This window comes from Nelumbo nucifera, chromosome 5 (genome assembly GCF_055504915.1).
Source record: "Nelumbo nucifera cultivar China Antique chromosome 5, China Antique-T2T, whole genome shotgun sequence".
Lineage (NCBI taxonomy): Eukaryota > Viridiplantae > Streptophyta > Magnoliopsida > Proteales > Nelumbonaceae > Nelumbo > Nelumbo nucifera.
In genome coordinates, this window is record NC_142653.1 from 64,383,061 (window position 1) to 64,455,149 (window position 72,089).

At 36.1% G+C, this 72,089-nt stretch overlaps 1 protein-coding gene across 1 annotated transcript; it reads right to left on the reverse strand.

Moving 5' to 3' along the window:
• Positions 1 to 30,683: 30,683 nt before the first annotated feature.
• Positions 30,684 to 57,976, reverse strand: LOC148791699 (ubiquitin C-terminal hydrolase 12-like). Its single transcript, XM_088888295.1, has 10 exons — positions 57,771 to 57,976; positions 53,708 to 53,837; positions 51,993 to 52,049; positions 51,214 to 51,323; positions 49,536 to 49,614; positions 49,247 to 49,393; positions 49,072 to 49,152; positions 48,870 to 48,989; positions 35,956 to 36,078; positions 30,684 to 34,648 (listed from the first exon to the last, which is right to left on the reverse strand). Exons 1-10 carry the CDS (start codon positions 57,974 to 57,976, stop codon positions 34,415 to 34,417), a joined length of 1,287 nt encoding a protein of 428 aa, XP_088744421.1. The 3' UTR covers positions 30,684 to 34,414.
• Between the last annotated feature and the right edge of the window lie 14,113 nt (positions 57,977 to 72,089).

Below are 72,089 nucleotides of genomic sequence, written 5' to 3' on the forward strand. Positions count from 1 at the left end.
GATGGGTTTCAGGGGGTGCACTGTCTTTAACAGTGTATTCGGCCAGGCCTTGTAACAAAGGCTGGGCCGAACCCATGTGGCTGATGTGTAGATCAATGCTTGGGTCCCACGCCATACAAGGAAGCCCAACTGGGCAGCAGTTAAGAGGGTTAAGTGAGCACATAAGCTTAATGGGCCTAAAGCCCATTTCGAACTGGGCTGTTTATTTAGTTAATAAAGGGGCAAAATCTGAAGTGGATAAGCTAATAGGATTGGGCTTAGACCCTATCCACTTAGAGAGTCCAAGATCTAAATAAGATTTAGATCTGGAAACCTCCTAATCAAATTAGGAGATGGCTGATCTGATCTCCAGATAAGATAAGGATTATCCCTTATCACTTAAAGGGACTCCTAACCCAAATGTGATTTGGATTAGCAACTCCTAATCTGATTAGGAGCTGATCCCTTTAAGATTATAAAAGAAGAAGGGGGCGGCAGCCTTTAGACACACAACACACACAGATCATCAAGTTTTCTTTAGTGCTGAAATCAAGAAGAGAGAATTCTGCTCCCTGCAAATACTCTCTTGCCGCCTCCCTGTTCTTGCTGCCCTGTTTGCCAGTTCGATCTCCAGTTGTGGGAGAAGTCAAGATTGGATCTTGACATCAATCCTTTGAGAAAGGATTGAAAGGAAGCTGTGCTCACGTACCATCTTGCTGATTCTTGCGAAGGACAGAGTTCTTGGAGAAGAACACTGCTGATTCTGCTCCACCTACACTGCGCCATCTTCAGTGGGAGCAGTCTTTGGATCCTTCCTTGGGCGTGAACACCTTCGTTGGGAGATATTACTTCTCCGTATCAGGTATAATCCTCTCCCACTCCTTTTGGTTCAGATCTGGTTCAGTTTATGGTTCAAGATTGATCCTTGAAAATATGATTTTCTAAATAGGGAATACGATTCCCAGTTGAAGGGAGAGAAAAATTTTTGAAATTCGCCCCTTATTCTGCAATTTTTGGGCGTCCATAGGATGGATCTCTCATCCCTTCAGAACCTATAACCACTAGCCATGTGAAAATTGGAGTTTGTGGAGATGTATTAGTAGTGCTTCCCCAACATTCTAAGGCTTTGATGGTTTAACCTGTAAACTTGGGGTAAAGGCTAGGGCAAACGTGGATGATAAGATGATCCCATTGTTATAAAATGAACCCCTATTTATAGGGAGAGATCCCAAGGTCTTGAGAGCAAGGAGCCAAAAGCATTTGATTCCTACTAGGAAAGAGAATATTTGATTTGCTGTCAATTGTTAGGGTTTCACCACGTGTACTACGCGTTATCCTTGGAATGAACTTTCCTTTTGTCCGAGGATTCTCATAATCCACGTGTGTTACTTCCTTTCGTGATCCATTTAACCAATGTGGCACGAGTGACATCATCATTTAGTGGGTGCGCCTTTACTAGATCCACGGGGCATCCTGTTATGCGCGTAATTTAAAGACACATGTGTAACTAATATTTATTCCCTGTCTATAGTGATTCTACATTTGTCACGACTCTGTAATGGCTTTGAATTCATCGCATCCCTGCATGTGTCTAAAGCTCATCGCAAATTTGTGTGTGTCTAAGGCTCTTCAAAGATTTATACATGTCTAAAGTTCATCGCAAATTTATGCGTGTTTAAAGTTCTTTGTAGGTTTATGCTAGCCAAAGTTCATCACAACCCGTTTTGGGTATGAGTTTGTCGCAGTCATGCGATGAGTCATATATTCATCGCAGATGTCCGATGAGTTGTGAACTCATCACAAACATCCAAGGAAAATTCATTTGAATCTGTTGTCAACTCCTTGTTTATTGACAAGCTGTGAACCAGTCAACAAGCAATCATACATTCGGCTTAGTAGTATCTTCAGATGAGAATTGAGGTGTTCTTTTTGGGCTAGCTTTTCGTTCATTCTGTGATTTAGCCCCCCTTGTCTATTGACAATGTGCTTTTTGTTAGTAGGCAACTTTATGCTTAGTTTGTTAGTGAAATTCTCAACACCCTGCCTATTGATAGGAAGTAAATTGTCAAAAGACAAATATGAAACGTTAGAGTATAGGCATCCAACCCCCTATCTTTGGCGAAGTATTGCCCGTTGAGAATATACAATTTGAGTTGGTTATGTTCCATTTAGGTGGCTTTTCATATTCAATCACAATTGAAGTGATAGGAAAGGTGTTATGCGCCTGTGATGTGGCGGTCATCATTAGGGCTTTTCGTAACTGTTGTCTCCACATAAATGCACTGTGTTCGCGCGTGTGGCTCAAAGGGAGGATGTGACTTTTAAAGTGGTGGTTGCCAATGCGACGCTACTTTTAAATTAATGTGCCAGTTTGGCCCGCCCGACTAAGGGTATGACTGCAATTTTATATAGTTTACTTTTCTATTAAGCATCAGTGGAGAGATTTATAACCATATCGTTTCGTCTTTCACGATGCCATTTAGCATTTTGGACACGTGCGAGGTTTCTATAAAAGAGCGCTACGCCTTCAATTCTTCTTTTCTGCGTTCTCTATTATTCTCAGTCAGTTTGCCTTCTTTGTTTCTGTCTTTACCGCTATAACAACCGTTCTCAATCCATTTCCTCCATTACTCCCTATCTTTTTACCATGGCCCCTCACAAAATGAAAATCGAATGCCCATTTCTTGAGTTCGTCAGAGTCGTGGACACAATAAAAATACAGTCCACAGTGCCGATCCCCTAGCCAAAGTTGTTTCTATCTGTGTCTCAGGCGGACGTGTGAAGAAAATGGCTCCTCGTCCGCATAGGAGGGAGTTCAGTAAAGTTGATTTAGTAATAATTTATATCTTTGATGCATTATTTTACTACTATTGCAATTACCATGGATTATATTGATCTATTTATAGTCGTTTGTGTTGAAGTGAGTGGAGCCGATGGCGCTTAGCCTGATGCAAAGACCCCACAAGTCTCATCTGAAGGTGTTGTGGGTGAAAAGGTATGGATAATATGGGAATTTGTATGGTTTTCTTATTACGATTATCTCATTATACTAATCGTTTGTGGTTTTATCTCATCGTAGATGATTTTCGATGTGAATCCTTCTACGGTGCTAATTTTGTCCATTATCAGGTGGCTGGTGTGTGAGTTGCAATCCTCGATGCCGCTGTTAACAACGTTGCGCCTGTCTTCGACGCGCGAGAAGGTAGAGACCCTTGTAGGTCTACAAAATCAGCCCCCTAGTGAGCTCGTGGGCCAAACGAAGTTTATTGAAAAGGGTCTTCTAGCAATTGAGACACATGAAGAGTCGATTTTTGGGTTAGGGTAGTCTACCAAGGAGGGGTAGGAATGAACTGTAATGGAAATGCTGCCTAAGCCTGCGCACAAAGCAACGACAACAGTCACTAGTTATGATGAAGAAGCTGCGCCTACCGCTCCTGCCGAGGCTGATATCATTGGGGTGACACCTATAGAGGACATGGGGACTCAGCCCGAAGTTGAATCTGTGAGCTCAAACATAGCATCGCCACCTAAGGTTCTGTCGCATGACGAGGAACTCACATTAGTGCGACAAGAGCTCAGGGAGTATTGTGAGAAGCATGAGGTTGCTCATCTCGGTTATTCCGTCGTAGACCCAGTCGCTATCCAGGGCCTCCGTAGAAAGGACAAGTATGTTGTATTGAGCTCCGTTTCAAAGGCCACTTCTGTTATTATTCAAAAGGGCAGACTGCCATTTGTCGACATTCCTCCAGTGGTTATAGGAACGTCGTCGAATACAATCACGGCCATGATGAACTGCATCATGGACCAATCCATAGAAGAGCTGTTGTGCTCTACATTTGCCCAATGGTTAAGGACCTGTGAGTCTTTCGCCGCACTAGGTTTTCGAATGGATCAGGTCGAGGAGTGAGTTGTGCTAATATCTCACGTGTTCTAGAAGGCTGGTCTCAGGGGGTCATAGTCCCTTTCCACTCGAACTCTAAAGGATGTCTGTTTGCGTCTCAAGGGGGCTGAAGCGAACCTCTCGAAGGCGATTGAGAAGTTAAATGCTCTACTTAATGAATGTGGTCGTCATAGTGTCGCAATACGAGGTAGAACAGAAGGAGCTGTTAAATTTTGAAGAGTGAAAGCAAAATCTAGCAGAGATAAGCGAAATGAAGAAAGAGTTGTATGAGACATGAAGTGTATAATGAATTGATGTAAATTTCCCAAATTATGTAATGAAAGTGAAGGGATGAGAGATCCATCGTATGGACGCCCAGAACTTGCGGAATAAGGGGGCGAATTTCAAAATTTTTTTTTCTCCCTTCAACTGGGAATCGCATTCCCTATTTAGAAAAAACATATTTTTCAATTATCAATCTTGAACCATGAACCAAACCAGATCTGAACCAAAAGGAGTAGGAGGAAGGATATACCTGATACGAAGAAACAGTATCTCCCAATGGAGGTGTTCACGCCCAAGGAAGGATCCAAAATCTGCTCCCACTGAAGATGGCGCAGTGTAGGATTGAGCGGAATCAACAATGTTCTTCCAAAAGAACTTGACCCTTCGCAAGAATCATCTGGGTGGCTTGTGAGTACAACTCCAATCAATCTTTTCCCAAAAGATTGGTATCAAGATCAGATCTTGATTTCTCCCAAAAACTGGGGATCGAACTGGAGGCAATGGCGGCGGCAGTAAGGAGGACAGCAAGAGAGTATTCGCAGGGTGCATAATTCTCTATTCTTCTGTGATTTTCAGCACTGAAAAAAATCTGATTGTATGTCTTCTAAAGGCTGTCGCCCCCTTCTTTCTGGATTAGGAGCTACTTATCCAAATCATATTTGGATCAGCCTTTCTTCAGGTGATAAGGATAAACCCTTATCTTATCTGTAGATTAGATTAGCTTTCTCCTAATCTCATTACGAGGTTTCTAGATCTGAATATATTCAGATATGGACTCTTTGAGTGGATAGGATCAAGACCCTATCCTATCTGCTAATCTATCTCAGAATTCCCCCCATAATTAAATAATTAAATAGCCCAGTTTGAAATGGGCTTTAGGCCCATTAAGCTTATGTACTCACTTAACCTTCCTAAGTGCTGCCCAGTTGAGCTTCCTTGTATGGCGTGGGACCCAAACATTGATCTACACATCAGCCACATGGGTTCGGCCCAGCCTTTGTTACAAGGCCAGGCCGAATACACTGTTATGGACAGTGCACCCCTTGAAACCCATCTTATGGGCTCTATGGGCCCAACACTTACCCTAAGTGGTCCCTAGGCCAAGACGCCTTGTAACACCTAGGGACTGTGGGCAAATGCAAGATTAGCCCATCAGGCATTATCCTCAATGGTCTTACACTTAACCTCTTAGTCCATAATGATCATACACTGCCCGACGAGAGAGGACCTCTCCATCGGCTGCAAGGAACAGTGTTGCACTCTCTACTTATATGGATCCCGGGAATTAAAACCTTCTTGCAAACATTTTAGAAACCATAATATATACTTTTATATCTCATATAAAATATACTTTACAAAACAAATCTCAACGGTTGAAATCGGCTGCCGGCAGTCTTGGTTTCCATCAGTGAGAGTGCATCCCCGATCATTACCTTCGCCCGACAAAGGGGCTGATCCTATCACTATGATCACCCACTCAGATGAATTCTCGGACTGTCCCAACATACCCAGGTTTTGACCCCCGTTAAGGATCTCACTGATTGGTACATCAAAGACAGCCCAATCCGACACCTAGTGCAGTATCATAATCGAGTTTAGGGGTCGGGTGTAACTTTCCAGTTTTGCCCATCAATCTCCAAGGTCCAGGGCAATACTGGAAATCTGGTCCAGTTCAAAGATTCAATTAATCCTATACTGTATGTGCCTAGGGTCTTACCCTGGCAGCTGAGACAGGCCACCCCAACCGACTTGGTGGCACCATAGTGTCAGCATTGTTAGGATAGGTCTCCCCAGACCGATCCATTGGCTGTGAACATTCTAAACTAACACGAGTCTCATTAAGTGTCTAGTTTAAGGGTATTACATAAAAACATACCAAGGGAACATGAATCAAATATGCATTTTTATTCATTTACAATAAACTCATAAAGTATATCATTCTGATTGAAGCTAAGGACATACAAAACAGTGTAACAGAAAGATCATTTTGTTATATTTTTATGTAGTATGTCTCGAGTATTTTGTTAATTATAATTTTTTCAACAGAGGGGTTTGGGTGGGTTTGCCTATCGAACCTTAGCTCTAGTAATCCTTGGTGGGCTACTAGCAGCGCTTGTAGACCTTGTATGCTTCATGAATACGAGTTCCTTAATTTTCACTTTGGCAACCTTGTGCAAGGTTCCTCGTTATGGCTGTTGTTTTAATGCAATTGCTGCGCGTAACTATTTATATACTTGAAAGGATAACTCGTTGTGAAGAAAAGATTAAAACTCGTTGCAGACAATAAACTCGAGTACTATCCTCTTTGTCGAGGAAATTTAACTATGACGTTTTGTAATAGTTGAGCGTTGCCTGTGAACAGCAGACTGCACCTCTATCAACACATACGAAAGTAAAATTAAGGGTTTCCGCATGTGATGAATCATAAGTATCATATAAGACAAGTTGCGTAAACAACATCTCATGTAGTTAAGTATAAAGTTCAGCGCAAACACTATTTTGTAAAGAAAGATGAATGTTATCGCAAATGCTTAGGTTAATCATTTGTGTAAGTCGAGGCAAATGTCATTGCAAAAGCCCAAATTATGTTCTTAGGCGAGCAAAGAACAATTTCAAAATGTAAAGCCTGTCATAACAAAAGGGTTAAGTAACATCATTCAAGCGTCTAAGTGTCATCGAGAGTGAGAGTCATCGCAGTAATTTAAAGAAAAGGAGTTAGCTGCGTACGCGTCGGTTAGACCTTGTCGCATGCTAAGATGTCATCGTACCGCTGCGAGAATCGATTATCGGCCAAACTTTGTCACCATGTTAAAGTTTGCTACCATGTGAAAAGAAAATAGAGCTTCCTCGCTTTATGGGGAAATAAAACCTATTATGCACGCGAGAACTGAATATCATCGCATTCAAAAAAAAATTCATTGCAGTTGGGCTTGTTAAGTTCCAATGTAGTTGAGAAAGTTAGATCCCTCCGCATTAGCAGAAATCGGGTTTTGTTGTGTTTGGGCCTACTAAAGTGTCATTGCATATGCATAATCAGTCGTATAAGTTTCATTGTTTATGTGAAAGTTAATCGCTATATTTCATGCGCTCTCGGGGAAGGCACATTTGCATATACCAATAAATATAGATGAGGTTCAACAAGTATGCGGGGTATAGATCAAGTCGTTCCTGGATTTTCCAGGGTAGTCTGTCACGCATAAGAAAGTTCTATTGTTAAGATGCCTTATCGTGTGCAATGTGGTTAGATTTCTCCTATTTCCAAGGTAATCATATGTATTCACAAGGGTAATATACTCAGAATTTATCATCATACCTGTGTCTGACATGCTTTTTCCTAGGACTGCTAGGGTGACTCATCACAAGGTGTAATGTACCTATCTTTCTTTGCCATTTCTCCTGCATTTGCTAGGGTACATGAGTGTGCACCTGGGTTTGCTTGGGCCTTCGCATAGAGCATACGACATCGTGTAACCGACCACGAGATCCTAGAACCATCCAGGGTAAGTATATGTGTGACTGGGGTTGCCAGGGCCTTCGCATGGTGCATACGGCATCGTAGAACTGGCTACGACATCTTGGAATCAGATAGGGTAAGTATATGTGTGCCTGGGGTTGCTAAGGCCTTCGCATGGAGCATGCAACATCTTGGAATCGGCCACGATATCTTGAAATTGCCAGGGTAAGTATGTGTGCGCTTGGGGTTGCTAGGGCCTTTGCATGGAGCATGCAGCATCATGGAACTAGCCACAACATCCTGAAACTATCTAGCATAAGTGTAAGTAGGAGGTGGTCAAGCTAGGTGGGAGGTGGTCTCCTTGAAGGACAAAGGAAGACCGAGAGTAGAGGATCAACCGGGAAGGCTACGACAAGAGAGGGGAGTGGCGAGACAGCTGAACAGGGAGTCCAATGATTGAGTGAATCAATGGTCGAATGAATCATCTCCATTATGGGGAGAATCTCTATTTATAAGAAGGGATCCCGAGGTCTTAGAAGGGAGGAGCCAAAAGTGCTCGATTCCTAACATGAAAGAGAATATTAGATTCGTTGTCGGTCATTAAGGAGCACTACTAGGGTTTTGCCACATGTCTTATGAGATCTCTCAAATGTTGACTTTCCTTTCACCCGAGGATCCTCATAATCCACGCGTGCTACTTCTTTTCGCATCCTACTTAACCGACATGGTGCCAATGACGTCATTGCACAGTGGGTGGCCCCTTTACTAATCCTAAATGGCACTTCACCATGTGTGTAACTTGAGGTTGCACGTGCAGTCGATGTTTGAGTTCGGTTCTTAGCGATTCGCAACTCTGTAATGGTCTTGGGTTTATCGCAAGACCGCGCTCATTCAAAGTTCATCGCAGAACCGCCTGTATATGAGGTTTATCTTAAAGTCATGCATGACCAAGGTTCATCGCTGAAACGCGTGCATATAAAATTCATCGCGGGTTCAACTAAAACCTGTTTTTGGGTTCATATCAGACACAAGTCCATCGTGAATGTGTCTTTTACTATGTATTCATCGTGAGTTTGCGATGCATTATAAGTTCATCGCAAACGACTGATGAGCTATGAACTAATCACAAGCGTTCATATGGTATCAATTTAGTGTCTTCTGTGCTCTAAAGGATTGAGTGAGCACTATGTACCTACATTAGCCCCTTGCTATCAGTAAGTGGAATCTTATCGATAAGCATTTTTGTCCTTAGATTTGCCTTGAGGTTGATATGAACTGATGTGTGAATTGGTCTATTGGGTTAGGAGATTGACCCTAATTGATGGTTTGTCTTTTTGGGTCTTGGTTGGGTGGGAAGAGAAGTCTGTTTAGATCTTAGTCAGCCCCCTACTTGTTGACAAGCTGAGAGTTGGTCAGTTTGATAGCCATGTGTCTGGCCTATTAATGGATTTTGGGCAAGAGTTGGATGTTTCTTCTCTATTAGTTTTTACCCGTTGTATGATTTTGCCCCCTTGTATTTTGATAATTTGTTTTCCTCTAGTGGGTAAACCATCATCGAATTTGTGAATCTCAGCCTCCTGCTCACTGGCAGGAAGGGAATTATCAAAAGACAAACAAGGTGCTCTTTAGATGTGGGCGTTCAGCCCCCTTGTGTATAGGGGCACTGTTTCTATACCCGGTTTACTCCTATTTGAGTGCTTAGTGTCCTTTCATATGCTGTCACCATTGAGGGATGGGAAGGATAATCAGGCGCTGATGATGTGGCAGCTATCATTAGCGCCTCTTTTAACCATCGTATCTTATTAAATGCGATCCGTTCGCACATGTGGCCCTAACATGATATCTGATATTTAAAGTGGCGGTTGATGTCATAGCACTGTGTTTAAATTAATGCGTTGTTTTGTCCCACCTTTTGGAGGGCATATTTGTGAATTTCATTATATTGCTTTCTTGTTTAGCGTTGGCTGAAGACCTGTACTCATGCCTACTCATCTTTCCTTGCGCTATTTGTCATTCCCGACATGTGAGAGGCATGTATAAAAAGACAGCGAGCCCCCTTCAAATCTCTACTTCATCTTCTTGCTATCATCTTTCTGTTCACTCTCTGTGTCTGCTTTGTCTGTCCTACAACCCTCTTTGTGCTTTCATTCTTGTTTTCCAGACTAGCTATTGTCTATCAACTATGGCTCCTTGCCAAAGGAAGACTGAGTGTCCCTTCATCTACTTTGTCAGAGATGTCAATAAAATAGAGCTGTTGTCAGTGCACGATATGGCCATAGCGGCCGATGGAGGACAGGGTTTCTGGCCTTCGATGCTCGTGACTAGGGGTAAAGGTGGTGCATTCGATGTTGTCGACGACACCGAGTTGATGTGTCTTTGTGGCCGATCAGATCGGTCGGTTTCGTATAAATGCTTGGAACCTAGGACTGACAACTCGAAGTCCCCTAACAGTTATACCGCATGGACACAACACATCTTGGAAAATCCAATGTATTGTCAAATGCTACAAGACTCTGGTCTTCTTCGGTTCATGGGTTGCTACACGGGTCTTTGCAGCAGAGAAGGGGTAAAGTATATAAAACCCCTTTTGGAACACTGGTGTTGTCGTACCCACACATTCGTGGGTGTGTTTGGTGAGTTCACCGTCACCGTGGAGGATGTCGTTGCCTTGCTGGCACTGCCCATAGGTGGGTTTGTGTCTGCTCAGCATCTCCAACACCTAGAGTCTATTCTTGCCGAAAGTAGGCAGCTCTGCGATGAGCTCTTCGATGAGATTGCCGTGTTGAAAGCACAAGTGGACCAATCGTTTGCCTGGGGTAAAATGCCATCGGAAGCGTGATTGGAATATTGGTTCGAGTCCCACGGTAGGATGGATGTAATGGTGCGGGGACCTGATAGCCAGTGTCACCTCTCCACTTTCATTCTCTATGTAGTCTCCCATTTCCTCTTCTTGGGGTTACCAGATTTTGGATTGTGCACCATTTTGGTGCCCCTCACCGTCCTTGTTGCCAGTGGTCACCAACTGCCCTTAGCTTCTATGTTCCTGGGTTATTTGTACGAGCAAATGGACGACACCATCTAGCAGATAATGGACCCAAGTTGCATGAGGCATATTAGCTACATCGATGCCCCCTTCCTGTGGATGTTTTTGTGTGAGCGCTTTAACCTCAGCGTCACATCTTGCACTCTTTCCCCGATGCATGTTGCTGCTTCCACCATGGAGGGAGATGAGTCTGAAATATAGTGATCAAGGTCTACAGGGGGGAAACACTGGCTTCATGCTAATAGGCATAACCAATTCAAAATAAGTGAAATTGACTAGAAGATGGCTTCCCTCGATGGGTTTGTATGGAGGCCGTATGCTCAAGCTGTGCATCACGCAATGCCGTTATGTATTGGCATTTCGATTCCAAAAGGCGGTGATTAGCAATGCGCTGTGGGGGTCAAGAGTCCTACTGCAGGCATAACACGACTAATAACCTAGCCTAGTGTCATAGTGTACCTTGATCGCACCGACGAGGATCAACTGATTGTTTACCGCTTGGACCGGGTACTTTGACAGTTTGGTTATGATGACATGGGTGCCCAATTCTTGTGATCCTCAGGAGAAGATGTGTTCTGGGTTTGACACCATGACCTTGAATTTCTAGGGTGTTCAAATGATAATGACATCAAACCCTCGCCTGCTTGGCTCCATTCAAGGGTCATGCGGGCTAACTAGGGTTAGAGTCTAGCCACTCCTCCATTGCATTCTCCAAGGAAGGTGAGCACAAGGTGAGAGGGGAAACACATAGTTTTTGAGGGGGAGAGTAGCTGCCCTCCTATAACCAAGAAGCCTAGGTCGGCGAGGGCAATACTGGAATTTGGTCCAGTTCACGGTTTCAAGAAAACCCACATTATAGGTACCTCATGTCTCACGCTAGCAGTTGAAACAAGCCACCCCAACCCACTTAGCGGCACAGTGTCAACCTTGGTAGCATAAATCTCCCCAGATCTATCCAACGACTGTGAAGATTTTAAACAAATACGAGTCTCATAAGTGTCCAATATTATATAGAAGCACACCAAAATAACATGAATCAATTATGCAATTTATTCATTTACAATAAATGTCAATAAGTACATCAATTTGATTGGAGCTAAGGGCATAACTGTCTAACATTTGTTAGGAAAATAATTAATTAATTAAAAAAATAATTCAATAAATTAAGTAAATAGAAGTCTGGATAATAATTTAGTTAATTTTCTAAAATAGATAAATCAATAATTAACTTTAACAATAAATCTTGTGATTGGGGCAAGACTGGTTCAAGTACGATCCGGACTCAGACTTAGGCATAAATATGTTATATTGATATAAACGTAAATCCCAATCCAACCCTAGTCCGAGCAGTTAATAATTTTAATCCCAAATGAGACCAAACCTATTGAGAGCCCTAAATATTTGGCTCAGGGAGAGATTGAAATAACTTCATAGTTAAATAAACTATTAATTACATGAATAATTTGGTAAATTCAATAAATATAAATATATGGATAATACCTTACTTAATTTTGTAAAATAAACAAATGAATAATTGAATTTAATTAAATAACTAAATATTCATTTATTATTGGTACTAGGTTGAATCAAATAAATAAAAGTTTATACATAATAGTGTATTTAATGTATTAAAATATATAAATGAATAATTTGGCTTAGTAAAATAAATAAATAAATAAAATTTCATTAATTATTGGGACAGGACATACCACACTAGACCTAACTCGTTGATAACCCAAAAATAAGGATCAAGAGAGAAAAATAAATTATTAAAATAAATAATAAAATCTATATATAATGACTCAATTCATTTAGTAAAATAATAAATAAATAACTAATCTATCTAAAACCAAGCCCGAACATTGATAACCCAAAATATTAGACTCGGGGAGGGAGAGATATAGAGAAATAATTTGATGATAAAACTAAATCCTTTAGCAAATTAAATAAATAAAAATTTTAAATTACCAAATTAAATAATTAAATTAACTGGTGAGGAAATGAGAGCGTACTAAAGAATAACAATTTCCTCGCTGGGCAAGAAAAAGACCTAATGAGCTTCAATATATTCTATTGATATAAAGACAAAGCCCTTCCTGAACATGACGACACTACCTCGGAATAGATTTAATCCCAACTTAGACCCTAACCTGTTCATAAATTATTAATTAATGGAATAAATTAGTAAATTAAATAAATAAAAATATAAGGATAATAATTTACATAATTTTGTAAAATATATAAATGAATAATTTAATTTAATAAAATAAATAAAATATCAAAGCTACGTAGAACAAACCCCATCCATTGACAACGTTTAAATGTTGGACACAGAGCGGTAATAAAGAGAGGAAAATAATTAAATAATCTAGTAAATTAAGTCAACAAAATATTTTAACTTTTTAAAATAAGTATATAAATAATTAGGCAAGAAAATAAGAGAGAATAATTAACTCTTCATTAATGGCATCATTGTAAATAGTTACAAGTTAGCAACAAATATGGAAGAGAGATTTATAGGAAATGAGAGAAACAAAGAATAAAACTTTCCTTATCGCAATCCGAGCTTTATATGGTTGGCCTAGGCTTAGATTTGGGCTTTAATAAGTTATGTTGATATAAAGGCAGAGCCCAAACTAAACGTGGCCCGACCAACCGATACCTATCCTATTGATAACCCTAAATATTGGGCTCAGGTTAGGGGGGGGGGAAGAAAGAGAAACAAAGATTAGTTAAATGAATTATTAATTACTTGAATAGTTTAATAAATTAAATAAATAGGAATATAGGGATAACAATTTACTTAATTTTGTACAAAAATTAATGATTAATTTGTTTTAGTAAAATAAATAATAAAATTTAATTTATTATTGGGACAGGACAAATACAGCCTATCACACACTTGACCAAACATATTGATTGCCCTAAAAATAGGTTTCGGGATGAGAGAAAAATACTTTGTTACGAAAATAATTCATTAATTAAGAATTTAGTAAATTAAGTAAATAGAAATCTATGGATAATAATTTACTTAATTTTGTAAAATAGATAAATCAAAAATTAACTTTATCAAAAAATAAATAAATATTCACTTGTGATTGGTGCAAGACTGGTCCAAGCTATCCAAATCCAAACCCGCATCATTGACAACCGTAAATTTTGGTCACTGATAGAATTAAATAAAAAAATTATGGAGAATAATTTATTTAATCTTTTAAAACAAATAATGAATAATTTAATTTAGTAAAATAAGTAAATAAAATTTCAGCTATTAATGGGACAAGACAGGTGTAGCCTATCCGACACAAGAATTAATCCGTTGATAGTCTTAAAAAGGGAGAGATAAAGAGAAATACTTTGTTCATAAATTAAATCATTAATTAGTTTAATAATTTAGTCAAGTAAATAAATAAAATATATGGATAATAATTTACTAACTTTTGGTAAAATAAATAAATATCCAATCTATCTAAATCTAACCCCAATCCATTGACAACCCTAAATATGTAACTCGCAAAGAAAGAGAAGTTCTTTATAAAGTAAATAATTTATTAAATTCAATAAATAATTTTTTTTAACTTAATAGAATAACAATATAAATAATTAGGTGACAAAATGAGAGAGAAACAAATATGTTATAGGTTTAATCCCAACTCAAACCCTAACCTTTTCATAAATTATTAATTAATGGAATAAATTAGTAAATTAAATAAATAGAAACTATGGATAATAATTTACATAATTTTGTAAAATATATAAATGAATAATTTAATTTAATAAAATAAATAAAATATCCAAGCTACGTAGAACAAACCCCACCCATTGACAACCATTAAATGTTGGACACAGAGCGGTAATAAAGAGAGAGAAATAATTAAATAATCTAGTAAATTAACTCAACAAAATTTTTAAAATTTTTGAAATAAGTATAAAATAATTAGACAAGAAAATAAGAGAGAGTAGTTAGTTCTTCATTAATGGCATCATTGTAAATAGATACAAGTTAGCAACAAATATGGAAGAGAGGTTTCTAGGAAATGAGAGAAACAAAGAATAAAACTTTCTTTATCGCAATCCGATCTTTACATGATCAGGCACGCTATAAATCTCAGTTTGATGATTGGCCTAGGCTTAGACTTGGGCTTTAATAAGTTATGTTGATATAAAGGCAGAGCCCAAACTAAACGTGGCCCGACCAACCGATACCTATCCTATTGATAACCCTAAATATTGGGCTCAGGTTTGGGGGGGGAGAGAGAGAAATGGGAGAAATAACTTATTAGTTAAATGAATTATTAATTACTAGAATAGTTTAATAAATTAAATAAATAGGAATCTATGGATAACAATTTACCTAATTTTGTACAAAAATTAATGATTAATTTGTTTTAGTAAAATAAATTAATAGAATTTCATTTATTATTGGGACATGAAAGGTACAACCTATCACACACCTAACCAAACAAATTGATTGCCCTAAAAATAGGCTCCGGGATGAGAGAAAAATAATTTGTTAGGAAAATAATTCATTAATTAGGAATTTAGTAAATTAAGTAAATAGAAATGTATGGATAATAATTTACTTAGTTTTGTAAAATAGATAAATCAATAATTATCTTTAGCAAAAAATAAATAAATATTCACTTGTGATTGGTGCAAGACTGGTCCTAGCTATCCAAATCCAAACGCGCACCATTGACAACCGTAAATATTGGTCACAGATAGAATTAAATAAAAAAATTTGGAGAATAATTTATTTAATCTATTAAAACAAATAATGAATAATTTAATTTAGTAAAATAAGTAAATAAAATTTCAGTTATTACTAGGACAAGACATGTATAGCCTATCCGACACCAGAACTAATCCGTTGATAGTCATAAAAAGGGAGAGATAAAGATAAATACTTTGTTAATAAATTAAATCAATAATTAGTTTAATAATTTAGTTAAGTAAATAAATAAAATCTATGGATAATAATTTACTAACTTTTGGTAAAATAAATAAATATCCAAGCAATCAAGATCTAACCCTAATCCATTGACAACCCTAAACACAAAGGGACAGGGAGAGAGAGAAATAAAATTTTTTAACTTAATAGAATAACATTATAAATAATTAGGGGACAAAATGAGAGAGAAACAAAGAATTTCCTCACCGTGCTTTGGACTCTATATGAACGTCGGGTTCATGTTCAAGATCTAGGGCTGAAGTTCGATCCGAACTCAGACTTGGGCATAAATATGTTATATTGATATAAACGCAAATCCCAATCCAAACCTAGACTGATCAGTTAATAATTTTAATCCCAAATGAGACCAAACCTATTAAGGAACCCTAAATATTTGGCTCAGGGAGAAAGATTGAAATAACTTCATAGTTAAATAAATTATAAATTACATGAATAATTTGGTAAATTCAATAAATATAAATATATGAATATAACTTAATTTTGTAAAATATACAAATCAATAATTAAATTTAATAAAATAACTAAATATTCATTTATTATTGGTGTCGGGTTGAATCAAATAAATAAAAGTTTATACATAATAGTGTATCTAATGTATTAAAATATATAAATGAATAATTTGGTTTAGTAAAATAAATAAATAAATAAAATTTCATTAATTATTGGGACGGGACACGTGCATGCTATACCACATTAGACCTAATTCATTGATAACCCAAAAAATAAGGATCAAGAGAGAGAAAAATAAATTATTAATTAGTTTATTAAACTAAATAATAAAATCTATATATAATGACTTAATACATTTAGTAAAATAATAAATAAATATCCAATTTATCTAAAACCTACACCGGCCCATTGATAACCCAAAATATTAAATTCGGGGAGGAAGAGATATAGTGAAATAATTTGTTGATAAAATTAAATAAATTAATTTTTTAACCTACTAAATTGAATATATAAATTAACTAGTGAGGAAATGAAAGAGTACTAAAGAATAACAATTTCCTCGCTGGACTCGACTCAAGAGATAGACCTGATGAATAGGTTTAATCCCAATTCATACCCTAACCTGCTTATAAATTATAGGGCTCAGGTTAGGGGGGAGAGAGAGAGATAACTTATTAACTAAATGAATTATGAATTACTTGAATCGTTTAATAAATTAAATAAATAGGAATCTATGGATAACAATTTACTTAATTTTGTACAAAAATTAATGATTAATTTGTTTTAGTAAAATAAATTAATAAAATTTCATTTTTTATTGGGACAAGACAAGTACATCCTATCACACACCTGACCAAACATATTGATTGCCCCAAAAATAGGCTCCGGGATGAGAAAAAAAATTTGTTAGGAAAATAATTCATTAATTAAGAATTTAGTAAATTAAGTAAATAGAAATCTATGGATAATAATTTACTTAATTTTGTAAAATAGATAAATCAATTAGCAAAAAACAAATAAATATTCACTTTTGATTGGTACAAGACTAATCCAAGCTATCCAAATCCAAACACACACCATTGACAACCGTAAATATTGGTCACGGATTGAATTAAATAAAAAAATTGTGGAGAATAATTTATTTAATCTATTAAAACAAATAATAAATAATTTAATTTAGTAAAATTTCTAATAAATAAAATTTCAGTTATTATTGGCACAAGACATGTATAGCCTATTCGACACAAGAACTAATCCGTTGAGAGTCTTAAAGAGGGAGAGATAAACAGAAATACTTTGTTCATAAATTAAATCATTAATTAGTTTAATAATTTAGTTAAGTAAATAAATAAAATCAATGGATAATAATTTACTAACTTTTGGTAAAATAAATAAATATCCAAGCTATCTAGATCTAACCCCAATCCATTGACAACCCTAAATATGTAACTCGCAAAGAGAAAGAGCGAGAGAGAGAGAGAGAATTTATTTATAAAGTAAATAATATAGTAAATTCAATAAATATTTTTTTTAAGTTAATAGAATAACAATATAAATAATTTGATGACAAAATGAGAGAGAAACAATGAAATTCCTCACCGTGCTTTGGGCTCTATATGAACGTCAGGCTCAGGCTCAAGATTTAGGCCCAAAGTTCGATCCGGACTCAGACTTGGGCATAAATATGTTTTATTGATATAAACGCAAATCACAATCCAACCCTAGCCCGACCAGTTAATAATTTTAATCCTGAATGAGACCTAAAACCCAATCCATTGATAACCCTAAATACATAACTCGCAAAGGGAAGAGAGAGAGAGAGAGAGAGAATTTGTTTATAAAGTAAATAATTTAGTAAATTCAATAACTAAATTTTTTAACTTAATAGAATAACAATATAAATAATTAGGTGACAAAATGAGAGAGAAACAAAGAATTTCCTCACCGTGCTTTGGGCTCTATATGAACGTCGGGCTCATACTCAAGATCTAGGCCCAAAGTTCGATCCAGACTCAGACTTGGGCATAAATATATATAAACGCAAATCCCAATCCAACCCTAGCCTGACCAGTTAATAATTTTAATCCAAAATGAGACATAACCTATTGAGAGCCCTAAATATTTGGCTCAAGGAGAGATTGAAATAACTTCATAATTAAATAAATTATTAATTACATGAATAATTTGTAAAATTATTAATTACATGAATAATTCAATAAATATAAATATGTGGATAATACCTTACTTTATTTTGTAAAATAAACAAATCAATAATTGAATTTAATAAAATAACTAAATATTTATTTATTATTGTTGTCGGGTTGAATCAAATAAATAAAAGTTTAATGTATTAAAATATATAAATGAATAATTTGGTTTAGTAAAATAAAATAAATAAATAAATAAAATTTCATTAATTATTGGGACGGTAGGTACATGCTATACCACACTAGACCTAACTCGTTGATAACCCAAAAAATAAGGATCAAGAGAGAAAATTAAATTATTAAAATAAATAATAAAATCTATATATAATGACTCAATTCATTTAGTAAAATAATAAATAAATATTTAATCTATCTAAAAGCTATCCCGACCCATTGATAACCCAAAATATTAGACTCAGGGAGGGAGACATATAATGAAATAATTTGTTGTTAAAATTAAATCATTTAGAAAATTAAATAAATAAAATTTTTAAATTACCAAATTAAATATACAAATTAACTGGTGAGGAAATGGGAGAGTACTAAAGAATAACAATTTCCTCACTGGCACGACTCAAGAGATACACCTAATGGTTGGGTTGGGCTTCAATATATTCTATTGATATAAAGGCAAAGCCCTTCCCGAACATGCCACTACCTGTGAATAGGTTTAATCCCAACTCAGACACTAACATGTTCATTAATTATTAATTAATGGAATAAATTAGTAAATTAAATAAATAGAAATCTTTGGATAATACTTTACATAATTTTGTAAAATATATAAATGAAAATTTTAATTTAATAAAATAAATAAAAGATCCAAGCTATGTAGAACAAACCCCACCCATTGACATCCTTTAAATGTTGGACACAGAGCGGTAATAAAGAGAGGGAAATAATTAAATAATCTAGTAAATCAAATCAACAAAATCTTTTAACTTTATAAAATAAGTATATAAATAATTAGGCAAGAAAATAAGAGAGAATTGTTAGTTCATCATTAATGGCATCATTGTAAATAGTTACAAGTTATCAATAAATATGGAAGAGAGAAAATGAGAGAAACAAAGAATAAAACTTTACGTATCGCAGTCTGAGCTTTATATGATCAAGCATGCTCAAAATCTCAGCTTGTTGGTTGGCCTAGTGTTAGACTTGGGCTTTAATAAGTTATGTTCATACAAAGGCAGAGCCCAAACTAAATGAGGCCCGACCAACCGATACCTATCCTATTGATAACCCTAAATATTAGGCTTAGGTTGGGGGGGGGGAGAGAGAGAGAGAGAGAAATACCTTATGAGTTAAATGAATTATTAATTACTTGAATAATTTATTAAATTAAATAAATAGGTATCTATGGATAACAATTTACTTATTTTTGTACAAAAATTAATAATTAATTTGTTTTAGTAAAATAACTTAGTAAAATTCCATTTAATATTGGGACAGGACAAGTAAATATTTTAATCCCAAATGAGACCTAACCTATTGAGAGCCCTAAACATTTGGCTCAAGGAGAGATTGAAATAACTTCATAATTAAATAAATTATTAATTACATGAATAATTTGTAAAATTATTAATTACATGAATAATTCAATAAATATGTGGATAATACCTTACTTTATTTTGTAAAATAAATAAACCAATAATTGAATTTAATAAAATAACTAAATATTCATTTATTATTGGTGTCAGGTTGAATCAAATAAATAAAAATTTAATGTATTAAAATATATAAATGAATAATTTGGTTTAGTAAAATAAGTAAATAAATAAATAAAATTTCATTAATTATTGGGACAGGATAGGTACATGCTATACCACACTAGACCTAACTCGTTGATAACCCACAAAATAAGGATCAAGAGAGAGAAAAATAAATTATTAATTAATTTATTAAACTAAATAATAAAATATATATAAAATGACTCAATTCATTAAGTAAAATAATAAATAAATATCCAATCTATCTAAAAGCTATCTCGGCCCATTGATAACTCAAAATATTAGACTCGGGGAGGGAGAGATATAGTGAAATAATTTGTTGTTAAAATTAAACCATTTAGCAAATTAAATAAATAAAATTTTTAAATTACTAAATTAAATATACAAATTAACTAGTGAGGAAATGAGAGATTAATAAAGAATAACAATTTCCTCGCTAGGCTCGACTCAAGAGATAGACTTGATGGTTGGGTTGGGTTGGGCTTGAAGTTAGGCTTCGATATATTCTCTTAATATAAAGGCAAAGCCCTTCTCGAACATGCCACTACCTGTGAATAGGTTTAATCCCAACTCAGCCACTAACTTGTTCATAAATTATTAATTAATGGAATAAATTATTAAATTAAATAAATAGAATTCTATGGATAATAATTTACATAATTTTGTAAAATATATAAATGAATAATTTAATTTAATAAAATAAAAAAAATATCCAAGCTATGTAGAACAAACCCCACCCATTGACATCCTTTAAATGTTAGACACAGAGCGGTAATAAAGAGAGGGAAATAATTAAATAATCTAGTAAATTAAATCAACAAAATCTTTTAACTTTTTAAAATAAGTATATAAATAATTAGGCAAGAAAATAAGAGAGAATTGTTAGCTCTATTAATGGCATCATTGTAAATAGTTACAAGTTAGCAACAAATATGGAATAGAGATTTCTAGGAAATGAAAGAAACAAAGAATAAAACTTTACTTATCGCAATCCGAGCTTTTATATGATCAAGCACGCTCAAAATCTCAGCTTGATGGTTGGCCTAGGCTTAGACTTGGGCTTTAATAAGTTATGTTGACATAAAGGCAGAGCCCAAACTAAACGTGGCCCGACCAACCGATACATATCCTATTGATAACCCAAAATATTAGGCTTAGGTTGGGGGGGGGGAGAGAGAGAGAGAGAGAGACAAAGAGAGAAATAACTTATTAACTAAATGAATTATTAATTACTTGAATAATTTAATAAATTAAATAAATAGGTATATATGGATAATGATTAATTTGTACAAAAATTATTAGCTAAATGAATTATTAATTATTTGAACAATTTACTTAATTTTGTACAAAAATTAATGATTAATTTGTTTTAGTAAAATAAATTAATAAAATTTCATTTATTATTGGACAGGACAAGTACAACCTATCACACACCTGACCAAACATATCGATTGCCCTAAAAATAAGCTCCAGGATGAGAGAAAAATAATTTATTAGGAAAATAATTCATTAATTAAGAATCTAGTCAATTAAGTAAATAGAAATCTATGGATAATGATTTACTTAATTTTGTAAAATAGATAAATCAATTAGCAAAAAACAAATAAATATTCACTTGTGATTGGTGCAAGACTGATCCAAGCTATCCAAATCCAAACCCACACCATTGACAACTGTAAATATTGGTCACGATTTGAATTAGATAAAAAAATTATGGAGAATAATTTATTTAATTTACTAAAACAAATAATTAATAATTTAATTTAGTAAAATAAATAAATAAAATTTCAGTTATTATTGGAACAAGACATGTATAGCCTATCCGACACAAGAACTAATCCGTTGATAGTCTTAAAAAGGGAGAGAGAAAGAGAAATACTTTGTTCATAAATTAAATCATTAATTAGTTTAATAATTTAGTTAGGTAAATAAATAAAATCTATGGATAATAATTTACTAACTTTTGGTAAAATAAATAAATATCCAAGCTATCTAGATCTAACCCCAATCCATTAACAACCCTAAATATGTAACTCGCAAAGAGAGAGAGAGAGAGAGAGAGAGAGAAACAAATAATTTACTCACCATTCTTTGGGCTTTATATGAAAGTCGGGCTCATACTAAAGATCTAGGCCCGAAGTTCGATCCGGACTCGGACTTGGGCTTAAATATGTTATATTGATATAAATGCAAATCCCAATCCAACCCTAGCCCGACCAATTAATAATTTTAATCCCAATGAGACCTAACCTATTGAGAGCCCTAAATATTTGGCTCAGTGAGAGAGATTGAAATAACTTCATAGTTAAATAAATTATTAATTACATGAATAATTTGGTAAGTTCAATAAATATAAATATATGGATAATACCTTACTTAATTTTTTAAAATAAACAAATCAATAATTGAATTTAATAAAATAACTAAATATTCATTTATTATTGGTGCCGGGTTGAATCAAATTTATAAAAGTTTATACATAATAGTGTATCTGATGTATTAAAATATATAAATGAATAATTTGGTTTAGTAAAATAAATAAATAAATAAAATTTCATTAATTATTGGGACATGACAGATACATGCTATACCACAGTAGACCTAACTCGTTGATAACCAAAAAAATAACGATTAGGAGAGAGAAAAATAAATTATTAATTAATTTATAATAATAAAATCTATATATAATGACTCAATTCATTTAGTAAAATAATAAATAAATATCCAATCGATCTAAAACCTAGCCTGGCCCATTGATAACCCAAAATATTAGACTCGGGGAGGGAGAGATATAGTGAAATAATTTGTTGATAAAATTAAATCGTTTAAAAAATTAAAAAAATTAAATTTTTAACTTACTAAATTAAATATATAAATTAACTGGTGAGGAAATGAGAGAGTACTAAAGAATAACAATTTCCTCGCTGGGCTCGACTCAAGAGATAGACCTGATGGTTGGGTTGGGCTTGAAGTTGGGCTTCAATATATTCAATTGATATAAAGACAAAGTCCTTCCCGAACATGCCACTACCTGTGAATAGGTTTAATCCCAACTCAGACCCTAACCTATTCATAAATTATTAATTAATGGAATAAATTAGTAAATTAAATAAATTGAAATCTATGGATAATATTTACATAATTTTGTAAAATATATAAATGAATAATTTAATTTAATAAAATAAATAAAATATCCAAGCTACGCAGAACAAACCCAACCCATTGACAACCTTTAAATGTTGGACACAGAGCGGTAATAAAGAGAGGGAAATAATTAAATAATCTAGAAAATTAAATCAACAAAATCTTTTAACTTTTCAAAATAAGTATAAAAATAAATAGGCAAGAAAATAAGAGAGAATAGTTAGCTCTTCATTAATGGCATCATTGTAAATAGTTACAAGTTAGCAACAAATATGGAAGAGAGATTTTTAGGAAATGAGAGAAACAAAGAATAAAACTTTCCTTATCGCAATCCGAGCTTTATATGATCAAGCACGCTCAAAATCCCAGCTTGATGGTTGGCCTAGGCTTAGACTTAGGCTTTAATAAGTTATGGATAACAATTTACTTAATTTTGTACAAAAATTAATGATTAATTTGTTTTAGTAAAATAAATTAATAAAATTTCATTTATTACTGGGACATGACAGGTACATCCTATCACACACCTGACCAAACATATTGATTGCCCTAAAAATAGGCTCCGGGATGAGAGAAAAATAGTTTGTTAGGAAAATAATTCATTAATTAAGAATTTAGTAAATTAGGTAAATAAAAATATATGGACAATAATTTACTTAATATTGTAAAATAGATAAATCAATAATTAACTTTAGCGAAAAATAAATAAATATTCACTTGTGATTGGTGCAAGACTGGTCCAAGCTATCCAAATCCAAACCCGCACCATTGACAACCGTAAATATTGGTCACGGATTGAATTAAATAAAAAAATTATGGAGAATAATTTATTTAATCTATTAAAATAAAAATTGATTAATTTAATTTAGTAAAAAAGTAAATAAAATTTCAGTTATTATTGGAACAAGACATATATAGCCTATCCGACACAAGAACTAATCCGTAAATGGAAGGAGAGAAACAATAGTCTTTGAAGGCATCATATGAACGGTGATTCACTGGGTAAAAAAACTTGGATATTTTCTTGTCATATTCCCATGATGATATTAGAAGAAATTGGAGGGAGGTGGCTTTATCCATTTCACGGAAGAGTAAACCACAAAAAGATTAGGATCCACCTAAAGACTATTACATAATATTAAATTTTGATGGAAGTAGCTCAGGCAACCTAGGACCTCCAGGCATGGGAGGTGGTTCTAGGTTAGAAAAAGCAAAAGATGAGAAAAAGCACAAAATGGATAAGTGGGAAAAAGCAAAAGATGAGAAAGCTGAGTAATCGTTGAAGGGAACTCTCAAGTGTTGATAGGTGGCTAAAAGATGAGAAAGCAACAATGTGGAGCTATAGAGATGTATTAAAGCAAATTAGTAACAATAAAGAGAAAAAAGTTAAAATAGCCAATAATTGACATATAAAGAAGAAAAGATGTCTATAGACCAAAACATATAGTAACAAGTTGGAGTTCTATGATATTTGTGCTCCAACTTGAAGGGGAGTGTTGAAGTGTCTATCATTTATTTCTTTTCTATTTATCTTCAAAAGGGGGTATAGTTGGTATTTTACTTATATTATGTTATATAATTTATCTCTTTTCTTAGTTAAGAGCAAAGGCGTAATTTGTCATTTCATTAGTAAATCAATAAAAGAGGTAGCAGTTAGAGAGACATGACTCTCGATCTCTACTGCTTTCGGCCCTCGTTCATCTCATATCTCTTTCTATTCTTTCTTTTTAGGAATAAAATTTATTAAGAGAAACAAAGAAGATTGCAAGAAAGGTGACCAGAAGTAAGCCAAGAGAAAAGGAAAAAAACAATAAACCTTCGAATCACAACTCCAGACCAAACACCAACCAAGCAAGATAAAAAAACACCTCATACATCAAGCTTTCTGACCAAAGAAAACAGCCACAAGAAACAACCAAACCCAATCAGCCAAGACAAATCCACAACCCTTTTATCTTTCCCATACCTGCAAATCCTTGGCTCCAACAACAATCTGTGACACCCCTAATTGTGAGAATATAATGTATTCCAACTGGCAATACAACTTATAAGGACTTGGGCGAATTCCCTCACATGGCAGTAATCTAAAAGTCGCCCTATCACCATTTCCAACATCAGTTTCTACCACATCAGTAATTCAGGAACACAAATAGTTACTCTATGAAACCACAGGTCATATGAATATTCTTAAGTCACAAGCATTATTGACCACTTTCAAGCTCACAAACTCCATTTCACTTTCATGAGGTGGAGCACTCTCCCTCTCCATAAGAGTCCTTTCTAATCTTTCAAACCTCTTAGCAATGATGAATATTCTGGAAAAATATTAAATATTCGCAAAAGCTTGCCAAACAGCTTACCAACATCAGGTCTCATTGACTTAAAAGGTATTGTTTGGATTGATCCAGGTATATTGGTTTGTTTGAGTAGGTATGTGTGGGTTTCCTTTCTAAATGAGTTGAATTGTTTTCCTACTTTACCTAGGTTTGTTCGATTTGGTTAAGTTAGTAGAGGGAGTTCAGTGTTCTACTAAGTATTGTCAGTCGGTATAGATTTGGTTGATGATTGGTTGGTTGGTGAGGGCTTGGTTTGTTTTCGATAATGTTTAATAGGTTCTAATAGGATAGTTAGTTATGTGGAATTTCATTGAATGGTTTGATTAACCTTAGCAATAATCGATGTTTACCAGATGGGTTTAAGAATGTTGAGTTGGTTTCTTTAGTATCTAGATCGGTTAGTTTGAAAGTGAGTCATCAAAAATTGTATTCATCTAATTTCAACTTTGTGGTCTTTGTCCAGCACTCCCTAACAATTTCTTTGAATCTTGGGTGATAAAGCCACATATTCTCAAACTGGAAAGGAGAAGGACCCCTTCCCCTTAAATCGTCCTTGGACAAAGAGATTGGCTATTACATAATATTAAATTTTGATGGAAGTAGCTCAGGCAACCCAGGACCTCTAGGCATGGGAGGTGGTTCTAGGTTAGAAAAAGCACAAGATGGATAAGTGGGAAAAAGCAAAAGATGAGAAAGTAGAGTAATCGTTGAAGAGAACTCTCAAGTGTTGATAGGGTGGCTATTACAGCAAATTAATAACAATAAAGAGAAAAAAAGTTAAAATAGCCAATAATTGGCATAGATGGCTATAGACCAAAACATATAGTAACAAGTTGGAGTTCTATGATATTTGTGCTCCAACTTGAAGGGGAGTGTTGAAGTGTCTATTATTTATTTCTTTTCTATTTATCTTCAACAGGGGTATAGTTGGTATTTTACTTGTATTATGTGATATAATTTATCTCTTTTCTTAGTTAAGAGCAAAGGAGTAATTTGTCATTTCATTAGTAAATCAATAAAAGAGGTAACAGTTAGAGAGACAAACTGACTCTCGATCTCTACTGCTTTCGGCCCTAGTTCTTCTCATATCTCTCTCTATTCTTTCTTTTTAGGAATAAAATTTATTAAGAGAAAAAGAAGATTGCAAGAAAGGTAGAAGTAAGCCAAGAGAAAAGGAAAAAACAATAAACCTTCGAATCACAGCTCCAGACCAAACAAGATAAAAAAACACCTCATACATCAAGCTTTCTGACCCAAGAAAACAACCACAATAAACAACCAAACCCAACCAGCCAAGACAAATCCACAACCCTTTTATCTTTCCCATACCTGCAAATCCTTGGCTCCAACAACAATCTGCTACACCACTAATTGTGAGAATATAATGTATTCCTACTGGCAAATAAAAGACGAGTACTATACTACTTATAAGGACTTGGGCGAATTCCCTCACATGGTAGTAATCTAAAAGTCGCCCTGTCACCATTTCCAACATCAGTTTCTACCACACCAGTAATTCAGGAACACAAATAATTACTCTAAGAAACCATTAAGTTACAGGCATTATTGACCACCAACCCATATTTATCTATAATAACTTCCTCCATAAGTTACATGTCATATGAATATTCCAGGTTAGAAAAAGCAAAAGATGAGAAAAAGCACAAGATGGATAAGTGGGATAAAGCAAAAGATGAGAAAGCAAAGTAATCGTTGAAGGGAACTCTCAAGTGTTGATAGGGTGGCTAAAAGATGAGAAAGCAGCAGTGTGGAGCTATAGAGATGTACTAAAGCAAATTAGTAACAATAAAGAGAAAAAAGTTAAATTGTGCTCCAACTCGAAGGGGAGTGTTGAAGTGTCTATTATTTATTTCTTTTCTATTTATCTTCAACGGGGGTATAGTTGGTATTTTACTTGTATTATGTGACATAATTTATCTCTTTTCTTAGTTAAGAGCAAAGGAGTAATTTGTCATTTCATTAGTAAATCAATAAAAGAGGCAACAGTTAGAGAGACAAACTGACTCTCAATCTCTACTGCTTTCGGCCCTAGTTCTTCTCATATCTCTCTCTATTCTTTCTTTTTAGGAATAAAATTTATTAAGAGAAAAAGAAGATTGCAAGAAAGGTAGAAGAAAGCCAAGAGAAAAAGAAAAAACAATAAACCTTCGAATCACAGCTCCAGACCAAACAAGATAAAAAAACACCTCATACATCAAGCTTTCTGACCCAAGAAAACAGCCACAATAAACAACCAAACCCAACCAGCCAAGACAAATCCACAACCCTTTTATCTTTCCCATACCTGCAAATCCTTGGCTCCAACAACAATCTGCGACACCACTAATTGTGAGAATATAATGTATTCCTACTGGCAATAAAAGACGAGTACTATACTACTTATAAGGTTAGAGAGACAAACTGACTCTCGATCTCTACTGCTTTCGGCCCTAGTTCTTCTCATATCTCTCTCTATTCTTTCTTTTTAGGAATAAAATTTATTAAGAGAAAAAGAAGATTGCAAGAAAGGTAGAAGAAAGCCAAGAGAAAAGGAAAAAACAATAAACCTTCGAATCACAGCTCCAGACCAAACAAGATAAAAAAACACCTCATACATCAAGCTTTCTGACCCAAGAAAACAGCCACAATAAACAACCAAACCCAACCAGCCAAGACAAATCCACAACCCTTTTATCTTTCCCATACCTACAAATCCTTGGCTCCAACAACAATCTGCGACACCACTAATTGTGAGAATATAATGTATTCCTACTGGCAATAAAAGACGAGTACTATACTACTTATAAGGACTTGGGCGAATTCCCTCACATGGCAGTAATCTAAAAGTCGCCCTGTCACCATTTCCAACACCAGTTTCTACCACACCAGTAATTCAGGAACACAAATAATTACTCTAAGAAACCATTAAGTTACAGGCATTATTGACCACCAACCCATATTTATCTATAATAACTTCCTCCATAAGTTACATGTCATATGAATATTCCAGGTTAGAAAAAGCAAAAGATGAGAAAAAGCACAAGATGGATAAGTGGGATAAAGCAAAAGATGAGAAAGCAAAGTAATCGTTGAAGGGAACTCTCAAGTGTTGATAGGGTGGCTAAAAGATGAGAAGGCAGCAGTGTGGAGCTATAGAGATGTAAATTAGTAACAATAAAGAGAAAAAAGTTAAAATAGCCAATAATTGACATATAAAGAAGAAAAGATGGCTATAGACCAAATCATATAGTAACAAGTTGGAGTTCTATAATATTTGTGCTCCAACTTGAAGGAGAGTGTTGAAGTGTCTATTATTTATTTCTTAAGTTACAGGCACTATTGACTACCAACCCATATTTATCTATAATAACTTCCTCCATAACACCTTCCTACTTTCTTTTAGCTCTATATAGTCAAATGCTAAATGGTGATTTTCAGGCCCACAAACTCCATTTCACTTTCATGAGGTGGAGCACTCTCCCTCTCCATAGGTGTCCTTTCTAATCTCTCAAATCTCTCAGCAATGATGAATATTCAGGAAAAATATTAAATATCCGCAAAAGCTTGCCAAACAGCTTACCAGCATCAGGTCTCAATGGCTTAAAGTGCAAGGTTAAAGAATCGGAGAGAACCCCATGCGTCTCACTCATAAATAAAATCTACCAGTACAGACTGTTTTATCTTCAGATGGAACTTCATACCCTCCCAGTTAACCCTTGGGTTATTCTTTGTCCAACACTCCCCAACTTTTTCTTTGAATCCTGGGTGATAAAGCCACATATTCTCAAACTGGAAAGGAGATGGACCCCTTCCCCTTAAATTGTCCTTGGACAAAGAGATTGGCCAATGATCAAAAGTTATTCTAGGTAAAGGCTGCCAAGGAGCATTGTTTCATCAAGGACTGCTATGAACAGATTGGAAATAATGTAGTTGGGGCTACCAAATACAGAAGGAACACAAACAACTGGGAGTTGGAAGAGCTGAAGAGGTGGAGAGACTGCTGGAATTGAAAGATCCACCTATTTTATTTCCATGGGAAAGGGTATCTCGTGTTAACTATTTTGGATTAGTCCACCATAATTCCACAAGGAAAATTTGCGGGAATCATCTAGTCAGTACAAACAACCATAAGTTGTTGAATCAAAATTTTATAATAAAGATACACCACATTCTTGCAATCTGGAAAGATGCTTGCAGATCATATGGGTAAAAGTATATGAATTGCTATCAAAGTTCACACTTGCAAGAGATTGGGCACCCATTCCCACAACATTAAACAAGAATAAATCCATTTCAAAGCATGTGGTAAACTTTCAAATGTTTCTTTGCTGGTGTTGGTATGGATTAAAATTCTAGTACTTCATCAAAACCAGCATGTGGGCACAAATTCATGACAGATTGCATTTTCTTGGTCTTTTACAGGCTAACAACCAAGCTGAGCATATCTCCAATTAATAACTAATTTTCAATTGGTAATTTTTTGAGGAGTTAGAGTAATGTGTCCAACATTGATTTGTCAGAGAGATGTGAATAAAGTTTTGGACAAGGCCATTATTGCTAAAAATTCATGACTGTTGGCAAACCGCAAACCTTTTCCTTCTGAACAATTAAATGACCAATGAAAATTAAGAAGCACCAATGAAAAAATTGGACATACTGATTTGAACTCAAAAGGGAACTAGAAAGTTAAAAATCAGCCCAGGGAGAGGAAGAGAGAGAGAGATTGCACGAATGAACCAAAATTCAAAGGGAAAATAAAAGAAAAAAACCACAATATTCAAGCATCTAACAAGTCCCTAAAAATCTGCCCAGGGAGAGAAAGAGAGAGATTGCACGAATGAACCAAAATTCAAAAGGAAAATAAAAAAAGAAAAAAAAAACCATGATATTCAAGCATCTAACAAGTTCCTAAAACTATCTCAAACATCTATTAATTATTGCAAAATACAACCAACAACTGTTCTTTGTCTAATTAGGAAAAAAAGCTAAAAAAGGTATTATAAAAGATTTATTAAATTTACTAAACTAACTCGGATTACAAAGAAAGAGAGTACTTGCCTATCAAAATAAAATTGAGAATCAAAAGCATTACCCGGTAACCTGATTCCATCGTCACCAACAAGAATAATAATCTCCTTGGCCAGGCTCGACTCAATATTTAGGGCCAATGGTTGGGCTGGGCTCGTACTTGGGCTTGAATATGTTCTTTTGCAGGGGTGAAGCTAGGAAATTTTCATGAGGGGGCCAAAACCTAAGGTGGAATTTGGGGGGCTAGGGGGGAATAAATATGGATGGTTAAAGGAGGGACACCCCATTGGGGTGGAGAGTGGGGGAGGGGAAATTTTAGGGGTGCAAGTCGGGTTGTCCCGAGTTAACAGTTTACACTGTTAATTTTAGGGGTGCAAGTCGGGTTGTCCCGAGTTAACAGTTTACACTGTTTCGGGCTCAGGCTTCAGGTTGGGCCTATTGAAATTTTGACAAAATCCCAACCCTGACAAAGCCTAGCCTGGCCTAAATTAGATAAATATTTTTTTTAACTTAATAAAATAATAGATGTTTATTAATGGCATCATTACAAATAATTAGATATTTAGCAACAATTATGGAAGAGGGATTTTTAGCAAATTTTTTTAATAAGAATAAATAAATAAAATTATTTAACTTAATAATATAAATATATAAATGATTAGGCAATAAAATAAGAGAAATAAAGAATTAAAATTTCCTAGTCATGCTTTGGGCTTTATATGAGGGTCGACCTCAAGCTTAAGGTCTAGGCTTGATGGCCAGCCTAGGCTTTTTGCTGATATGTAGGCAAAGACCGACTTGAACCTGGCATAGCCCGTGGACTGGTTTAATCCCAACTGAGATAGCCCTAAATATTAGGCTCGGAGAGAGAGAGAGAAATAACTTATTAGTTAAATAAATTATTAATTACTTGAATAATTTAGTAAATTAAATAAATAGAAATCTAATTTACTTAATTTATTAGCACCAAAACCATGCATAAAATATCAAAATTTATATGTAAATTGTGCACACATCAAACACCCCCACACTCAAGCTTTTGCTTGTCCTCAAGCAAAGACATCAACCATAAACTGATCATCCCCTCTTATTCTCACCATTTACCGGATGAATTTTTAGGAGGAGAATGCATTGAGTAGTTGGGAAACTTGTGTAAGTATTCTGATCAATTCCTATACCATTCTTATCACATACATAAGAGCCAAGGAAGGGGAGAATATGAGATTCTTCAAGTTCCAACATTCACTTCCATTCAATATGTAAATCAGCTCCTTGACCGTCAAAATTAACCATCGCTTTGCTAGGTCTCAAATCTGTCACTGCACCTCATTGAGTGTTCAACTAACTTTTGTCCCTTTGAACCTCAGCCGTCACCGAATTTTTTTTCTTTTATTTCCCCTTTTTTTTTGTGAGTGCATTTTATGCTCCATCTCACACGGGGTATTTTCTCTTTTCTTCTTTCTTCTTTCTCTTTTTCTCTTTTTTTTTTTCTTTTGGTGTGAGTGCATTTTATGCTCCATCTCACACGGGGTATTTTCTTCTTTCTTCTTTTTCTTTTTCTCTTTTTTTTTTTTTCTTTTGGTGTGAGTGCATTTTATGCTCCATCTCACACTGGTCACAGGCTTGAGGCAGATAACAATACTCATATTCCAAGTTGCTAGTTTTACTATTCAGCTCGGAATAGCAGAGTTGGGACTAAACTCATATCATAAACTGCTAATTTTATTATTCAGTTCATGACAGCGGAGTCAATTGGACTTTGTCCTATTTCTTTTCTTTTTTTCTTTTGCCTTTTTCAATTGTTGAACCTCATGCATTAGCAATTCAGATATGGACTAGTTTGAGTGATTATTAATAAATCAATCAAGTGCATCATACACATGAAGGTAGTTAGGACTGGTCATGATGAAAGTCATATTCAACTCCCTTAACTTCATGCATTGTGCTCAATTGGATCATTCACAATAATAAAAACTAACACATACAGTGGTCTCCCTCAACTCATTGTATTCCCTCTTTGAATTCACCTAATAAATAACAATGATCTCGAGGGCATTTTCAATCTATTTGGACTGTCAATGCATGTATATAAGTGTTGGGCTGATTGAAGTGGCATAGCTACAGTCTAACTCCCCCACACTTAAGATGAACATTGTCCTCAATGTTCCTAGTGTTAGAGAGCAACAATAAATCGGAACTTATTTGGGCTAGATCTCTTTTGAGTGAGATTAGGGTGAAAGTAGAGAAACCTATGATGTTATACTATGACAATCAGGCTGCAATCAATATTGCCCACAATCCAATTCAACATGATAGGATAAAACACATTAAAGTTGATAGACACTTTATAAGAGAAAGGATAACAACCAGAGAAGTTTGTTTGCCTTGTGTCTCTTCAAAGTTGCAACTGTCTGATGTTTTCACTAAAGGGGTGGCAAAGAACAAGTTTGAACATGATCTACGCAAGTTGGGAATGTGTGACATTTACTCCCAACTTGAGGGGGAGTGTTGAAGATTAATTAGTTTTATGAGTAGATGTTTTATGTTAGTTGTTAGATAGGAGGTGGGGACCATAGTAGTTATGTGAGTCCAAATTTTATTATGTTTTTGAATGTTATATATGTTGTTTTATGTTTTTCCGCCCTATAAGGATATAATTGTCTTTGTACTGTTCTATTATTTTAGTATAAATAACAAGTGAAGGGGGTGGCCAGATTATTTCTCTCTTTTCTTTTCAACTTCTTTTCTTCTCTTCTTCTCCTTCTCTCTTCAAGAAACTACTTTCTTTCATATTATTTTTTAGTTCAGAAGATTCCTACTAAGACAACTCAAGACTCTAGAGTTACAACAATGAAAAAAGGAAATATAAATGGTTTACCAAGGACATGGAAGTTCGATGCACGTGGATAAAAAGAAGTGTTAATTCTTTTATGGATTATCTAGACAAGGGGTGAATAGGAATTCTATTTTTTGGGCTCAATTATAACTGTTGTTGTATTTTGGGTAAGTTGTGGGGAGTTAAGATATTTTAGCTCCCCTTCCATGTACTCCTTTTTTAATCATTTAATGAAATCTCATTGTAGCTGTTGTTGTATTTTGGGTGACAGTTGTAGGGAGTTAAGATATTTTAGCTCCCCTTGCATGTACTCCTTTTTTAATCATTTGATGAAATCTCGGTTATTGACCAAAACAAAATATATATGATTGCAAAACAGACAAAATCACCTAGCTGTGAATTGTATCTATTTCCTATTAAATGATGTCCCCAGAAAGTAATCTCAGTATCTATAAAACACTTATCTAAACTAATAAATCATTCAATTAAAGAAAAAATCAACAGATATATAAATCAATAATAGATATATAATGACACCCCCTCTGCAAGCATGCAAAACTTACCTGAATCTAAGATTATCAAAGGCTTATACTAAAAGATTGCATCCTTGAGAACTTTTGACATATATAAAATTAATAAAATTGGGGATATAATAAACAGGTAAAGAAATTGATAACAGAATAGTCTACTACACCTACTTTCCATGTATGTACAATGTTCAAACCAATTAAAATTAAAAGTATATATAACGAAAGCTAAAACATTGATTAAAAATCATACCATCAATACAGACGGTTTTACTAATCAAAAGCAATGCTAGAAATATGTTTTAGTAAAGGCATTAATGGAAATATGTTGCTGGCTGAAAACTTGTAATCCAACCAAAACTACAAGCTAATCAAGGCTTACCAAGAAAAAGGGGAAAAAAAGTCATCATAAAGAATGTAAATTTCTCCTTACACGGTCTCCTGTGATTGTAGTAGTTGCTTTGCTCAACAATATTAAAAATACAGACCTATAGAAGTTATATGAGCAATAAAACATGTGCTCCATACATACTTTAAAGCTATTTACCAATATAAGAAAATTGTAACTTTAAATATCACTTTTAGAGTTACAATATTTGCAACCACTTCTACTAATATCCTCAAGATGATGATGGCTAATTCAGAAAAAGCAGCAACCAACAGTTCACACTGAACGGATACGAAGGTCATGGCATTCACTTCTTGTATCTTGATTGTATCTAAACAGATTTGATGCAGTAGCCCTGACTTAGGATTCAATGGTTGTGCCATGGTTGCCTAGAATTGGCAGCCAGTGTTGTCAAAGGGTTGCCCAAAACAGTGGGCCAGGCTATAATGGTTGCAGGGTTCATCTAAATAATCATTCGTTGAAACAATGAGTTAGGATCTGGCCATGGTTACCATGTGCATTGTCACTAGTTCTAAGGTGGTGGAGGAAAGAAAATGCTTCAAGTGCTGTTTAGTGGGCTGCTTTGTGGAAGAAGTGGGACATTGTAATAGGGCTGCAAGTCACATACCTGATTTGAAGAATTTAAAAAATTACTAACCCAAGCCCGTCCAAGTTGCACCCCCTAGATTGCAGGCAGGTGGTAAGTTGGGTGGTCCAAAAAATGGGGAAACACCTCGGTGATGAGGGTCAAACATCTAGTAGGGGTTCTTTTCCTCTTCATCTTTCCCTTGAGCAGGGAAGTAGACACATCCAAGGTCTCCTCTCAATGGTGTAGTTGTGCTACTAAACAAATGGAGCTTGTGTGCTAGAGTGTCCAATAATGACAGTGAAGAGGTGGAAGACAATAGGTTCCTGTGGCTACATATATATGGTCTTTCCCTCTTCTTATGGAACCTAAAAATTATTAGAACGATGGTAGGGGTGCAACTTGGGCAAGCTTGGCTTGGGCTTTTGCAAAACATGAGTTCCAAGAAGGCTTTCAAACCCCCACCAACAATGTTTTTAAAATTGAACCGAAGAATGAACCGATCGGGGGTTCGATTCCCAAGTCAAGGTTCGACCATTCGAACTGAATGGATGGCCCGTTTTGACAAAAAATAAATAAATAATAGACAAACCGTTGGACGGTTCGACCACTTGGGTCAGTGGTTTGCTGACCAAATCAACGTTTTTTGGGGAAATAATGGTTCTGGGGTAAAACAGAACCGGTCACCTGACTAGTTCCTAGTTTTTCCAGTTTGATTGTCCAGTTCGGTCCCGTTTTGAAAACCATGCCCACCAATTTCCCTAGGTCATACCTAGCTCATAGAAGCCCAAGCCCAATACCAAAAATGAAAAACATAAGTTCCAGGAAGGTTTTCAAGCCCAACCAATTTGCCTAGATCAGACCAAGCTCACATAAGCTGAAAGTGGTGATGATTAGCTTGAACTAAGCTTGGGTTGGTAAACTTTGGCATTGACTTTGATTATACTAGGCCTAGATTTAAGGTTTAGGTCATGGGGTTAGGCCTAAACTTGGTTCAACCCCCCCCCCCCCCAAGTTATAGGTCATACTTGTTTCTGCTTCATAATAACTCATAGAACATAAGAGTAGAATATCATAAATAGACAAGAGATAACAACAGAGAGTACTCACAGATTGTGCTTCTTCTTGATGTGTCAATGGCCGATTGGGGCGATAAGTATGGTTTTGACGCTTTGCCCAAAGCCAAAAACGCTGGAACTGCACTGGTATACCAAACTCTTTTGCAACCTCCTCCTGTTGACAGTTATATTAGGTTGACAACCACCCAAATCATCAAGGAAAGATCACAACTCTAACAGAATAAGCTTTTTTTATATCTTCTTTAACAGAATTAGCTTCATATTAACACATTAAATGATAGTCAAAGATGATGATGACAAATAACGTTAACAAGAATGAAAATGATCAAACTAGTGGTATGGCTCCTCAAATTAATGTTCACAGATAAACTCTTTGCAACAGAAATCTGTGATGCAAAAGCATAACTAACAATACATATAGAAGCATTGCCAGATAATTTTGTTGCTACAATGCCTAAAAGAAGGCCATTACTCAACGTTGGTCCCAGGCACCTGCTATATGGGGTCTTGGGAGAGATAGACTGGATACGGTCCTAAACTTTGGCATTTCTTTTGCACAAAGTAACTGCCCTCAGATGCTAGAGTGCACAAGTATCAAATATGTTCAGAATAAATAGCACCGTAACGGTTTTTTTGTCTTTAAACTCATTTGTAGTCAGGCCACCAAAGAAGGGCACTATTGTAATTTGTTCTCAGATTAGAAATATTACGTCTGTGGGTGTGAATAGTAGCCAATACACCACAATCAAACAAATCCTCTTCTTCTTGGTATCAGAGCTCCTAGGTATCAACTTGGTATCTGAGCACCTCTTGGTCAGGGGCAAACATTTTTTACTGACTCCGTCTACAAGGGAGACCAGCTGGCGTCAGACCACTGATTTTAGAAACATTTTTGTATGACTCTTGTAGTCATTTGAAGCTTCCATAAGATATTGTGGTTTGCCCAGCAAAAATCGGTTAAAAATCTAGATTCAACGTTGGGCCTTTCTCTATAATATTGAAGGAGTTTTTCCGCATGAAACCTAGTTCACTTGGCTCATTTTAAGTTTCTAGATTAATGGGAAGATGCCTCATATTTTTCTAAACCCTAGAAAATTTTGGGGAGATTTTTCTCTCCTATTTTGCCACTAGCCAATTTTAATTTTTTGCTTTCAACCGTGTTTTGACCAAGGATGTGTCAAGTACTTCCAATGCACTTCTTGGAAATGTGGAGACCTCCAATAGCATGATAACAATAGTGAAACTCAATGGAACAAACTTTCTGGAGTGGTCTCAATCAACATAACTTACCTGTTATGGGCCCGGGCGTAGGATCTCGTCACGGGTCGGTCCACGGTGAAAAGCTCCTGTTTTCCCTTGTTCCTCCCCTTCCTAGTTGAACCTATCTTGGCGTCCTAGAGGTGATTTGTCCAAGAGATCACCGAACTCTCCTTTTACTCTCTTTTTTGACTGGAAATTTGATATCTTTATTCAATAATTTCAGCTCCTTAAATAGGAGATTACAAGAGTCCTGCTCTTAGGGAGACTCCTTGCTGAATAGGGAGACCTCCAACTCTATCTTGATAAGATAAGACTGATAAGATAAGATAAGTCTCTCTTAATCCTAATCTAATAAGATAAGATAATCTCTCTTAATCCTAATCTAATAAGATAAGTCTCTCTTAATCCTAATTTAATGAGATAAGATAATCTAATCTATAACTTAATAAGATAAGAATAACAAGATAGTCTAATCTAATCAGCTGAATGGATAAGACTGTTACTACCGAATTGGATAGGATGAGAACACCGGATCATTGCTGCTGCTCCCAATACGCATCCACATCATTACCATCATAGAAAGAGGTAAGTTGGGATTTATTACAGGCAAGGAAGTGAAGTTGAAGCCTGAAGATCCAAAGTTTGCTAAATGGGAGAAAGACAACTTGTTGGTAATGTCATGGTTGGTTTGCTCAATTCAACCTCATATTGCCAGTATCTATATGTTCCTATCCACTACCAAAGATACTTGGGATAGAGTTGTTGCTACCTACTCCCAAACTAAGAATACAACTAGAGTGCATCATATTCAAAGAGAAGTTGTAGTATGCGTCAAGGGGAGAGATCAGTGCCCATGTGTTTTTTCCCTACAATCACTTTGGGAAGAAATAGAACACTTGAAGGTTTTGTAATGTAAAGGCCCTATAGACAATGAGCAGTACCAGAGGTATATTAAGGAGGATAGAGTATTTGACTTTCTGGTTGATTGAATCCTGTGTTCAACTTTACAAGGCAACACATTCTTAGTGCAGATACTGTCGCTCTTTCAGCTACCTACTCCCTGCTGCAGGGGAAGGAGAGTAGAAGAGCTACTAATGATGCAACCTCTGGTGACTGAGCACTCAACCTTTATGTCATCTAAACTCAAGTAAAGCACAAACAAGCACACTGTCAATGAAAAGCCTAAAGATGTGGTGTGTGAGTAATGTAAGAAGCCTAGACATACCAAGGACAGATGTTGGAAATTAAATCCTTATTTGAAACCAATGTTGAAGACAAGGAGGAAAGGTAATGCTCATTTGGCCACTGTTGGCAGTGGCGTTCAGCCCATTTCTGCTTCATCTTCTTCCCTAGACCACTCTGATTTGATGGATAAACTTCGGAGTCTCTTGCTACACCTACAAAAGAGTGGGGGACATCTACATTCACTAGTACTGATTTTTCTTTCAAAAAGGTAAGGTAAATTTATTAAAATCATAAAAAAAGAATACAAAGAGGCCCCACACAAGAGCCAAAGCTAGGCATGGGGCCCAATATACATTACAACTCAAGAAGGCTTCTAGAGCTCAGAAGGGCTCCAAACACCCTGGTTTGGTGACCTTTTACAGATGCAATCCAAGACACCAACTTGCCAAAGGAAATGGAAATATGACTGTCTACATCTTTTGCCTTGTTCTAGAATAATTTGTTGCTTCTTTCTGCCCAGATGGTGCTGATCACAGCTGCAGGAAAAGTTCTCCGTACACTTTTAGCCAACTTGGATAGAACTTTGAGATTCCAACACCATAGCAGATCCAACATTGTACTTGGCATGGCCCAGGATAAACCCACAGAAGTTAAGAAGTGTCTCCATAAACAAATAGAAACAGAACAGTGTAAAAACAAATGATTACTTTCCTCATCCTGTTGACCACATAACACAATGTAACTCTTGAACCTGCATTCCTCTTCTCACCAGGCTCTTCGTGGTTAGGCATCTACTATCCAAGACAGCCGCCCAAACTAAAGCATTTACTTTTGCTGGGGGCTATCGACTTCCAAATAATAGCAGCAGGAAGTTCAGGTCAGTCTCCCTCTAACAAGTTTCTGCAAAGGACCTCACTGAAAATATTCCATCTGCACTCCAGTCCCAGCTCCAGCTGTCTTCTTCAAGCAAGTTTATGGCCTGATTGAATATCAGCTCAAACAGCTCCCTCACTTGATTGATTTCCCAATCCTAAAAATTTCTTCTGAACATGGGACTCCAAATGCTTCCTGATTGTCTGCAAGAAGAAACAATTGGGGGAACATCTCTGCCAATGGCCTTTCAGTACACCACTTGTCCTTCCAAAAGCTTAATCGCTGCCCATTCCCAACTTCAGAGCCAGACCTCTACTCAGCAAGGCATAAATGTCCATGATCTTCTTCCAAAGAAAGAACACTAAGGAAGTGACATTAGAACTGATTACCCAGTCCCCTCTACCAGTGTCATATTTAGCTGCTACCGGTCCCCTCTATCAGACCTCTACTCAGCAAGGGATAATGGAGTCCAGATCCATTTACCTAGGAGGGCTTCATTAAATAATTTCAGCTTTCTAATCCCCCAAACCTCCTTTTTCCTTTGGGAACATACTTGGTCCCAACTGACCAAGTGAATTCTCTTTTCCTCATCCCAACATACTAGTCATTCTAGTGCTAAGACAGGTACTGCACTTGCTTGTTTCTCCTCTAACAACTCTTGGATTGTAGACCCTAGGGCTAAGTGTCCACATGACTGGTACGCCTTCTTCCTTCACCTTATATAGCTCCAAGGAAGAGTAAAATTACGGTAGCTAATGGATCTTAAACTCCAATTTCCGGTCTAGGTGAAGCTACACTTACCACCAACCTCCCTCACCTTGGACTCTATCCTTAATGTACCTCAGTTACATAAAAACCTATTATCTATTTGTTCCTTTATAAAATCCCATAATTGTTCTATTACCTTTCCTACTCATTGTATCTTCTAGGGACCTAAACACAGGGAGGATGATTGGAAGTGGACATGAGGCTGATGGAGTCTATCCTTTTTATCACACATCTGAACAAGGATTGTTGTGCCAGATTGAGTCCCATCCTAATGAAATTTTGGGTCTTTTAGAATTATGGCATTGTCGTCTTGCCCTATGTCTTTTGGTTCCATGAAACTTTTGTTTCCAAAATTGTTTAATTGTGTCAAACTTGAATTTTCAATGTGAAGTCTATAATTTGTCAAAGCAATATACAACCACATATTCCATGAGTAACAGAAGTAATGTTGCATTTTCTTTGATACTACATACTGATGTTTGGGGCCGATATACTATTCCCTGCATGGGTGAATATAAGCATTTCTTGATTATCATTGATGAGTTTTTCTGGCATATGTGGTTGTATTTGATTAAGAGTTGGGATGAGGTACAATTTTCAGAAGATAGCCAATTGAAAGATTTGCTACCCTTTGTGAGATCAAGAGACCAACTTGATGATTGTCTCGTGAAGGGAGACCACAAACAAAAGTTTGATAGTAATTTAAGCAAGATAGGCATGATAGATATCTATGCTTAGCTTGAAGGGGAGTGTTGAATACAATGTATTCTAAGGGATTTTTGTCTTTAACTTCTTTTGTATTGGGTGCCCAAATAAAGGCACCATTGTTAGTTGATATCATACTAGAAATATCATATGTATGGGTATGCAGCCAACACACCACATTTAAACAAATCCTCTTATTTACCTCCCATTCTTGTAAATAAATTGTAGCAACTAATTAAGGATCAGGGTCAAGATGTGGCCCCTACATGTAAACAGCATGTGATATAAATGCCAGAGACCATTAGGTTATGATTAACAAATAGAAATTTGTCATGTGGTCTCTCCAATTTAGCCTCTTCCCTATTTCTCCCTTTATTATTCGTAGTCAAAGAAATTCCAAACAATGTAACAAGCAATATTGAGGAACGTGAACAGAATCATGATGGAGAAACTTGTTTACCTGGTCGAGAACAATTTACAATATCCAGTTTAAGCACCCCCCCCCCCCCGGCAAACACACACACATGTCGTTTTTATAAAGATGGAATAGGATTCTCATACAACATAATTCACTCAATTAAATAATTGAGTTTTATTGTTTAAGATAAGGACCATACAAGAGAGGGGTGATGATTTCTAGCCTGGCCAGAATGTGTGTATGCAGGTTAGTGCTGGTGTTTTAAAAGCGCAAGGCACAAAAAAAGGTGCAGGGGCCAATTTGCGCCCAAGGCGCATGCCTTTTTGAAGAAAGGCGCAAAAAGACAAAAAATATTAAACATGATACTAATAAAAAATATAAACCTACTTTTAAAAAAAATGTTTTAAAATACCTATTAAAGATACATAAACATAACATGTAAAGCGTATTCAAATGAGAATTTAAAAATAAAATCAAACATCTAAAACATTTTCAAGCATGTAAAACCCACAATCTCTTTTTTTCCTCAATTGCATTACTTCAAGTAGCTAATGTGATGCATATTGCATTCCTGATTCTACGAGCTGCCTTTGTGCCATGCCCCTCGAAGCAAGACAAACAAGTCCATGTTAGGGTCTTACATTCTTAGTTCTCACACAAAAAATAAGGATTTTACAATTTTAATTGCTATTTGAGGAGATATTTTAGTAGGACGATGGACGAATAAATGAACAACATTACCAAATAAGGGGTTATCGAAGCGTGGCACAGGGATCCGGGGGGAGAGCCCTCAGCCCAGCCGTTAGGTTCAAAAAAGCAAAAAAAAAAAAAAACGTCCAATTTTTAAAACACACATGCCTGGGCTGAGGCACAAGGCACATCAGGCGCACCAGGCATGCGCCTTTTGAAAGGGTTGCACCTAGGACCTAGGTGAGGTGCATACCCTAAAATGCACCTCGCATGTGCGCCTGAGGCATGTCTTTTAAATCACTGGTATGTGCTATATATTACGTTTTATATGATATTAAGTATAACACATAAATCTACAAAAGGATGGACAAGCCAAAAGGTCAATCAAGAGTCTCTTGCAATGGGTGGGATACCACTCAGCTAAACAGTTGTAAGGCAAGAAATGCAGGACACTAAAGAAACATGTCCAAAAAATGAGTGTGATAGTGTTAATGTTGAGATGGATGAGTGGGAAAAACAAAAAGGACTAGGTCAGAGATGAAGTCGTTGAAAAGAACTAAAGTGTAGCTCCTATAGGTGATAAAAATGAAAAATAGTAGACTAAAATGGTTCATTCAAATGCACAGAAGACGATCTACAGCACCCATAAGAAGTGATCTGTTACAAGTTGAAGGGACCCTTAGAGCTAGGGGCAGATCGAAAAGGACATGGGTTGTAGTAAGATATGATTTAAGCCCTCTAACTTAGCAATGGGTATGGCACTGAGCAGAATGGAAGGTGAGTATACTCGTGTATTATATTTAAAGTTTCTTTCCTTCTTCCCACATTACCCAAACAAAACAAAAATTGTAGGCCGGAACCCAGCCTAGGGTTCAGGTCAGGCAAAGGCACAGGTTCAGCCATGATCATCCCTAATTCAGGGTATCATGTAGATGGTTTCGTACTTCCCTTGATTACATCTCCATGGAGAGGCAGAGAAAACCCTTGCTACCTTAAAGAAACAAACAAAACAAGGCCAAAGAACTTAATTTCAGTATTGCAGAATTCTTCTAGTAAGTATACTGATTTCATTTCCTTTTCAAATATCTCCCAGAGTTTTTCTTTGGGAAAGAAAAAAGGTATAACAGAAATATTTTAATTAATAAACTTCACTTGTAGATATCACAATCAGTCCCATTATTTATTGGGCTGTAAAACTTTTATGTTACCCTATATATAAAGCTTTAACTTACAGGAGACAGCAATCAGCCAAGTTGAATACAAGGGACATATACAGTTGGGTAACTCCTATATATATTTTTCATCTCTCGTAGGGAACTGCGATCCGCCAGATTTAAATAACCTAACCATAGACAGTTTATTCGAGAGAAAAAGGTGATGAGAAACCAGGAATTTTATGCTTAGGGGAAAATGGAAGATAACAACAGATGTATTAAAAGGAAGGCTTTTATTTTTCTTTTTTCCCTACCTGTGATGCTTCATATCAGTTAATGTCTCTTCTCCTCATAGAAATCTCACAAGATTTTGGGAGTTCCTCTTCTCTTCTTTCTCTCTCAATATTTCACTCACTCTTTGTTTCTCTTTCTGGGGACTCACTTCAACATTCATTTTCCTTGGTAGTATTAGGATGCATAACAGACCTTTTATAAATGGGAAGGGGTTGTAATTTAACCATTCCACACACCTCTTACTAGAATAAACATCCCCCACAACTAAATGAGGGATCACAGTTAAGTGCTGATTTAAAGTTGTCCTTCCCATCTAAAGAAGAGAGGGACTTGTGTAGCTCTCTAGTCTGCCCTTTTATTTAATAGGATATACTCAAGTGTACAAGTTGGGATCCGTGCAATGCACGGACCATTCCACGCAAAACTGAAGTAGAAAGAGCTTTATAACATTTCTAATTCAACCAACTCAATCCAACCCAAGTATTATATTTTTGAGTAATGTTTAGTTGTTCCAACCACAATCCAAATTGAAACCCTAGTGAGAGTAGCTAATCTCGTATAGGGATCTCAGTGGGTCCACTTAAATGGTAAATTCAATTTGACTCACCCATAGATGGTCAAGTTAAAGTTTTGATTATTTGACCCAAATTGGATGTAGGTTTGGCTGACCTGACCCATCGAGCAATAATAACCTTACACATAAAGGGTATTCTTGTAATTTGGTTTGACATCAAACCCCTAACCTTAAAGTTTATGATTTCTTTCAATGTTTGTTTTAACCCAAATCTAGTGTAAGATTAGATTACAGACTTCAATACCCTAACCTTAAAGTATATGATTTCTTTCAATATTTGTTTTAAAAAAGTGTGAGGTTAGGTTAGGGTTTTGATTAATTAACCCATATCGAGTTCAGATTTGGCTAACCCCCACCCATCGGATCATAATATCCCTACACATATAAAGGGTATTCTTGTAATTCGGTCTGACTTCTACCCCCTAACCTTAAAGTATATGCTTTATTTCACTATTTTCTTTTGAGCTTTATTGTTCTTCCACTTTTAAGAAGTGGTACCCTACCAATTTCCAACTTAAATTATGACTCTTGAGTTTCCAAAATGTATCACAAAAAATAATTGAAAGACTGTGAGACGGGTTGGGTCGGTATCGAGTTGTACCCTGTAGACCAGGGCAGATTCAATCCAAAAACCAGCATAGTATTGAGTCAGGTTGGGTTAGGCTTCAGTGGAAGCAGGGGAGGGATGGGTTAGGGTTGAGACAAACCCATGCCAACCCACCCAACTCTATAGGGTTCAGAAACCAACCCATATCCATAGTCTTTTAATTGTATTTTACCATTATTTTCATTACTGATATTTTACTTAAATAATTCATTAAATATGGTAATTTACTATTAAATTACTTTTTCAAACAGTTCAGTAACTAATTAAGTATCAAAATTTACACAAATTATGGTAATTTTCAAAAATAATTATCATAATTATTAATTATATTTATACTATTAAGTATTAAACAACTTTTTCAAACAGTTCAGAACTAATTAAGTATCAAAATTTACAAAAATTATGGTAATTTTCAATAATAATTATCATAATTATTAATTACATTTATACTTAATTAATAATTTAAGTTAGTTATCAGTAATAATTTAATTATAATTACTATTATTTTAATCGCTGTAAAATTATTTTACAGAAATAAAAATAACAATAGTTATAATTTAAGTAATTCATTAAATATGGTAATTTAAAACTAAAGTACTTTTTTGGAAAGTTTAGTAATTAATTAACTATAATTACTTATATTAAAAGTATTTTTTAACATTAATTAATTAACCCTAATTAATTAAGTAATAAATTATCAATTCTAATTAATTAATTGACTGTATTTAATTTTGAAATTGTATTTTTTATAATTATGATAAGATTTTTAATTAATTATTAATTTTTTACCTTACTTTTATTATTTGTCTTATTGCATTATAGATTTTTCCCTTATTATTATTTTAGATATGTTTTACTCATCTTATTTCAATATTTAAATTTTAACTCAAACTTTCCTTAAACTTTCTTCCAAAAAAGTTTTAACATAAACGTTAATATTTTAATACATTGATGAGAAATTAAGTGCATGTATTTTGCAAGGTGGATAGAGATAGAGATGGAAATAAATAGAAATTAGGTAGGGAGATGGTTTAGGAAAATTTTTAGGAGAGGAGATGATTTAGGTGATTGGAAACAGAAGAGAGTGAGAGATTTTAGGAAAACAGGGGTGCTGTAGTGGCAAGTTGAGAGTGTAAGGAATGGTATTTTAAGGAGCAAGGAGAAGCCTCAATTGGGTAAGGAGATAAGGGAGAGGCCATCTTTGTTTTAATATATACTAATAGATCCTAACAATATCGTCCCAATCCTTGTAAAGGAATCTAATTATTAAAAATTAATCATAAAGACAAATCTCAAGTTTTGATTCTCAATGCTAAACAGTAGTTTCAACACAGGCATAGAGGCACTTACACTTGCTTAACTGCAGTTCATTGGAAGTTTCACCCATACCACAGGCTGTTAGAAGTAAATGCTAATACGGTAACTCTGAGTAGCAGACCCATCTTTGACACCTCCTAGGACCAACTGACAGCTTATACAGAAATGAAGTTTGGTGTCACTGGAAATTTGGATCAGAAACAGAGTACAACTTTGGATTTCTCCTATGGCCAAGGCTGAGATCAAGGGTTCCACATTCCCCCCTCCATTCCTCACTCTCAAATCAAAACAATAGCAACAAGTTGGCAAATCCCAGTGTTTTAAAAGCGCAAGGCTCAAAAAAGGCACAGGGGTCAATTTGCACCTAAGGCACAAGGCACAAGGCGCAAGGCGAGGCGCACGCCTTTTTGAAGCAAGGCGCAAAAATACAAAAAAAAAATGCTAAAAATAAAAAAATGTCAGAAAATTCAAAAAAAAAATTTAAACATAATATTAACAAAAAATATAAACTTAAATTTTAAAATAAATGTTTTAAAAAACCTATTATCTAAAATTAAAATACATAAACATAAGATGTAAAGCATATTCAAATGAGAATTTAAAAATAAAATCAAACATATGAAACATTTTCAAGCATGTAAAACCTCTAATATCTTTTTTCACTCAATTGCATTACTTCAAGTAGCTAATGTAATGTAAAACATATTACTTTCCCGATTCTATGAGCCACCTTTGTGCCACACCCCTCAAAAACCAAGAGGTTTTTATTTAGAAAAATAGAGAAAAAGAGAGAATTTGGCACAAATCTGCCTCAGTGCAATTATTCTAACTATCCAATAATTGCATTTGACATGTAAACTCAAAAACCATTACCACAAGGGATGGGGTGGAACTTTTGGCAATGATGTTTATTAATTTTTTTTTATGAATAAAAATAATTTATTAAATCAGAATATAAGGCAATACAGGAAACCCATGAAGAGGCACGAGGTGTTACCTCTTCTAACAAAGTATTACATCAATTAAGAACTGGATAAGCAGAAATAAAATTACATAGCAACCCAATGACGTTTATTAATGTACTACTAGTATATTTATAAAATCAACTTATGTCAAGCCAAAAACCCAACAGTTAAACAGCTTAACTCTGAACCACCGATCCCCATAATTTCAGCCAGATTCTTGTTATACAACAATAATTTAATGTTCATGACATAAGTTCAAGCCCTTCACCACCGATCCCCATAATTTCAGCCAGATTCTTGTTATACAACAATAATTTAATGTTCATGACATAAGTTCAAGCCCTTCTTGGTGGTTAGGAGGAACTCTTCCAATGCAGTTCCTTGGACATTCCAAGATGTAACAAGGTCTTTGTAAGAAAACATGCAAGTCAGATCATATGACAGAAAGAACATGAAAGGAGTATTATAGCAATATAACAAAAAATGGTGCAATGCAGTCATTGATGACAGAAGTCCATTAAATGAATAAAGTCTGAAGAAAAAAAAAAACCCAAGTGACAGTTGAACATAGAATCTATTCTCCCGTGCTAGGAATTTTCAAACCATAACCAGTGTTTTTTAAAAGCGCAAGGAACAAGGAACAATTTGCACCCAAGGCGCAAGGCGAAAAAAATATTAAAAAAATGCTAAAAATAAAAAAAAAAATGTCAGAAAATTCAAAAAATGCCAAAAAATTCAAAAGAAATGCAAAAAAATAAAAAAAAAAACAATATTATTAATAAGAAATATAAACTTAATTTTAAAATTAATGGTTTAAAAAACTTATTATATAAAGTTACTAATACTCATCCCTAGAAGGAACAAGAGCTCTGAAACACAAACAAATTCATCATCCCTTAAACACAAGCACAATGACCCGATGGCTCCTTCACTTGTGCCTCTCTCTACTCTACCCTCTCCTCTCCAGTCTCCAATCTTTCCTATTAAAGAAATCTGGTCAAGGCCAATTCCTCTAAAAATAGTTGCGTTCTGTTGAATATGGAAAACTTGCAAAAGCAAAAACCCTATATGTGCTTGTCCCCAAATTGGTGCATTGTGTAAAGTGAAGAGTGAGGAATGTCACCATTTGCATTTTGTTGCCAATATTTGGAACTGGGTTTCATTATTATTTGGGTGCAGGTGCCTGTCTTTTGTTCCATCAGCCTTTGGGAAATTGATAGAGAGGGAAGCTAATGTGGAAGTGCATTAGAGCAGCTAGCTTGTGGACTTTATGAGAGGAGGGGAATGCTAGAATTTTTCAAGAAAAGGAAAGAAGCCTTGCTTAAGTAGAGGAGTTTATAATTACAAGGGCAACCTCTTGGCTAAAAACTTCAAACTTGTTTGTGGATTTCTCTTTTGACGATTTAAGGAGAAATTGCATAGTAGTGGCATCCATAGCCTCCACAGAGAACAAACTACAAGTAGAATCAGAACGCCCTCCGTAGGGAATGGTAAAATTGAATTTTGACGGAAGCAGTCAAGGAAATCCAGGGCCCTCGGGCATAGGAGGGATTCTAAGAGATAAAGACAGCAAGGTGGTAGTGGGCTGGCTGACAAATCCAGAAATAGTTTTGTGGGGTTACAGGGATCTTTTGAAGAATGTTAACTGGCGTACAAGAAATATGGCAGTTAGGTTTCAGTGGATTAGCAGATCTGCAAATGCAACCGCTGATTCTTTGGCAAAACAAGGGGTATCAAGGGTTGACCTGTTTTGGGCTACCTTATAATTGTAATTCAGGCTAGTGTGTGTTTATTTGCTTAATGCTAAGTTCCAGGGGGAGGTAACATCTCGCGCCCCCTCTTAAGTTGATTGTACACAATACACTCTTTCTATGGTTAATAAAATTGCACTCATTTATCAAAAAAAAAAAAAAAACTCATCCTTATGGGACCATCCTCAGTTTACAAACCCACTTCATTGCCCACATCCCTCATACAAAAGATATGAAGGATAATTTGATATTTAGTGAACCACTATCAATGGAAACGTTTTTTATCAATAACAGATCAATGGAAACAATTAATTTCTTGATTGGCAAAATACCTACAAATTAAACTTTCTGAAAACAGATGCAAATGAAACATTAAGCAAGTACCTTGAAAATGTTGAAAGGCATCTGCTTCTGAATACGGAAGCTGCGAACTTTGTCATGATCTACTAGATCAAAATATATATCCCTTCCAATCTGTTCTACAAGATCCTCATTTCGAGCAACCTAGAGGTAATAATCAAATGCTTAAGCATAGAGTGTTCAATGATAGCTAATAACAAAGAAAGACAATCTTGGAAGCCATAACCTTTATAATAGTATAAAGGTGTGCCTCTGCTTTTTCCTTTTTCTTGTGCTCCTTTTCTTCTTGTTCTTTCTTTGACCTTATCTGAAATATGTTATTGAAGACCCTCTATTAAAATCATCACAGAAACAGTCAAGTTACAAATTCAAATCTACGATACATAGAAGAAGTATCTTACCCTAAGGTGTTCAGCAATATCCTTCTCATCCACATTGCAAATTATTTTCTCCTTGTCACTTTCGCGTATATATACAAGCATATATGCATTTGAATACTTCGTGAACTTCAATGGAGTATTGTTGAAGCCAGGATTCGTTTGTGGCAACTGTCGAGCAAAAAGAGAAAAGGCGGCATAAAATAAAACAGTAATCAAGGTTACCATTGAGAAGCGCAAATTTTTCTTATCTAGATTGAGATGCATTTTTATATGCAAAAAGCACTTGTAAGTTTGATTAAAAATGTGTCACCTCTTCCTCACCGCCATACTGCTCCTCTAGTGCCCTCTTCATATCTTCTTTTGTTACTCGTTCATCATCAAATTTGAACCTAAAAGCATCAATCACTCAATCGCTATCAGATTTTACAACACTAAAGAGCGCTAACACAGTCACAGTGATACAGGACCAAACATGATAGATAGAGATCCTAAATAGTGAAATTAAGATAAAGATCATTATCAAATAATGATTCAATACATCTCTGATGTTTTGGGAGGGGTGGGCTAGATACAAACATAACTTTTGACCAAGGATTAAGGTATTAGTACGATACGCCCGATACAGAGTCTATCATATGGGTATTAGAAGGAACCGGTACTGGATACGCTATGACTGGAGGAAGTGTATCCTTTCAGCCGTGTATATCGGCCCGATACGCCACCATATCTGTGTGTATCATTTAGTATCATCCAATACGGTCCGATACTCAGCGATACGGAGGTGTATCGAGGGCCTGTAATAAAACGCTCTATAAAAATTAGAGGGTGGCGTGATTCGAACCCAAGACACCTACGCCCAATAATTAAACACACCTTTAACCACTAAGCCAACATTCATTTTATGATAATAAGTGAAATACATTAACATTTATTCAATTTAATCTCCACAACCAATTCAAATAAATAGCATATATTATATTCAACCACCCTAACTATAAATTAAAAAGAATAATATTTAAGATTAATATTTTATAAACTAATAGAACATATAATCTATCAAATCCAAATTAATATCAAAAAATGATTTTTAACCTCAAGAAAAATACATAAATAAAATAACTATTTTAGTACTTAAAATTTATAAATTTGCACAAGATATGTATCTTAAAAATTTTAGAAATTATTAATTAAAATTTTAATTTGTATTAAATAACAATGTATTTATTATTTACAAATTATTTGAGAATATAATATAAATGAATCTACATTTATATCAAAAATTTAAAAATTTAAAGAAATTAAAATATTAATAATGGAACAATTATTTTCATAATTAAAAATTATGAATTTACATATGATATGTATGTTCGAAGTTTTAATAGATTTGATATATTTTAAGTTCATATATTTTTGTAAATTATTAATTGATATTTTAATTTACATTTTATAATAACGTTTTTTGTTTACAAAAATAAAAAAATATTATTTACCAAAAATTTGAGAATTAAATTTTTAGTTGACCTTTTTTATTAATGTTAAAATTAAAAAAATAAATATAAATTGATTAATATAATAATTCAAATATAATAGTTGCATATGTTTTTTTGCCTTGGACTTTAATAGAAAATAAAATAATAACAGTTGTGTATGTATTAATTTGTAAAAAAACTATATAATATATGTCTTGGACTCTTGATTAATGTATGTATTATCAGTAAAGTTGTATGATATTTATGCATCCTAGTATAATAATTGTAATGTATTTTTTCATATATATTCCTCTCTTAGTCAACCACCACTGTGAACCAAAACACTGCAAACAAACAAAAGTAAGAACCTGAACATAACAAAATAAAAAATTGACATAAACACAAATATATATTCCTCTCTTAGTCAAAGGTATCATACTTCACCAACCCATCCCAACTTAAATTATATAAATTACTCCTCTGAGAACCAGTATTGTAGGGGAAGCATCATGAAGGTACCTGTGGAGCGTGTAAAGGTTGCAAACTCTTCGATCGGCTTCAGGTGACAGGTATTTTCCATTCTCTCTATCGAGGTCTAGTTCCAGAGGGAACTCATAACGGTCATTTATCTAAACCAAACAAAGCAATTCCGGGAATTAAACCTATTCTCAACAGAATCATATACTATACAAAAAGTATAATTGTGAAAGTGCTTTTGCTTAAGGGAAAAAAATCATCTTACACCCCAAACTACAAAGAAAGGAATGATATAATCAGAGAAAACGAAAGAAAAATAATACCTGTCACTAAATACAAGTAGAAATCAAATACAAAACAGAGATAACAAGTAGAAATTGATTAAAAAGACATTTCAAGAGATTGTGTAATTTATCTCACCAGGAAAGATGATGAAAACAGTTGTAGCATTCAAAGCAGAAATACAGAAAACAGAGAGAAAACAAACAACTTTTGGGTAAAAAGATTGCAGAAAATCAAGTTTTGGGCTTTCCTGTTATTTCTATCACAGAGCAGCCACCATTCTATGGACTCCCATAAGCATCCATGACACTGTAAGATCAAAGTTAAGGTAACTTTCTAAGTCAAGTAAAAGAGGAACTTTGATTCTATTCAAGTTTCTAGCAATGTGATTCCTTTAGGCAGCCAACTCCCCAGAATTTTAACTATATTATATTCTATTAGGAAAAAATCTTTCTTCATCAAAAACAAAAAAAAAAAATTAATTAAATGCAACAACAACAGAAAGATCAAAGGCGGAAGCCATAGTTCTAGGTGTAGACCTCAAAGAGGCAACCTTCTCCTACAAGAAGTTGAATTCTGGCCGCCTTGTAGATGGATCACCTTTACAGTGAAAAAGCACCTAGGTGTTAGCAAGATGCATTTTTTTTTTTTTGATAATTATGTTAGCAAGATGCATTGGCTACACTAATTTCAAGGAACTAAGATTAAATCACATCGCCTTTTTATCTTTCAATAAAGTTCTCTTTCAGTTTTCATCACAAGAACTGAGATTAAATCTAAAAAAGAACATCTGATGCACATGTACAGGTTTTTGTATATAAAGCATAGACATGCATGTGCATGCCCATAAGTCAAAACTTCTAGAAAATAGTGAAGAATATTATGGGATAGCAACTACGAAAAGAATTGTTAAAAAATATAATCAGAGATAGCAAAATCTCCTTCAACCAACACTCAGGTGCAGGGCAAGTCAATACTTATTTCAAACCAAAAATAAATCTCTACAAAATCAAGACACAATATGTGTCTTTATTAATCAATTTCATCCATAAGAGAAAAACCTGCAGGTTCAAGATAAACATCCACCTCTTGACAGTCATCAATCTAGAAAATAGATAAGGGAATACCTCCTTCTTGTAAGCAAAACCTTAATACTCTTGGTCATCTCAGACACAAGGAACAAGTATATATCAAATAAGTATGAAAATGAAAGAGAAAGGACAAATTACTTTGAAGTTAGTAGATGTAAAAACAAAACAGGGAAAATCTAGACCAGAAAAAGGAAGAAAGAAAAGAAACACAAAAGGACAAGCCAATATGGACAAATGCAATGGAAAGGCAAATAGGTCAAGAGTGGGTGGAAGGAACTGTATAAATCATACAGCAGAAATGAAAAATAAGAAATAGGTAACACCTATGGTACACCTAATTTAGGCAAACAAATTGGCTACTTAAAAAAAGATTAGAGGGTTAGGCAATGAGAGGAAAAATAAAGGAAAGAAAAGGCTCCTTAAGAGGTAACACCTCTTAAGCCTCCTTAAGAGGAAAAATAAAGGAAAATAAAGGAAAGAAATAGGTAACACCTCTTAAGCCTCCTCTTAAGAGGAAAAATAAAGGAAAATAAAGGAAAGAAATAGGTAACACCTCTTAAGCCTCCTTAAGAGGTGTTAAGAGGAAGGGGGGATCTCATTTTCTTTATTTTTAATGAAAATGTTTTATATTAAGAAGAATAAAGATGCATAGCACTAGTTGAAGGGGGGGTTTTTGTCGGAATTGGGCTGCATTGAAAAGGGGGGCGGGGCCTAGGGGGCGAAGCCCCCCAGCCAAAGGGGTAGAGGGCGGACCACTTTCTTTCCTCTTTTCTTCCCTTCCCTTCCCTTTTTCTATTTTTTTCTATAGGAGGGTATCTATTCAAGAACTGATCTTCTGCTAGGTAGTTTTTTATATGAGCAACATAGGACGTTTTGTCAGATCCACTGATGGTGTGAAGCAATGTCATCGTAGCAGCCTTCAGAAATGCAGTCAAATTCTTTGCTCCGCTACCAATTCTAGCATTAACATGCGATTGTAGTTTCAAATAGACCTGTAACGATATGATTTGCTCACTCTACTTAAAATCCTTAATCCCAGTACCAATTTCTCAACCCAAAACCATAAACTGCATAAAAAAATGAATTCAAATTCAACGTTTACGCATTCAAGCCGCAGATCCTATAATAGTACTCACCCGAAGGAAGACTTCAAAATCCTATACCTCCTCGTTCATGTCCCAATACGATTCGATCAAACACGCAGCCCTCTCTTCCTCAGTCAAAGACTCTCCAACGGTTTTCAGCTCCGACGTCCTGGAAAGCAAGTTTCTAATTGTCACTCGCCCGATCTCCCTGCAGAAACCAGCCGCCAACATTGCAGGTTCAAATGCAAGATCAAGAAAATAGACAAAACATCGAAGTAACCCACAAACAAGAAAGCTACTTGGGTTTTAGGGTTTTGAGGATTACTCACATAGGAATTCAAGCTGCGAAGCTCCACCTGAGTGAACTGGCTCTAGATCCATGGATCGCCATTCGCAGGTAAGTTTGAGGAAATCGAGTGGTTTTGTTCTCTGTTTTCTCTTTTCTAAGAAGCACGATGTCGAGCTCTTCTCTGAATGGAAAACACCAACTCTTATATAGAAATTACTCGATGATCTCTTGCTCTCAGGTCGATTGATAAGGATTTAGACCGTTACAAAATCAATTTAAATGACAAGGTAAAGCGTATCAAAGATTGCAGAATAAATATCACGATTCTTACAACGGTATGTTTTGGGAGTAAAATGACACTGTAGTAATTGCGAATTTTCTCTTGAATTAATGAAACATAATACAATTAATATAAATAATTAATTATATAATATACAATTTTATATAGTATAGTAGTTTGGTTTTCTGTTCGATTTTATTAAATTTTTAACACATCAAAAACCGAACCAAACCAATACCTGAATTAGCTTATTCAGCTTGGTTCAGTTCGGTTTTCGGTTTTTTGTCCAAATTTGAATACCCCGCTTTCCAAGGGAGAGGATTAGAGGTGTAAATCGAGTTGTTCTGGGTCGTAACAGGATTTTGGACAGCCCTGCACACGGGTCGTGCTGGGCACAACACAATCATGTGGATCATGCTGGGTCGGGGGTTTCAGGTCCATAGGCCTGCATGACACAGCCCAACAAGTAGCACAACCTACAAGCCCGCAATGGATCGAGTGTAGCCCATTCGAGAAACTAGCCGTTGGGGCCCTTGGGCCAATAATGCCCCTTCAATAACTATATCCTATAATTATATATCAACTAGTTTGAGACATTTGGGGCATATGGGTAAAGTGATAGATGCTTTACAATAACCAAAATACCCCTCTCAACAACTAAAAAACTGCTAGTATTTAGGGTATTTTGGGCAATTGAATTATTTTCAATTCCTATAAATAGCCCTATCCTCCACTATTCTCACCACACCAATTTAGCAATTCTTTTCTCAATTCTCATACTCCTAGTCACATCTCATACAATCCCAAACCAGATGTGGCCTAACCAATGAAAAGGTTTAACCCCAACGATACCTATCCAATTTATAAACCTAAATATTTTGCTCGGGTTGGGGGGAATCTATGGATTATTAACTACTTAAATAATTTAATAAATTAAATAAATAGGAACCTATGGATACCAATTTAGTTAATTTTGTAAAATAATTAATGATTAATTTGGTTTAGCAAAATAAATAAATAAAATTACATTTATTATTGGGATGGGACAGGTACATCCTATCCCACACCTCACTAAACATATTAGTTATCCTAAAAATAGTCTCCTGGGAGAGAGAGAGAGAGAAAAATAATTTGTTAGGAAAATAATTAATTAGTTAGTTAATTAAAGAATTCAATAAATTAAGTAAATAGAAATCCATGGATAATAATTTACTTGATTTTATAAAATAGATAAATCAATAATTAACTTTAACAAAAACATATAAATAAATATTCACTTGAGATTAGTGCAAGACTAGTCCAAGCTATCCCCAACCAAACTTGCATCATTGACAACCGTAAATATTGGTCACAAGTTGAATTAAATAAATAAAACTTTATGGAGAATAATTTATTTAATATATTAAAACAAATAAATGAATAATTTAATTTAGTAAAATAAATAAATAAATTTTCAGTTATTATTGGGACAAGACATGTACAACCTATTCGACACCAAAACTAATCCGTTGTTCATAAATTAAATCATTAATTAGATTTATAATGTAGTTACAAAAATAAATAAAATCTATGGATAATAATTTACTAACTTTTGGAAAAATAAATAAATATCCAAACTATCTAAATCTAAACCCAATCTATTGACAACCCTAAATATGTAACTCAGGAGGGAGAGAGAGGGAGAGAGAGAAATAATTTGTTTTTAAACTAAAATAATTTAGTAAGTTCAGTAAATACTTTTTAACTTAATAGCATAACTATATAAGTAATTAGGTGAGAAAATGAGAGAAACAAAGAATTTCCTCACCATGATTTGGTCTCTATATGAACTTCAGGCTCATGCTCAAGATGTAGGCCCGAAGTTCAACCTGGACTCAGACTTGCGCATAAATATGTTTTATTGATCCCGTTAATAATTTTAATCAAAGCTGAGACCTAACCTACTAATAGTCCTAAATATTGGCTTAGGGAGAGGGATTGAAATAACTAAATAGTTAAATAAATTATTAATTACTTGAATAATTTAGTAAATTAAAAAATAGAAATCTCTGGATAATATTTTACTTAATTTTGTAAAATAAAGAAATCAACAATTTATTTTAATAAAATAACTAAATACTCATTTATTATTGGGTGTCGGGTTGAATCAAATAAATAAAAATTTATACATAATAGTTTATCTAATATATTTAAATATGTAAACAGATAATTTAGTTTAGTAAAATAAATAAATAAATAAAATTTCATTAATTATTGGGACGGGATAGGTACATGCTATACCACACTAGACCTAACTCGTTGATAACCCAAAAAATAAGGATCCAGAGAAAGAGAAAAATAAATTTTTAATTAATTTATTAAACTAAATAGTAAAATCTATATATAATGACTCAATTCATTTAGTAAAATAATAAATAAATATCCAATTTATCTAAAACCAAGCCCGACCTATTGATAACCCAAAATATTAGACTCGGGGAGGGAGACATATAGTGAAATAATTTTTTGATAAAATTAAATCGTTTAGCAAATTAAATAAATAAAAATTTTTAACTTACTAAATTAAATAAATAAATAAATTGGTGAGGAAATAAGAGAGTAATAAACAATAACACTTTCCTCATTGGGCTCGACTCAAGAGATAGGTCTATTGGTTGGGTCCGGCTTAAAGTTGGGCTTCAATATATTCTATTGAATAAAGACAGTCCAACCCAAACTTGGCACTGCCTATAAACAAGTTTAATCCCAACCTCCTTAACTTGTTAATAAATTATTAATTAATGAAGTCAATTAGTTAATCAAATAAATAGAAATCTATGGATAATAATTTTCTTAATTTTGTAAAATATATAATTGAATAATTTAATTTAATAAAATAAATAAATATCCAAGCTACCTAGACCAATCCCCACTTGTTGACAACCCTTAAATATTGGACATGAGCAGTAAGATAGAGAGGGATATAAATAAATAATATAGTAAATTAAATCAATAAAACCTTTTAACTTTTTAAAATAAGTATATAAATAACAAGGCAAGAAAAAGAGAGAGTAGTTAGCTCTTTATTAATGGCATCGTTGTAAATAGTTACATGTTAGCAACAAATATGGAGAATAATTTATTTAATCTATTAAAACAAACAATGAATAATTTAATTTAGTAAAAAAAATAAATAAAATTTCAGTTATTATTGGGACAAGACATGTATAGCCTATTCGACACCAGAACTAATCCGTTGATACTCTTAAAAAGGGAGAGAGAAAGATAAATACTTTGTTCATAAATTAAATCATTAATTAGTTGAATAATTTAGTTAAGTAAATAAATAAAATCTATGGATAATAATTTACTAACTTTTGGTAAAATAAATAAATATCCAAGCTATCTTGATCTAAACCCAATCCATTGACAACCCTAAATATTTAACTCGCGGAGAGAGAGAGAGAGAGAGAGAGAGAGATTGTTTATAAAGTAAATAATTTAGTAAATTCAATAAATATTTTTTTTAACTTAATAGAATAACAATATAAATAATTAGGTGACAATGAGAGAGAAATAAAGAATTTCCTCACCGTGCTTTAGGCTCTATATGAACGTTGGGCTCATGCTCAAACAAAGATAAATCAACAACATTAAAAGTCGCACTAACATTACCATAGTTGCTTGGCAATTCTAGCTTGTAGGCATTGTCATTGATTATTTCCAAGACTTGAAAAGGTTCATCTCTTCTAGGCTGCAATTTTGATTTCCTTTGTGTAGGAAACCTCTCCTTACGCATGTGCACCCAAACCCAACCTCTAGGGTCAAAAACAACCTTCAAACGCCCCTTATTAGCTTGCTTAGCATATTGCTCATTTTCTTCCTTTCAATGTTAGCCCGAACCTTGGCATGTAAATCCTTCACAAATACTGCTTTTTTCTCACCATCAAGATTAGCATGTTCATTAGTAGGCAAAGGTAAAATCTCCACAGGATTTAAAGGATTAAAGTCATAAACAACTTCAAAAGGTGAAAAAGAAATAGTAGAATGAACAGACCTGTTATATGCAAACTCAATATGTGGCAAACACTTCTTCCACTGCCTTGCAATCATGACACTCTTAACCTCATTTTTTTTTCAGCAAATACACTCATTCCCTTGCTTTTCTCTCCAATTTGTACACTTTTCTCCCCAATTTTCCTCTCAGTGTCACTCTTTCCACTTGCCCCTTTCCTCTCGGTCTCACTTGCTCTCTTTGCTTTTGCTTGTTCACTTTCTTTCTTTTTCTTTTCCTCTCGCTCATGCTTTTGTTCTTCTCTCATTTTGCACTCTCTTGCTATTCTAATCTGATCTTCATAAGTTTGCAAAGGTTTGAGAGGGGTTAGTACAACAACCCGGTTATTCATTACAAAAGAATAACGATTTTTATACCCATCATGTGTAACCTTCCTATCAAACTGCCACGGTCGGCCAAGCAATATATGATCAGCTTGCATTGGTGCTACATCACATAGAACCTCATCCTCATACTTGCCAATTGAAAAGGAAACCAGAACTTGCTTAGTTACCCTCACTTCTCCACATTCATTCAGCCATTGCAATTTGTACGGTTTAGGATGCTTTATGGTATGCAAATTCAGCTTATTTACCAACAGTGCATTAGCAACATTGGTACAACTTCCACTATCAATAATCATAGTACATACCTTATCCTTCACATGGCATCTTGTGTGAAAAATATGCTCATGTAATGTGCCAAAGTCTAAAAAGCTGCATGCTATGTAATAGAACATTACTTGGTGATGTGCCAAAGGCAGAAAATTCATGTACTATACAACGGAAAACTCATGTGTTATAAAGCAGAGAAATTAGTGATTTATGATGTGCCAAAATGGCAGAAAAACCTATGTGTTATGAAGTGAAGAACTCTGATTTGTGATGTTTTAAAGGCGGAAGATCCATGTGCTATTTTGTGGGAAAACCATGTGCTTTTCAGCGGCAAATACTCGTGTGTTATAAAGCAGGAAAACCTATGTCGTAGTGTGGAGAAACATGTGATATAAAGCAAAATAATTCTTGTGCTAGAGAGCATAAAAACTCATGTGCGACAAAGTGGAAACAACTCATGTGTTGGAAAGCAAAAAATGTCATGTGCTAGAGAGCGGAAATAACTCATATGCTAAAGAGTAGAAAATATCATGTGCTAGAGAGCAGAAATAACTCATGTGCAATTGCGTAGACACTCATTTTCTATAAAGCAGAAAATTCTAATTTGGGATGTGCCAAAGGCGAAAAAATCATATGCTATGTAGTAGAAAATTTTTAATTAAAAATGTACATATGAAGTGTTAAGCTCAATAAACTCATGTGCTATAAAGAGAAGAGAAAATCGATATGGACAATAAGGTGCAAGAGTGGAAAAACTAGTGATTCAATTAAACAACAAAGCCGATGATGTGATAAAAAATTGATGATTCATGATGAGAATAATGTGATCACATTGGTAGAAACCAAAATTTGCAATGTATTGCATAATAATGAAGACATGAAACTATCACAAAGTCACATAAATGATGAAAATGATGACAAAAAAAAATTAAATAAAGCCAATAACATGCAAAATGCGATTAAAAGCTCATGAATTATCATCTCAACAAATTTAGTTTAGCTTATTTGTCATTTTTCACTTAATCGTTCTCCTTGTTGACAATCATTTCTTTACATATTTTTACTACACTTTGCACTTTTCTTTTTATTACTTTTCTCTTTTTTATTGTTTTTATTTTTTGGTGCACAATGAACAATTGAATTCCTTTATAACAGACTTTGTAGTGGTGCAACTTGAACTTCTTCTTTAAGACACACCTACATTCGATTCAGATGCTAAACTCCCCAGGATGACCTCATTTTATCTCTCCCTCTTCTTTTCTTTTTCTTCCATCTCTCTCTCTCTCTCTCTCTCTCTATTCTTGTAACTTCCAGAATAGAAAGACTGTGCGGAAGTTCAAATAGAAAGGAGATTAAAATTTTCTTCTTTTATTGCACAATTTTAGAGGCTACAGGATCGAAACAAGAGATGCCACTACTATTGATTCAAGATAGAACAATTATGTCAAACGGGACTCACATCACACCTTAACAAGAGATAAAAGAATTTCCCCCATCTTTGAAAAAGATAATCGAAACCAAAGCAATTATAAAGGCATGTGCATAAAAAATGTGAGTGAGACAATCATAGATTTGCTTTGGGAAACATCCGAGTTTTATGGGAAATCCCTCATCACCAACCAATAGGTCTATCCTGTACTGAATTATCGATTTCTAAAGGATTGAGGAGGACTTAGTGAGTGGGACAAAACGTGATTTAGGACAAGAGATCTGAAATGAAGGGTAAAAGGCTCAAAAACTTATTTACAATGGAAAACTAGATACTTGACCTTTATGCAGGGCTGCTATTTTCTCATCATCATCTCTCTCTCTCTTCTTTTACATACTATTGACATCATCAATATGAACCATGTTTCTTTACTGATCACGGAGGACTGTACATGTTAGAGAATCGATAAATAAATACTCAAACTAACCGATTCTAGAATGATTGAAACATATATATACCCTAGTTTTTTTCACCACTTCTTTCTTTTTCAACCTTCTGCAAATATTTCTCTATCATTACCTCTCACTTTTCATCTGCCCCGTTATCTCTACTTGATTTTCCTTGATTTCCATCTCCTTAAAGCTTTCCAATTTTTCCAATCTTCTTTGAGCATTCCTCCATGTTAGGTTGCCCTAGCTTCTTCTTCAATGTTCTCATTTTCTTTTCCCTTTTCCCTTTTCTTTTTCTTTTTTTTTTGCTTTTTTTTTTCTTTCTTCTCTTTTTTTGGAACAAAAAGTACACCGGGAATTTGACTAGTTAGCAAGGAAAAGGTATTTATGCATGGCTCAATCAGGCTAACTAGCAGATTTTGAGAAATAATAGGGTCACTTGAGAATTAAGATGACCAGAGGTGGCCTCTAATCCTTTCCTTTATCAATTAATGAAACACTAGGTCATGATGATACTCTTACTCTATATATACTGGCTTTGGGAAAATTGATAGAAGATACCTACTTAAATTGTCAAAACTACCCCATTTTAGGATATTTGGGTGCTCTTGGAAAACGATTAAGATTTATGCTCAATGCTATTTGAAATGTCTAATGAGGTGGGTAGGGATGGGCATTAGTGCTTTTGTTCACTGGGCTATTCCCTTTTATTAGGTATTTCCATATGCGCATCAAAGTTTATCAACTAACCTTTTACAAAGACATGTCTTTATGATTCATTGCAACTCCACAATTATCTTAGGTTTCAATTAAGCAATTTTCTTAGAAATGGGAATTTTCATCTTCCTCTAAGGGTAATAGGACGCAATAGGATTTACTGTTCAGTTATGATTAGGCAATTCAAGGAAAAGTAAATGGCAGAAAAAATCATTGGAAAAATTGGTATTTTATTGATGAAAGTGGTCGGACCCGTAAAATGGGCTACTTTATGTACCCCTTTGCAAGGGGTCAGGCTGAACGTAGTTCAATGTGTGCCCTGGAATGACATGGAAACAAAAAGGGATAGGGATTGTATACAATGATGAAAAGATGCTCTCGGTGAATGTGAAAGTAGGGTAGAGAGCATTGTTCCCCAACTCCAAAAGTTACATTTAAACTAACAAAGGTGCCCCAGTATTAGAGGCGGCATTTGAAATAATCAAACAAAGGAGAGAGTTTTCTTCTTTCCCTTTGAGGAGAGTGATGAGTGATCAAGGCTAAGGGAGGCATATGATATGTTTGTTCTTGTACGAGTGAAGGATAATATGTTTGCTCGGGATCGGTCCAACTAGTCTAAAAAGATCTAGGATATGTTGCAATTTTAAAACTTTTTGGATAATGGGCTTAAGGTACTTAAGAGTCAAAAGCAAATATAGCTTGCACTTCATTCTCTTCATAATACTTTGGAAAGGACATCCCAACTAATGGTGAATTTCTGGGAATCATCACCGGGTTGATTCGACCATCCCTAAGAGCCTCTTTGATTCTGACAGTTCCCTTCACAACATCACTAAAATCCTTCAAAGGTTATGCAATTAGCAAGGTATGATATAGATCCTTCAACATCTTAATGAGCAACCCCACCATCTCTTCTTTTGGCATTGAGTTTCATAACTAGCTGCCATTTCATGCCATCGATTTGCATAATCCAAGAAAGTTTCTCCTAACTTCTGAGTCAGAGACTCAAGATTGATCGATGTGGTGCTAACTCCATGTTGTAAGAAAACTAGTCAAAGAATGGCTCTAAAACGCCTTTCCAAGTCTTTTTCTTTTCATCTGCCAAATTTACAAACAGTTCTAGCACTCCCCATAAAGATCTTTTGAAACATTTGAATGAGTAACTTCTTATTTGATCCATATTAAAACGTATCACTGCAAAAGATTTTCAAATGAGTTTGTTAGTATCCCTTCCTTTCATACTTTTCAAGGTTTGTCATCTTAAATTTAATAGGCAATTCCACATCAGGGTATAAACACAACTCTTTGAAATCTGTAAATCCCAAGTTTCGAACTTCTTTCAGTCTCTTCAATTCATCTTTCATCTGCTATAATTCAATCTTAAATAAATCTTGGAGTGGCGATTGCACGACAGTCATATTTAAATTCTTTCCTCCCGAGGATGTAGTAGTGGGTTGTGGTATGGCTAAATTCTCAAAGTTATGAGTGGAAAATTTCCTCGATTGATGAGCTTGTTTGGTTTCCATAGTAAAGACAAAGGGAGGTGACCAGTATGTTGTTTCTGGCATAGGTGTTGGGTTTTGGGATGAAGAGGATACAAAGGCATTGGATGTAGGAGGGAAAGATGGTTGGGTTCCCATTACAGGAGCAGATTGAACAGTTTGGGATTTCTTGGCTTCCAATTTGGCCAACTTAATAGACATTTCATTAAATCTTTCTTGGAGATGGAGATACTCACTATAAGGGAATGAGTCGGCACTATCATCTTTGTGTTTGGCGGGACTGCCACTTGAGAGATACAATCGATCTTAAGAGGGACTTCAGACATGATAAAGAATTTGGGCTGAATCACAATGATTTCTGAATTTTGGAAATCCCATTCTTGAAAAAATACAAATCTCTAATATATTGCATAGCTTACCTGATTCGTGGGAATCTATAATTTTTTCCTTGAACTTTTTGTAATTGCTCTGAACTTAAAAAGTCTCACTACATTATTAGCATTAGAGGCTAAAAGGGAAAACAAAAAGAAACCAGATCAAGCTATGATGACTAACACTACTACCACTAAGATAAATAACAACCCAATAGGAATAGGGAAGTAAAAAACAAATTTTAAAGGGAAAACAAGTGGCATAAAAAATCTAATTTTCAGAAAAGCTACAAAAAGAAATTAACTTGTTACAATTGTGGAAAAGCTGGATATACAAAACCTGATTGTAGGGAGTTCGAGAAGGAAGGAAATAAGAATTATAATAAGAAAATGACTATCAAAATAATAACAAGAACAAAAAGAATGTGGAACTTCTAGAACTAAAGACAATATTTGTGTTATTTCAAAATCCCTCATGACTAATTCAAATCATCTAGGTTGGTGGATAGATTCAATCTCAACTCACCATGTTTCCAAGAATAGGGAGTTGTTTGTGAATTTCAAGGAAATTCAAGATGGAGAACATAAAATTTTCATGGGGAATAATACTTATTATGATGTATTGGAAATAGGGACATTAAAAATTCCCATAGATGCCTCTACAAACTTTATTTTTAATGATGTATTATATGCTCTTACAATGAGGCAAAATCTTTGATCTATCCCTCTTCTAGATGAAAAAGGGATTTGAAGTTCGTTTTAGGTCAAAAAAGTTACTATTGGGAAACATGGGCATATCCTTGTAAGGGGAGAGAAAGTTGATGGATTGTACTATCTCATTATTAATAAAATATCTTCCTTTTCTTATTACTCATTTGCTTGTGATGATATTAATGCTTATATATGGCATTTACGTCTATGACACATAAATAAGGATAAAATGCTTAGAATGACATCTAGTGGACTTCTCCCAAAAATGGATATAAACTTTAAATTCTATGAACCATGCTTGAAAGGTAAAATGACAAGATTGCCTTTTGGAAAAGGCATGAAAAGTGAAGAATTATTAGACATAGTGCATTCAGATGTGTGTGAGTCCCTAACCGTAAAAACTTATATGGGAATGGAATATTTTGTTACATTTGTATATGACTTTTCTAGATTTGGACAAATTTAACTTCTAAAACAAAATTCTAAAGTGTTAGATAAATTCAAAGAATATAAAACTGAAGTAGAAATTCAATTAGGAAGAAAGATACAAACACATAGAAGTTATAGAAGAAGTGAGTATATTTTTAATTTATTTGATGAATTTTGTAGAGAACATGGTATAAAACATTAACTCACTATTAGGTATACTCTCCACCAAAATGGGGTAAATGAAAGAAGAAATAGGACTTTACTTGACATGGTTAAATCCATGTTAAGTCATTCCTCACTAAGTAATATCTTTTGGGGGGAAGCTGTAAATACATCCATGTATATATTAAATAGAGTACCTACAAAAGTTAATAAATTAACTCCCTATGTTTGGATTCCAAATCAGCAAAGAAGTAAACTAGACAACAAGATTGTAAGATGCACATTTATAGGCTACCTTGAAAATTCAAAAGGTTATAAACTTATAAACCATAAATCAAATAGAGGAATGGAAGTTATAGAAAGTAGAAATGTAGTGGTTTTAGAAGACCAAATTGAAACTCTAGATAAAAAGAAACTAGTGGATTTGTTTGAAAATAATGATAAGGAAGAAGGAACTACAAATAAACCTTATTCAAATGATAACCCAAATGAAAATCCAAAAGAAAAATAAAGCACAATAACAAGAATACAAAGAGAGAGAAAATCCCCATCCAAGTATAAAGATTATTATACCTTCTTAAACTTTGATGAGAGTTTAATAAATGAATATGAAACACTAGACCCAACAAATTTTTAGTAAGCTATGAATGCACATGATAGTGAAAAATGGAAAAATGCAATAAATGAAGAATTTGAGCCTATAAAAAAATAATGTATGGGAGCTAATTGACTTATCATTTAATAGAAAACCAATTACGTGCAATTGGGTGTTGAGAAAGAAACTTAAATCAGATGGCAGTATAACGAAATACAAAGCTAAACTAGTAGCAAAAGGATACAATCAAATAGAAGGAATAGATTATGAAGAAACATATTCTCTTGTAGCAAATTCACATCTATTAGGATGATAATGGTGTTAGACAGTGTATGCCATTAGCTCCAATTAGATTGATGTACAGATCCATTTATTGTAAATGAATAAAACTACATAATTGTTTCATGTTATAATTGGTGTGTTTCTGTGTAATTACCCTTAAACTGGACACTTATGAGACTCGTGATAGTTTAGAATGTTCTCAGTCGTTGGATAGGCTTGGGGAAGTTTATCCTACCAAGGCCGACACTGATGTGCTGCCAAGAAGGTTGGGGTAGCTTGTCTCAGCTGCCAGGGTTGGACCAAAAGAACATGTAGTGTGTGTTTGTTTGAAACATTGAACTCGAACCAATTTCCAGTTATGCTCTGGACCTTGGAGACTGGTGGGCAAAACTGAAAAGTTGCACATAACCCCTAGACTCGATTATGGTACTGCACTAGGTGTCGGATTGGGCTATCTTTGATTTTCCAATCAGTGAGATCCTTTGGGGGTCAAAACCTAGGTATGTTGGGGCAATCTGAGAATTCAATCGAGTAGGTGATCATAGTGATAGGATCAGCCCCTTTGTTAGACAAAGTGAATGATCAAGACTACACTCTCTCTGATGGAAACCAAAACTATCGGCAGTCGATTTCAAACTTGTTTGAGATTTGTTTTACAAAATATATTTATATGATAATATATATATATATATATATATATATATATATATATATATATATATATATATATATATTGATGTAGCACAATCCGGTCACTCCTAGTTGGCACTCGTGTGGCTCCTAGAAGACACCTGAGCTAGGGAAGAATAAGAAGAAGCAAGGAAAAGGCGAAGGGCTAAGAGTGTAGATAGCGCGTTACCACTATATTCAAGAGGTCAGAGATTCAAGAAGACGTTTCTCTTCTACCCTGAGGGCTTTTATAGGGACACTCACATCGGGCATAACCGCCACTGGGCTCCTGCCACAGCCGTTACCTGCCAGGGTTGTGCAGGTGGCCGTTGTGGCGTACGCCTCGCTTGGGTGAGTGACACGTTTCCAAAGTGGCAGGCACACCTTTGCCTATTGAGAGACGTGGACGCAGACTGTCGAAAGGGTTGGGACTGCGTCATCAGTAGTGGATATGGCGCAGTCTGACCGGTACGGTCTGTCAGTCGGAAGCTTCCTGAAGAGCGCTAGTGCAGCTCGTTCGCGAGCTACTTTGTGGCAAGCTTGAAACACTCCACGATTACCCTTAGAGGAATTGGTCCTCGGAATGACTTGTCTGCTAGGGAGCTCGGGCGAGCTAATAACTTTAGCTTGCGAGCTACAGTTGCCTCGGGGTATCTCTTCAAAGATAGCACGGGGAACCCGGAGTTCGTGTCGTGGCGGACTCCTCCCCTCGTGAGCTATAACGTAGCGGACTACTTCGTGTGCCCGTCACTTGGTCACACCAGGCTTCAACGCTGGGCTGTCGCTCATGCTAAGTCAGTGTCTACGTGTCACCGTTTCATAAGTTGGGTCAAATCATCCTTCATGAATTGCCCCCCACTCCTCGAGCTAAGAGTACTGCCTTAGCGCGGGGAGTTTATGAAGCGCGATGGACTGATTTGATTGGAATTCAAACTTGATTGACTGCCCTCATTAAATGCATTTATGGGAATCAAGAGATTTTTTGACTTTCCTGACTTTTCGGATTCTGAAAACATGCTGAGGTGGATTTTAACTCCGAACGTCGTGCAGTTGCGACTACCTTAATTATGGAAGACGAGCTGCCAATCGCCTTCGGTTTTCAGAAGGCGTGCAGTCAGGGCACCCGCGGGCCGTTGGATCTGCTTTGATCCGGACCGTCAATTTGAAAGGGTGGAGACTATAAATAGGGGCCACCTCGGGCCTCATTTTCTCCCACACCATCTTGTTGTCTTTGGATTCTGAGGTCGTGCACTTCACCTAGTCTACCCGAATTCCTCAGTTTGCTTCGTTTCGTCTACTCTGGTGAGTCCCAATTGTTGTCAACCATGTCTGGGTACCCATACCACACCTATCACAGGAGTGATAGCCAGGATGATGATGCTCCCTCGAGCTCGGGGGGAGCCTGGGAGTAGATCCCAGAGGCTCGGGAGGCCTCTGGCAACATAGCATCTACTTTTAAGGGGAGGGAGCGTGATACTTTTGGCCCTTCCTTGATGACAGCGGAGAGACTCAAGTCTCTGACTACTTTCGCCTCCCTGGGGACCTGGTTTACATCCTCCCTACTGGCAACTTCCCTTGGGAGCATGGGGTCCCAATGACATAGTAATCTTTCAGGAACAGCTCGAGGCTGGCTTGCGTCTCCCCCTGCACCCCTTGATAGTGGAGGTGTTAAATCACTTTAACATCACCATTGACCAGCTTCATCCCAACGCCATTTGAAACATGGTTGGGACTATATCTCTGTGTTACGAGTACTGCCTTCCTTTGGACCTTGATATTTTTGTCCCTATCCTTTGTATAAAGAACGCTGCTTCTGGGGTTCCTCCGGAGAGGCACTTTTATTACCTCTCTCCCCGTCGCGGCTATAAGCTCTTGTACGAGTTGCCGAATAAGATTCTTGCCTGGAAGTGGGATTACTTTGTGGTCCGTAACCCCGAGGGGTGGCCCTTCCCCACTGCTTGGAGGGGCGCCATCCAGGACCCCGGGGCTGAGCTGGACCCTGAAATTCGGAAAACGATGTTGTCCTAGGCGTCGGTAGGCTTCCTTTGCTCGGACTACTTGGCCGAGGAGAAGCTTGCGCAGGCAGGCTTGAGCCCAGGTAGGTTGCCTTTTTAGGACGCGTAGTGCCTTGTGACAATATTGTGCACACGTATTTTGTTTCTTGTCGGACTAATATCTTGTGGTCTTTTGGCAGCCATCATGTCTAGCCAGAGGTGCCATGCGAAGAGGACGCTCCCCGACCAGACCCCCCCTTCGGGAAGTACTGAGTTTGGTTCTTCCGAGCCGGTTCTACCCTCTCCTCCGCCCGAGACTCTGATGCTCCCACCTGAGGGGACTAGTGGGATTAACCTTGGGGGGAATGAGCTCCCTCAGCCGGAGGAGTTGTAATCCCCTTCAGCCCCGTCCTTACCCTTGGTTCCCAGTGGGAAACTGGGAAGGGATAAATGATTATCTTGTGGCTCGCCGGAGGAGCTAGAAGGCGATTATCTTGTGGTTCGCCGGGGACCTCTCCGCGTTCGCCTCTGCCCATTGCATGGTGGTAAGTGACCCTTTTCCCTTTTCCTCTCTTGTTTTGCTTTTTCTCCGCTGTCCTCTGATCTTCTCTTCGGTCGGCAAGTGAATTCCGCCATCCATGCCATGGCTCTCCAGATGCACATCCACCACGTCGACGCCCTCGACCAGCGGGCTGCTAACAAGAAGCTCCAGGGCGAGCTCGACCGGATCCGAGGTGATCTCCATCACACCCGCAAGGGGAGCGAGTCTCAGGAGCTGCTCGTCCACAACCAGGAGGCTCAAATCGCTCGGATCTCTAAGGAAAGCGCGAGTTACAGGGAGGAATTGTCGAGGATGGCGGCGGAGAGGGAGCTCCTCAGGCAGCGGGTGCGGAACTTGGAGTCCACTCTTCTAAATCGGACTCGAAACTTTGATCAGATGGTGGAGGCTGAGCGAGAGAAAGCGGTCTGGGATTTTAAAGACTCCCAGGAATTCCAGGACCTCCAGGCGGAGTATGGTTCGGGTTCGTACCGCTCTGGGTTTAAGCTTTGCCGGTGGCTGGTTCGGAAGAAGTTCTCCAGACTCAACCTCGATGGCATTACTATGAAGGGTCTGTCTCCTGAGGCGGCAGACCAAGCGGAGGAAGAGGAGCCTGACTCCCCAAAGGATAAAGAGGCGAATCCTTGAGGAGGCGTTTCTCTGGACTTCTGGTGGCTTCCGGGTGCCGTAAACCCAGTCTTTCACAAGTCTTTGGTTAGGCGGTTGTGCCCTGTGGTAGTCAGACTTTCTCGAGCTGTTTAGCTCGGTTACTGCACTTTTTTTTTAAGCGATAATGAATGTTCTTTCCTTCTTCTTCCGAGTATGATGGGCTCTTTGTATCTGTGCTAAGGCGATTCTCGATGCCTAAGCTGCTAGAGCTATTTACCCGAAATAAGGCATCTCCATGGTGCACGACAAGTCGATCGCCACGTGTACCCAAACTATTTGTCCATCGGTTATTCTTTACTTCGATCATTGTACTAGGACAAGCTACATTTGGTGGGGTTTAAGCCCGAGCTGCTTACACTCCTCACCTTGACAAGCTATCATGGGGACGACTGGGTCTGACTGTGCCGAGATCGTGTTAGCTCGGCTTGCCCTTAGGCTCTAGGGGTGACTAATAGTCTATTTTTGAGGTTTGCCCGTGCCTCAAAGGGGATCGGGTCTTATTGCGCCGAGATCGTGTTAGCTTGGCATTTTTGCCCCTGGGCTTTGGGAGTGGCTCGTGGCCTACTCGGTTGTTACAGATAGTATTGTCTTAAGTTGACAATATTCCATGCCCAAGGTACTTGTTTCCCTTCGAGGGTCTCGAGCTCGTACATTCCTTCCACGAGTACTCGCTTCACTCGGTAGGGGCCTTCCCAGTTGGACCCGAGCTTGCCAGCGCCGGGCTCAGGTACCATAACTTTACAAAGCACCAGGTCGCCAACGCGGAGGTTCTGCCTCTTGACCCTGGCATTATAGTACCGAGCTACTCTCTGCTGGTAGGCTGCGGTCCTGATGTACGTGAGGTCCCTTACTTCATCGAGTAGATCAAGGTTGGTACATAGCTCATCTTCGTTCGTTTGATCACTGTATGCTTCTAGCCGCAGCGTAGGCTCTTCGATCTCTGCAGGGATTACTGCTTCGGTGCCGTAGGTGAGATTGAAGGGTGTTTCTCCCATGGCGGTCTTCTCCGTGGTTCGGTATACCCATAGAACACTGGGTAGTTCATCTGCCTACAATCCTTTAGCTCGGTCCAACCGTGCCTTAATCTGCGGAGGATGGCTCTGTTCGTGACTTCTGCCTGACCGTTTGTTTGAGGGTGTGCGACTGAAGTAAAGTTCTGTCGGATTCCCATGTCTTGACACCAGTCTTGGAATTTGATGTCTTTGAACTGCTTGCCGTTGTTGGAAATCAATACTTGAGGTAATCCAAAGCGGCACACGATGTTTTTCCAAAAGAAGTTTTGAACATTTCGGGCTGTGATCGTTACAAGGGGTTCGGCTTCTACCCACTTGGTAAAATAGTCCACTGCTACCACTAAGAACTTCCTTCCACCCGTTGCTGGCGGGAATGGCCCGAGTAGATCGATGCCCCACTATGCAAAGGGCCACGGGCTGGTGAGATACTTGAGGTCGACAGCGGGTTGGTGGTGAATATTGGCATGTCTCTGGCATTTGTCACATTTTCTAACAAGCTCAATAGCATCTGCCTTCATTGTTGGCCAATAATACCCCTGTCGAAGTGTTTTATGGGCAAGGGTCCTACCCCCCAAGTGCCTGCCGCACAACCCCTCATGAGTGTCACGGAGTACGAGCTTGGCTTCGGTAGGCCGCAAGCAACGCAGATAGGGGAGCGTTTAGGATCTCCTGTACAGCCGCTCATCTATCATGACGTATTTGGCTGCCTGGCGCTGCACCCTTCTGGCTGCATTGCGATCTGCAGGGAGGGTCCCGTGTAGCAAGAAGCTCGTGAGCGGGTCAATCCAATTCGGCTCTGCTTGAACGACGGGAGCAACCTCCTCTGCCCCCCTGAGAATGCTAGGTCGAGACAGGTCCTTTATGTACATGGTTCTCATGGTGATGTCGCTAGTGCTGGCTAACTTGGATAGGGCGTCGGCCTCGGTGTTCTCCGATCTAGGGATTTGTCTGATGAAGTGTGACTGGAAGTCGAGCAGGGCTTCTCTGACTTTGGATAAGTAGGCGACCATGGTCGGCTCGCGAGCTTCATATTCGCCAATGACCTGGTTGACCACGAGCTGGGAGTCACTGCAGATCACGATGTGCTTGGCTTTTACTTCTCTAGCTAAGGCTAGTCCAGCTATCAATGCCTCGTACTCTGCTTCATTGTTAGATGTCGCAAACTCGAAGCGTAGCGCGTACTCTAGTTTCGTACCGCTTTGGCCGTGCAGAACTATTCCAGCACCGCTGCCCTGCTGGTTCGAGGAGCCATCTACATGAAGGATCCAGGGCTCCTCATCCCAGCTCGCACTTGGCCTAGCTAGGATAGATTCCACACTGGCTGCTACCTCACGGGGCTCGGATTGAACCGGCCTGGGAGCTTCGAGCTCACCCGAACTGGGGACCTTGTGCTCAACCGGCCTAGGAACCTCGGAGCTGAATGTGCACTCGACAATGAAATCTGCTAAGGCTTGAACCTTAATGGCAGTTCGCGGCTTGTACTGGAGGTCGTACTCGCTGAGCTCAACGGCCCACTTCGTCAACCGACCGGAGACCTTGGACTTAAGCAAGACTTGCCTCTGAGGTTTATCGGTGAGGACGATAACAGTATGAGCTTGGAAGTACGGGCGGAGCTTCCGAGCTGCGATTATCAGTGTGTATGCTAGCTTTTCCATCTCCGGGTATCTCATCTCTGCTCCCTACAATACTTTACTAACATAATAGATGGGTCGTT

Bases quoted from the DNA above. Each gene is read 5' to 3' on its own strand.
- LOC148791699 (XM_088888295.1), bottom strand. From the start codon at position 57,976: ATGCGTAAGGAGAGGTTTCCTACACAAAGGAAATCAAAATTGCAGCCT. The intron at 49,153-49,246 runs GTAAGATACTTC...AACATATTTCAG, and splicing joins ATATTGCTGAACACCTTAGG to ATAAGGTCAAAGAAAGAACA. The intron at 48,990-49,071 runs GTTATGGCTTCC...TATTACCTCTAG, and splicing joins ACCTTTATACTATTATAAAG to GTTGCTCGAAATGAGGATCT.